This window comes from Aedes albopictus, chromosome 2 (assembly GCF_035046485.1).
Source record: "Aedes albopictus strain Foshan chromosome 2, AalbF5, whole genome shotgun sequence".
In the NCBI taxonomy this organism is placed as follows: domain Eukaryota; kingdom Metazoa; phylum Arthropoda; class Insecta; order Diptera; family Culicidae; genus Aedes; species Aedes albopictus.
The window spans coordinates 308,599,583-308,650,473 of record NC_085137.1 but is presented as its reverse complement, the minus strand read 5'-3'; the positions used below and the strand labels follow the sequence as shown (position 1 = coordinate 308,650,473).

Genomic DNA, 50,891 nt, shown 5'->3' with positions numbered 1-50,891 from the left:
AAAGTTTAGTTTAAAACTATCCTCAAGGGTAATTTATGAAATTGCAAAAAACGTTGTACGCAACTCGGTACAGAATTCGATTTTTCCAGCACTCGTCGTAATTATCAAACTCGGCAAGCCTCGTTGGATAAATGTACGTCTCGTGCTGTAAAAATCGTCATTCTGCACCTTGTTGCGTAAACTACTATTACCAACATTATTGAGCTTCTCGAGAATTTTTAGCATTTCGACAAGTTTCTCTTCGACCTCTAGGTTGCGCGCCAGGGTATAATGTGTGTTGGGCACTTTGCGACGATTAACTCAAATCCGCACACCAGCGCACAATTTGCGCGCCGATTGCCTATGCGCCAAGTTTTTCACTAGCCAAATCACTATTAATCAGTGGTTTAATGAAGAAAAAGCGTTGTTACCGTCAATAATATCTTTGTTGTACATTATTTCCAGACATAAAGACGTTCAATGTTTTAGACAAAAAAATGGAACCGAACCCTAAGAGAGATAGAGCCCTTGGCGCGAACCATTTTGACACTTGTTTATTTACATTTTGTATGGCGCACAGCCCGGCGCATGGGCTGTCGGCGCACCAGTTGTAGACCGGTATGCGGATTTCAGAAAAGATTCGCAATACTATCTCAAATCAATTCTGCAGCAATGTGTATGTCGATTTCGTGCATGCTTCTGAAAGCTCCCTTTCTTGGTTGTGCCCCTCTTGCACGATAACGAAAAAAATGAGTCATCGCCGTCACTATCACAGGCTCTAAGCCTCTAAGCAATCTATTTTATATTTATTTTTTCTTTAAATTTGTCAAACCACCTTATTTAACAAATTTAAAGGGTTTGCAATCGCACAAAAAATAAGGATTTTGTTATGATCTTTGAATTTTCAAGCAATTTCGCTTTAAAAAGGCATTTTAAAAATCGATTCTTTTTATTCTTTAAAACATGATACTGAAAGTTTTTTTTTTTTTTGGGATTGTATTGTTCATGCAGTTGAAAATCGGAATTTTTGACACGCGAAAATCGATTTATCTCCTAAACTGTGTGTCGGACGTACGTCGGGCACAGTGCGCTGGATAGAGGGCCAGGTCCGCTGTCCAGCGCACTACGTCCGACGTAAGGTTTTACGTATGGATTTTGAGAATTCGATTGTCGGGTGTGGGGAAACTTCGGGTTTCAACCGCGACGACAGTATTTGAAATTTTTTACTGAAAGTGGTAAATTAGAGTGGGCAAGGCGAATTTTTGAAAGGCAGAAATAAGTAAAGAGATTGTACAGCTTTAAGGACAGACTTCTTAGAATCCAAAGATGGCCGCAACAATGGCCCACTTTGGCACCTACTCATGATTTCGAGGGCACAAATCTCTTCGTCAACAAAACCAGCGCATTTGATCTTCTTATATTGAGCTTATTACAAGTGAGCAAGAAAAGAATAATAAAATGCACTGTTGTTTGAAGCTTGCTTCTTGAGATTTGTGCGTTTTAAGTTCTTATGCACTCTTGAAGCGGGATTTTAAGACGTTTGGCCTTAAACTTTTCGGCGTTCGTTTGATGCTGATGTTTTATTGAAGAAGACTACAGTATTTGAAAAAATAACAGATTTTTTTACCCTTCTTACACCCATAAGAAGGGTATAAATACCGCTCGAAAAACCGACTGCCGATCCGCGGCCCGCAGGGCCGAGTCTCATATACCAATCAACTCAGCTCGACCAACTGAGCAAATGTCTGTGCGTGTGTGTGTGTGTGTATGTGTGTGTATGTGTGTGTATGTGTGTGTATGTGTGCGTGTGCATGTGTGTGTTTGCGTATGTTACAAAAAAAGTCACGCACGTTTCTCAGCCGTCTGATATCCGATTTGAATTCTCTTAGTTGCAAATGAAAGCAACAACATCCTAGTAGAATCCTATTGAATTTCATTACGATCAGACATTTGGTTACCGAGATATCTTTCGAAGAGTACTTTGAAGTAATATAGGTTAGCTTTTGAGAGATTTTTGACATATAGCATATTGATAAATATCTCAGCCGTCTGTCAACCGATTTTGGTTCTCTTAGCACCAAATGAAAGCTACAACATCCTAGTAGAATGCTCTGAAATTTTATTTCGATTGAACATTTGGTTATTGAGATATCTTTCGAAGAGTACTTAGGAGTTTACAACTAAACTTTTTGAGATTTTTAACAGAATGTATCATCACCGACGAACCGACGTGACAGCTAGAACAAATAAATTCAAATTTGTTGCCCGCGACGCCATGATGAAAAATAGCCGAACACTATCGCCACCTCCATAACGGCTCGCGATGATTTGATAGCTCGACACCGAACCCCCGTGTGTTCATATAGGAAACGGTTCGTGTCTGCGCTGATTTGACAGAAGCGATCGCTCGCTTCAGTGGTCGACCGTTAAATTTGGGGGGGACACTTTTGAATCGCCACTGTCACGTCGGTTCGTCGGTGGTATCATATTAACCCTCGAACGATCGCGCTGTTGTATTTTGTAAATACAACACCACAGACAAACAGACGTCTCACTCTACTCATTTCCCATCGTTTCACTTTTTAACGGATTATTCAAATATTCCGTAGTTCGCAAATCGCTCGCTCATGGCGCTCGCATCGTTTTTGCTCCTGTTTGACGTTTGCTCACTACCGCCATCTACTCAGTGGATTTGCGTACCACAGCATAATTAGCATTGGGCGATTATGTATGCGTGACGATGATTTTTATCGCATTGTGTTCCAAGTGACACGTCTGTTTGTCTGTGACAACACGTTGAAAAATTTTCGCCTTTTGTGCTCAGCATTAGCGTGGTGCTGACGCAGGTAGTCAACCGCGCGAGTTACGGAAGGTTAAATATCTCAGCCGTCTGTTATCCGATTTGGGTTCTCTTGGAACCAAATGAAAGCTACAACATCCAAGTAAATCGCCCAGAATTTCGATTGGACATTTTATTGTCGCGCTTATCTTTTCTTAGAGTCCTGCGGCGGTCGTAAATTAGTCTATGGTCGTACGCTCGCAAGGCACACCGCCGCATGACAGTCGCAAGGCAAAACAAAAAAAAAGTGATCTCGCCAAAAACAAAAGCACGTGGGTTTCGCGGAGTGACAGAAGTTTTTGAATGTATTTGTGACGAACGGTAGCTCGGTGGAATGAGTGTTCTTGCTGTCAAACCCCATATAGTGGAATTATATACTTTTCAATCTGGTGACGCTGTTATGATTAGTGACTGTCGCGCTAATATCAGAAGCTAGAGGCAGATAATCGCCATATTCTGATTTTTCTTGAGAGGCATAATATTACAGAGATATCTTTCAAAGAGTACTTAGGATTTATACAACTAAACTTTTTGAGATTTTTGACCAAGTGCATCATAATAAATATCTCAGCCGTCTGTCAACCTATTTGGGTTCTCTTAGCATCAAATTGAAGCTACAATATCCTTGTAAAAGGCCCTGAAATTTTATTTCGATTGGACATTTGGTTACTGAGATACCTTTCGAAGAGTATTTCAATAATGTTGCGATGCGATAGCGCTTGGACACCCCTGGTGAAAAGCATAACTGCAACATGACACGTCGTACGCAGATCGGCTGTGGGAAGTAAAAGCAAAACAACAACAAATGAGAAGTGCAGTGGTAGAAACAGATTTGTGAAGAATTTATCACCTTCAGAAAATACCTTTAATTGTGCAAAGTAGGAAGGCAATATCTAATGCATCTTGTAGTGCATACTGTGATATTTATCCCCGCGGTGAATCGGATCTCAAAACGAGTGAAATGCCCATCGGCTTAATGCTTGATAGTAAGTAGGAAACCTGTGAGAAAATATTTAATTTGATTGTATGATACGCGTACTCATAAACAGCACTTGTAGACTTTCCTTGAATAGGGCAGAGGTTCCCAAACACGTCACACAAGGAACATTTGTGAAAGCCGCAGAAGTAAATTGTGGGAAGGAAACCACTTTCTTGTAAGTTACTAATATTAAGAATATGATGGAATTTGTTATTGTGATTTTACTTCGAAAATGAATTCCAAGGGAATTTGCTTGAGCTGGTTGGGAATCGCCGTTTAATTTCAAGGGGCGTTTCAATGCGTTCTTGTAAAATTATAGACTTTTATGTTAATGCTCTTATTACGTTAAACGACCTCTAGACTGATTCTCTGTAAAATAATATATGTAACTCGCATTGAAAAGTTTAATGCTGAACTTTTAAACTAGAATTTTCCATATTTTTTATAACGAAAACTTTTTATCTCGACGAATTCTTCCGAAAACGCATTGGAGCACCCCTCCGACTATGCTCCTCCATCCTTGCCACCATCAGCTGGCAGCATCGGCAGCATGAGCAGCATAAAAGAAATGTCAGATTGAATCAAAACAAACCACTCCAACCAAGAGAGAGAATCTCAGGCACGTGTTGCTCCTACGTTAAATATGTCAAAGCGATGTGTCAGTTTGGTTGCTGTCTCGCTCTGCAATCGAACGACGATTCCAACGGCGATTCGAACGGCGATTCCAAAAACGACGGTTCTGAATCGTCGTGTTCAGTTAGCAAATCCACGTACAATATTGTACGTGGATTTGCTAACTGAACACGACGAATCAGAACCGTCGTTTTTGGCAGGCCTCTGACACGGCCTATATCAATGCATTGGAATCATGGTAGACAGCTGAGAGAGAGAGGAGACAGCTGGCTTCGATTGCGTGCTACTTAATGTCAATGAGGACCGGTCACAAACTGTCACCGCGAACCGAGCTGAAAATCGCACATTGATGGTGTGGAGTGGTCAAATATCCAAAAGATCTTATCAACATTTTGCTCCGTTTCTTTTTTTTTTTTTTTTTTTTTTTTTTTTTTTTTTTTTTTTTTTTTTTTTTTTTTTTTTTTTTTTTTTTGGTATTCAAATGCATGTAACTTAAGATAATCATCTTTTCTAATGTTACAATGTGGTTCTTCATCTGGAGTTCACGTAATTTCTTAAACTATAATTTGTTCTCTTTTGCTAATCATACCCAATCACCGCAGATTCTGCAGAATATCCTTCTTGAATTGTGATGTAGAATTAAGATCTTTCAAATAAGTTGGCAAACTGTTCCAGCTAACAACACCCCTAACAAAAAACGATTGGCTATAATAACAAGAACTATGCTGCGGAACTCTGAAGCTTTTCGTCCGTGTTCCTTGTAGTGGCACGAGCTTTTCAAAGAGATAAGCGGGCGAAGAAGTTTTGATTATTCTAAACAAAGACACGCACGATCTGTATTTGTAAAAATTTACGAAGGAACAACCTATTAAGTTTTTTTGTAAGTGAGAAACGTGAGCATAGCGCGAAAGATTATACACATAACGTACACAAGCATTTAAAGCAACCCTGAGCTTATCGACTGATCCGGCCGTTGCATTAGAGTAGACAAAATCACCATATATAAAGTGAGGTAAAATCAAAGATTTAAAAAGTTTTAACTTAGTTCCAGAGTCATAATGCTTAGTTATCAAACTCAATCTTTTCAAAGACCCATAAACTTTGGAGCATTGGTTATTTATATGGGCATCCCATTCTAAATTATTTTTGAAAAGAAGTCCTAAATTTTTAGCATTATCAACAAATTCAACTACTTCACCATCAATTAAAATTAGAGGTGGTTGAGGAGGAACTTTACGCTTCGAAATAATCATCGCCTTTGTTTTTTCTGAATTAATGGGAAGTAAGTTTTCTTTAGACCATTTTATGACATTGCGAAGATCATGGTTTATTAAATTACCAATGGTAAACAAGTCGCTGCTACCATCAGTACAAATATAAATTTGGACATCATCAGCAAAAAGATGTACCGAACAAAATTCTAGAACACTTGGTAAATCGTTTATAAAAAGGGAAAAAAGTACTGGTCCCAGGACGGATCCCTGTGGAACTCCAGAAATGGTTGATGTGAAATCAGACAGCTCATCGTTACAGGACACAGCTTGAGTACGATTTTCTAAATAATTTCTTATCAATTTTGCAGCAGGATTTGAAAAATTGTACAGAGAAATCAATTTGTTTATCAATTTACTGTGTACTACACGGTCGAAAGCTTTAGCGAAGTCTATTAATAATAGAATTGTTACGCCATTTTTGTCAACTGACTGTGCGATGTCATCATGTACTTTCAACAAAGCAGTTTCGGTACTATGTTGACTTCTGAAGCCTGATTGGAAAGGATGGATAAAATTCATTCTATTAACATATTGCAGGATTTGGCCTTTAAGCAGCTTCTCAAACACTTTAGAAACCGTAGACAGTAAACTTATTGGCCGCAAATTCGAAATAGATTTTACATTGGGTTTTTTGTAGATTGGAATGACTTTGCTACGTTTCCAATTGGTAGGAAATTTACTAGCAGATATTATTGAGTTAAAAAGGTGTTCAAAAACAGGTAAGGCATAGGAAATAATAATTCTTAGAAAACTTATGGGTATTCCATCGAAGCCAGTCGCATTAGATTTGATATTAAATATTGCATTTATTATCTCATAGTCAAACACCGGTCTAAAGCGAAATCCATTATCATTTGAAGAAAACTGGATTCTTTCATTACCTAGAGCCGAAAAGTTTGATGAAAAGTAATCATTGATTGAATTCACGGAATGCTCACAAACAACAGATGAATTTTTCGGTGAAATTCCAAGATTCTTTACATTTTTCCATAGCTGCTTACTAGGAAGATTCAGATTTAACCTCTGGCGATCGTAGGCTGCCTTAGCATTGAAAATCATTGAATTCACAGTGTTTCGCAATCTTTATTTGTTGTATTTAAAAAAGATAAAATAATAATGATCAGTTTCCCACGACCAGCGCAACGAATCCATTTATTTTCCATGCTCTGTCGCAACGAACTCAATATGCAATTCATTTTTGACCAATAATATTTTTTCAAACCATTGTGCGGCGCTAAAAGTTGTAAAAAGAAGTAAGAAGAAGACATGTAAACATCGTGGCTGTCAGTGAGCTGTCTCCTCTCTCTCAGGTAGACAGGATGTCCTGGGCGCTAATAAATAGCGCCCACTGTCAAATGCGAAAACATCAACAATTCTTTGTTTAACGTTTATTTTGGTTTGTTGATCAGTTTTTGGAATCATTTTTTTCCACCGCTTATGATCACATAACACCTCAAACTCGCTTTAACATCAATGTACGGTAAGAGGAGCATGCGATTAGTTGAATAAAGCAACCCAACAAACACGCATTGTGAATGTGATTTCGTGTGTGGCTCACAACATCAAACAAAAACTGCGTTTGTTGATTACACGCTCGTTACAATTTGCACGAATATGAGTATAAGGCAGTTAGATGTTGGCTACGATAAATTTCATTGATGCCAGCCCGCATAACAAAATACTGTTTGTGTTAATCTCCACACAGTATGTCTCCTTTACCACTTACTGTAACTGTATCACGAACAGGTGTTTCTCTGTTGAAAATATGAAACTCAAAGCATCCGACCATAAAGAACGGTCTATGAAGACCATACCAAGTTGTAACAATTTGTCATATTGTGCAGAAATTATCGAACAATATAGTACCGAAAACTCAAGAGGCATGGTGGCAATGCAGTGTAACCTTTTCTCAAACGGTTTGCGATTTCATTTGCGCAACACACTTACACATGTGCATTTCACTGTCTGCCACTTGAATTTAACAGTTTGTCAAATAGTCGCTTTTATTAGTATCTGTACCGATCGAACTTTGCAGTTTGCATTTAGAAGAAAAAAAAAACAAAATCTTTCGCCCGCAAGTTGAGTGAACAGCAAACTAAAAACTTGCCTCGGAAAGCGCTTGGAGCGGTCTGGATGGAACAAGGGTAAGTTTTGCACGACTTATAAATTTAGTTTTTGTGTTATATCTCATCGGATACTAATTGATTTGCAGGATGCCGAAACTTCAATTCAATTCCAGGAACCTGATCCGGCCAAATTGTACGAGGAGTCCCGCAAAAAAAGCAACGAAAGATTCGCCCTGCTGGGGGCGAAAATATAATGCTCCTTGCAATTAAAAATGCACTCTCACCACAGTAATCTCCAGTTGTTCGATTAATAGCCGTAGGTATTAACGAGCCCAGCATAAGGGCGTTGAATTTGTTTAATAAAGAAAATATCAAATGAACGCACAAAATCTTTTATTTTTCAACAGTTCAAAAGTAGCCGAACCATATATTATAAGCTTGAAATACAATGGAAGACCATAAATCAATAGTAACCCATACAGTATTTGTTTTTCTTCTAGATTTATTGTTAAACTGTTCTATAACCATTTGTTATGCAGTGAATTGTCTGAAAAACTGGATAATATATTGACCATATCCTATACTGTATTACGAAAAATTTGTTCGAGAAAACGAGCGATTTTTTATGGTAACCTATCTTAACCGCCTATTCCATATACTGTTATTTGGCGGATTACCGTTTGTCAAACAGGCAAATCTGTACATGGAATGGTTAGCTTACTGTTATCTCCGATAGTCTGAGAAATGGTTAAATGATAATTGCTAATGGTCATATACAGTATGAGAAACGTTGCATTTACAGTTTGCGATTATGCGGGAGGGGCCTGGTTTTTGGAATCGCCGTTCGAATCGCCGTTGGAATCATCGGTCGATTGCAGAGCGAGACAGCAACCAAACTGACACATCGCTTTGACATATTTAACGTAGGAGCAACACGTGCCTGAGATTCTCTCTCTCGGTTGGTGTGGTTTGTTTTGATTAGAAATCCTCTGCATAGAGATGAGCGGAAGTTACATACATCGATTCGGCAACGCTGTTTGTTTTGTTTACAACAGCTGCCAACACTTGCTACAAAGCTAGATGTTCAAACTTTGTGCGTGACTTCGTTGTGGTTCAAGTTGTTTTGTTTACATTTTCTAATTATGGTAGAATTTTTTTTTCAATTTTTTTTTGAAGTAGCGGAGCAATCGAAGAAATCTGAAATTTATTGCAAAAGTGTTACGCTAATCATATCGGCAGAAGTGAAGCAAGAAGCAGCAATGAAAGTTTTTTCGACAAGTGCAGCAAGAAAAGTGTCGTCATAAGCATGAGCTTTTTAAGGCAGAAATAATAATTTTTTATCTTTTTACTAAACATACATACAAATCTGGAGCTCGATTTGAATAGGTCGTATGTACATTTGTCGATATAAAATTCGATCAGTTTATTTTAGTTATTGTAGCAATATGGAAGATATTTTGGAGACTTTTAATGATGGAACGGAAAGCCTGTTTTGTGATGAATCTGCTGTATGTATCAACTTTGTTCAATGTCAACGGTTTTTGCTATAATAAGCGAATCCAACTGATCGAATTTTTAATCGACAAAAGCACATACGACCTTTTCAAATCGAGCTCCAGAAATATACTATATTAACAATATAGGTCACTCCTACGATTTTTTGGCGACTCCTTTTTAGTGAATGTGTCGCCACCAAGCGGCAGAAGAGGTACTACTACACACTAAATGCATGCGCCATCCAATGACGTTTATTCTGTCAAGCTGTCATTGCATGGTGGGGATGCCCATTTATGCTTAAACAATCGATAAAATAAAAATCGATTTTTTTTGCAACTGCTCAAATTAGAAAAAAATATTAGCTCTTATTTAACATTTTCTGGCGTGCTAAACCAACTTTATCAGAATCTGAATCTCCTCTTATTATTTTGTTTGCATTTCCGCAGGTATTTTTAGAGCTCTCTTAACCGAATTTATAATAAACTAGGTGTTCCCGGCAAATTTTGTCTTGCATACTGTGTTTCTTATCCTGAATTTGCGAAGAAATCAGGATCAGTATCAAATTGAAAATAGGCGGAAACCAGGGGAAGCGATACTAGTTTTGCCAAGCCAAAAAACCTCAAAAAAAGCTGAAAAAGCTCAAAAAAATCGCTACCGGTTTTTTTTTACTTCTTTCGGTTTTTTCTTTGGGGTTTTTCGGCTTGGCAAACAAGTGTAGCTCCCCCCGGAAACGACAATTCTCGTCATTTTCTACCAATTACAAGCTAATTTGATGAGAAAATTCAAGAATTTACGCTTGTTGAACATGTAGATTTGAGGTTGGGGAATCGCCATTGAATAAACGTAATAAATGGGTGCTGCCTTTATAGCTTAAAGTGACAAACATAGGAGCCCCTACCTAATTGGTTTCACACCTCAACTTTAAATTACCAAAGCCAAATACTTGAAGTACGATTTGACATGAACCGAAGCACATTGTAAAATTGAAAGACAACGCGAATGAATTAATCACTGATTCACTTTCTTGACTTTTGTCGTGTTATAATCGTGTATAAAATCTTATAAAATCTAGCTAAACCTCAACATAGAATTTCTGTGTTCGATCTGACGAAAAGTTTTGATAATAAAACCCAAAATCCTTCAAGGCCATGAAGTCTACAAGTAACTTCCAAATTATATACGTTTCTTTACAAAGATACGTCCAAAAACGACGAGAAAACGCTTTATCAACGAAAACATGTTCATCTTTTTAACTCCAACCTAAAATTGATTATTGAATTAAAGTAGTTGTCCTGGCCAACATTGTACCCACGTTTTTCTATGCAGTTCTATGAAAAAAAAAACTGAAAAAGAAGTTCAAAGTTGTCAGCACTTTTTCGTATACTTCTCTGGCCGATTTTTTATTCTTATTTTTATCAAACCTAAACATTTTGAGTGCAGGCATCGTCGAGAAAGGTATGTAAACCATTTAACACGTTATCGAGCTCTACAAGTCTGAAAGCCACTTATCCGATTGCGACATGCAAATACCATTTCTCACGTTTAGTACCTTCCAAATCCCATAAAGTCTAGCTGCAACGATCGATTTTCTGAACTTTCAAGAAATATGATCAATGGTCGAATGATCCCTCGGTAAAGTCCTGGTGTAGTATGACTAGGAAAAATACAGCATTTTGAACAACAATAGGGTATTTGAATCCTGACAAAAATACGACTCCATCAAGACGCAGCAAAGTTAACATTTTTCACTTTTTAACGAGTTTTGCTCCATAGAAATACAGGGGATACTCAAAATAACTGGGACAGGTAAAATTTTCACTTTTCAAAACAATGTTCAACTAGCTGTAACTTTTCGAAAAGGGCATCAAACATTCTCAAATTTTTACTGTAAGTTCATCAACTAGTTGTGTATCAGTGGTCCAATTTTGAAAAAGATCGGACTATTCTACACGAAGTTAGAAAGATTATAGAAAAAGGTAAAATTATCCGATAGCCAACTTTGAGCTGTTTTATCTCCGAACTCAATGAACCGAATGCAATGAAATTTTGATCATTCATGACAAATATAATGAACTATTAAAAACTTTTGACTGAACCTAAAAATCTTCACACGAAATAAAATAATAACGATAAGATTATTTTTCTAATAAAACACCAATTTACCCAAAACTTCACCATCGTTCCAAAATTTGAGATAATAATTATAGTTCATTTAAATTCCCTCTCATTGACTTGAATATATTTATGTTCCGTAGGAAAGCAACCAAATGGCCGGCATTAAATTGAAAAAGTAATGGGATGCATATGAAAAAGAGATAAATTTACTAAAAAAACATATAATTAATTAAATCGATATAACATTTTTTCTTTATAATAATTTCGAATTAAGTCAAATGTTTTTCAAAGTTCATTATATAAGTCTTACATGAGCAAAATTTTATTGCATTTGGTTAATTGAATCCGGAGATATCTCGGGAGATATAACAGCTCAAATTTGACTATCGGATAATTTTACCTTTTTCTAGGATCTTTCTAACTTCGTGTAGAATAGCCCGATCTTTTCCAAATTTGGACCACTGATACACAACTAGTTGATGAACTTACAGTAAAAAATTGAGAATATTTGATGCCCTTTTCGAAAAGTTACAGCCAGTTGAACATTTTTCGAAAAATGTAAATTTTACCTGCCCCAGTTATTTTGAGTATCCCCTGTACAAACTAGCCATTTCTGTACAGGAAAGTAAATTTTCTTCCAGATGCGTCTAGAACAAATTATACGATTAAATTGAGGAACTTTAATCCGATGAATGTCAGCATGGGCATCAAGAATGTTGATATTAAAAGCCATTGTCAAAGAAAAATAGCAACCACCAGGGCAAAATATAACTTAATTTTTAGGATGGAAAATTACAATTCTGATGTTAAACGATTTCGGTGTCTTTACAATGAGGGAGCATTCGAATTCTTCTATAGATGTCATCTAATGAAATATTATTTTGTTTGCGTATATTCTAAATCGATAATTTATTAATCGATTATTTGGGAAAAAAAACTTCGACACCCCTAACGTTTTTTTTTTCGAGAAATGTCGCATTGCACGGTAAACTAAAATTGATCAAAATACAATTATTGACTTTTTCTGACAACAGGTGGTGCTGAAATCATTCGCTAAGGGTGTCTCCATGTCGTTGTATGTAAAAACGTGAAGTGACCTATATTGTTAATATAGTATATTTGATACATATGCCGCCAATATCTCGATATTAAAAATAAATAATTTTAATTTATTAAGTTCCGATTGCAATACCGTTCAAATGACGCCTTCCTACGAACGATAAGCATGTTCATTTGGCTCACACTTTGACAGTTCTCTCTGCACGATTGGCTCACAATGGCCGCCTCCGCAGATCTCTATAATGTAGGATTACTAGTTTTGATTCAATCTGACATTTCTTTTATGCTGCTCATGCTGCCGATGCTGCCCAAAGTATCTTAATACCAAGGTAAGAGATTCCCGCTAATATTCACGGATTAGTGAGAAAAGGAAAAAAGCAAAAAAATAGTTATGAAGTTTGCGCTGATTTGTATGGGCACATCACTATTTAGCAAACTTTCTTAAGAAATTAAGCACTCCCATCTTAGAAGCTATTATTTAATTGCATCTGACTGGATTAAATGTGACCTCCATGTAATAAAACAGAAAATATCGCCATTTGAAAATCGGTAACAATTTTTTTTTTAATTGGTTCTAAACATATTTTTCAGCATTTAGAAACATCCAAACTAACAACACTTTACAAACTTTACTGAAATAATGACATTTTAGTGTAAAAACACCAACTTTTCATAACTAACGCAGATGTGTTGGTGAGTCTCATTTTTGACATTTGCGGGAATCTCTTACCTTGGTACATATTTATATACTTTGGATGCTGCCAGCTGATGGTGGCAAGGATGGAGGAGCATAGTCGGAGGGGTGCTCCAATGCGTTTTCGGAAGAATTCGTCGAGATAAAAGGTTTCTCGATGAAAACAAATCCTATCCCGCCTGCAAGCTTGAAAGAGAGATGCGAATAAACGGCGCAGTATCATAACGTCCGAGGCCATAAAGTCCCAGGACTTTATGGCGCATTTTTTCGGGGCATAACGTCCGAACTTGCAGATACGCCACGAAGTCCAAGGAAAGAAGGCACATAGGATGTTATGACGCATCCAAACTTTTGGACGCTATTTCGCAAAAAAACGCGACTTAATGTCCGGGACTGTATGGCCTCGGACGTTGTGATCCGGTCCCCGAATAAACGTCAGCAAGCTCTATAATCAGCCCGCGACCCACCGGTGGGTCGCGACCCATAGTTTGAGAAACGCTGTCATAAAGTGTTCGTAAGTACCTACCGGATCTAAGCGCATCTGAAAGAGAATTAAATTTTCTTTCCAAAAAGTGCTCGTTTGTTTCTCTACGATGCGGAATTCGATATGAAAAAGTGAAAAAAGTGCACTTTGCCTTTGCTGTGCCATGGAAAATTTTGGTGGAGCCACGTTTTTCATAGGGTTCTCATTCCTGCCACCAGATGCGGAAGGATCGTTAGCTTCCGTTAACTTCCGTGTGACAAAAAAAAATCTACAGAGGGTCGAATACGGTGCAAAAAAAAAGCAATACATAAAAATCGAATGTAAATGTGTAGTAGCTACAATGTGCAAAGCTTTTAGCGAACCATTTCATAACAATACACTTTATTGTAGAAGGTACAGTGTATGGTGCAGGAAATGGTTTTCACCAAACACCCTATGGTTAGTTTTTATCCGGATAGGCTTGCATGGGAACGTTCAAAAATTACGTCCAACATATTGGGGGGAGGGGGGTATAAGAAAGTGTGACAGTACGTGAGGGGGGTCTAGAAACACCGACGAACCGACGTGACAGTGGCGATTCAAAAGTGTCCCCCCCAAATTTAACGGTCGATTACTGAAGCGAGCGATCGCTTCTGTCAAATCAGCGCAGACGCGAACCGTTTCCTATATGAACACACGGGGGTTCGGTGTCGAGCTATCAAATCATCGCGAGCCGTTATAGAGGTGGCGATAGTGTTCGGCTATTTTTCATCATGGCGTCGCGGGCAACAAATTTGAATTTATTTGTTCTAGCTGTCACGTCGGTTCGTCGGTGCTAGAAATCCCGAAAAACGATGGACGTAATAAATGAATCTTCCCCATATATGGGGAATTATAAGGTTTCGTGAGATAAAATTTGGAGAACTCAATATGAGCGAAGACGGCTAATAACAAGACAGACAGCTCCCACACGCTAACCCTCAGTTACCCAGATTGATGTCAAAGCGACCCAGATTGAGCAAAACTGCAGTTACTCTAATCGGAGTAAAGGCACTTTTACTCAAATCTGGGTTACCGATGTTGGTGACAAAATCTGGGTAACCGGTACCCAGCTCCTCCTGGACCTTGATTTTGTTAATTTATTTCCAATTTAGACTTTTGATAAAAAGCTCCCAACTCCCATGTGCTCTTCACTTACCTGATGCAGGAAAACAGTTCCCTGGAAGAATTTCACTGTTTTCCCGTCATTTATCCTCATATTTTTTCGTGGAAACATTCATAATTGCCAGCGTTTGCCTGACCGCTGCCATATTCTCAAGCCGAAAAGTGACAAAATGCCGATTACCCAGATCTTTACCCAGATTAAACCAATCTGGGTTTTCGGGTTACCCGGATTTTGACAACTGCTAACAACATGAGAATCCGGGTAGAATCGACCCAGGCGATGGGTAGTTTCAGGTTAGCGTGCACCCTATCGCAGGCGACAAGGTTGAAACGCCCTCAACGATTCACAGGAACATTAAACATGATTGTGTGCGTGTACATGCAAATACGTACACGGAAGCTGTAGCATCTCACACACACTTATTAATAATGTTGTCCCCGGGAGTCGTTCGCGGCGCTAGTGTGCTAGACGTTCTCAGAGTATATGGAGCAAGAGGGTAGATGTCTGTCTTGTTATTAGCCGTCTTCGATATGAGGCAAACATCATTAAAATTTATTTCATGGCGGGGATTTTCATTCAGTGTATACAGGGAGGGTGCAGGCACGTCAAACTCGAACAAACTACGCCTACCTAACATGCATCGAGCGGGCCTTCCCAAACAACACAATGCGATTTCGCGGGCCATCCCCATCGACAAAACAAACCGAATTCCAAGCAGGATTCGACCAGGCTTCTGGTCGCGTTGCCAGTCACACTAACACACTCGCAAAAGATGAGCAGTAGGCCTACCTTGCCGCATGCGGGTCCCCTGAGTGTATACACGGTCAGAAAATTCACTCATTTTGGAGCTAAAGTGGGACAACTCAAAAATGAGTAATTTTTTTTTCCAGCGATAGCGTTGGCCCAAGTGCGAAAATCTCATCAGTTTAAGTCGTATAATATTCTTGCTGATGTGAAGAATATTATACGGCCTAAATTGGTTGGGTTTTTACACTTGGGCCTGCGCTATCGATGGAAATTCAATTTACTCATTTTTTGAGCTGTTCCAGTTTAGCTCAGTTTTGTGTGAATCTTACTCATTTTAGAGTAACATTTTCTTAGCGTGTAGGCAAAAGAATGTGTGCGCGCGGAAGTTAAAGGTTCTTGCATCGACTAAACACCGAGCGAGCATCGCCACATGGGAAATTAATGTCATTTTCTTCATCGCCGGACGCACTGGTCACACTGCATGCGTACGAAAGTCGAAATCAAAACAAACCAAACTAACACATTATTTTTACATAATTTTCCGGAGTTTGAAAAAATCCGATATTTTCCATAAAAACTTGTGACTTACCGCTGGAAAAATGTCCACTATCAAGTACATCGGCCGCACCACCGATTTCAAAGGTAAAACGCTGTGGGAAATCGTAGGAAACCTGAAAAACTTTGGCGTTGGACGCGTTGTGGTGCGGAGCATGTTCGAGCGCTATCCGGAGCCGAGTTACATGAAAATCGTCAAAGTCGAAACCCTGCCCAATGAGGTGAGGATCTACACCTAAACATAAATGTTTGTTGGAATTTGAAACTACAATTTTAATCGTTATTTACAGGAAACTCGCAAAGTGAAGGTTACCGTCGAAAAGACCTTCCGCGGTCGCACCTATCCCAAGCTGGTGGAGATTAACAGCGTGTCCTACAAGGCGGATTACCGATTGCTGCACAAACACGAAGAGGAATCCTACTGCAAGGCGGTGCCTCGGGAGGAAAAGGTCATTCCACGGGAAATCGATTTGCCGCCCCTGTTGAGAGAGTTCGTTCAAAAGGAGACGGGTAAAGATGCCCCGAAGATTGCCATCAAGTTGAAGCCCGGGCACAACAACATCTACCGGCTAGCCAACGAAGGGGAGAAGCCTACTGTCGATGTTTCGATGGGTATCGGAAATCCTGCTAGTCCCAGATTGTACGCAAATTGTGAATTATAATTGCATTTTTTTTTAATACAGTTAGGTTGATTATTGAAATTTCTAGTTTTTCCAATGATTGAAGTTAATCACTTGCTTCGTGCGATACACGGTGCAAGTTTAAACGGCTGAGCAAAAGATGACCCAAAATCTGTTAGAGACACATAAGCTTGCTTTTGAGACAGATCAAAGTTCATTTTTGTTTCACTGTGCTTTTATCAATAAACTTTCTTTCCATTAACAACGCTTTTTATACTTTTGGTAAACAATTTTAAAGTAAATATCAGAATACTTACCGCGCTCATCAGTCATCTCTCCAGGTGACTAGCACTTCATCGGTTCTGTAACGTTGCGTAACGGTCGCTTCCTTCCAAGCCATTCTAGTCCCACTACGGAACATCTCCCATCCGGCATGGGCAATCATTACCCCGTTGTCGATGCAGAACCTCTCGTCCGTGGCAAACAGCTTGGCTCCCCGTTCTTGGCACATGATGCCCATCATCTCCTGAAGCCGTTCGTTACAGCCCACTCCTCCCACAATCAGGACCTCACTGGACCCGCAATGCGCCATGGCACGCTCCGTCGTTTCCACCAGCATGGCAAACAGCGTTTCCTGTAGGGAGAAGCACAAATCCTCGTCGGACCACTTCTCGTCCTCCTGACGTCGTTTTTGCTGTTTCCCCTTTGGCCGAGCCTTCTGTTCGATAAAGGACAATATTCCGGAAAAGCTAACGTCCATGCCCTTTACCGAATAGGGAAGCGCCAGGTACTTGGTACCCTTCTTGGCCATCTGCTCAATGTTGTAACCGGGACTGGGGTCGTTGGACAGCTTGATGATCCGAGCAAAACGATCCAAACAGTTCCCGATGGCGATATCGATCGTTTCCCCGAAAATCCGGTACCGCTTACAGGCGTAGGAAATGATCTGGGTGTTCCCGCCACTCACGTACAGAACCGTTGGATTTTGAGCTTTGGTAATTAACCGACCCATCTCGATGTGACCGATGCAGTGGTTTACCCCCAGGATCGGTTTGTTCCAAATCTGGGCAATGGTACGGGCGACGATGGCTACCGCCAGCAGGGGTGGGGCCATACCCGGTCCTTTGGTGTAGCAGACCACATCGATCTCCTGAGGCGTTATACCGGAAACGGCTAGCGCCCGCTTCAAAATGTCGTGAATTTTCGACCGGTGATGTTGCGCTGTCTCCTTGGGAAGGAAACCTTTGAAAAGAATCGAGAATATCAGACCGTGGAGTAATGAGAGCTGAGATTCACAAAACTTACCTTCCCCGGGTGGGGTGATATATGTTTCACGTTCATTGGCAAGCACTTCACCGTCCCGAACGATTCCAACTCCTATTTTGTTTGCGCTTCCTTCAAAGCCGATTGCAATGACCATTTTTTGATTAAATCAAATTAAAAAGAGTGACAAACTCTTGTTTCCAAAAAAATCCCGTGTTTTTTATGTTTTTGTGTGGTCGCCCAGCACGGAGGAAGTTAGGCGTTCGACAATGTTAGGCATTTGTTAGTTATGTTGCTCATCGAAAAATTTTCGAGAGCATAAATCATAACCCCGAATTTATGCTGAATGTTCGATTTTTTTCGCGCGTCATTGACAGTTGAGCAAATGGCAGTGGAAAAAAACTTTGTTAGTTGCGGCAGTTTAAAAATCGCGTTCGTCGGTCGAGAAAATGAGAAAAATTTGCGGTCTCAATTAGTTTAAACTCGTAGGAACCATTTCAGTCGTTCCGTCGTCCAACCAGTCAGTTCCTCGTCGCTGCTGCTGGCCAATAAGTTCGGTTCGTTCTCTTCGCACTGTCGCCGGAACCAGTCATCACCAAAACAGTGTCCGATTCCGTTAAGTTTGTCCTCATCGTGTCGGTGAGTCACTTATATTTTAATTTCATTTATTTCTAATTCAAATTTAATTTAATGTAAATTTAATTTTAATAAAATTTTATTAAAATTTCGATGAAATTTTAATAAAATTTTGATTTAATTTCAATAAAATTTTAATAATATTCTAATTCAATTTAATCATAAATTGATTATAATTTAATATTAATTAAATTTTAATTATATTTTAATTTAATTTTAATTTAATTTTAATTTAATTTTAATTTAATTTTAATTTAATTTTAATTTAATTTTAATTTAATTTTAATTTAATTTTAATTTAATTTTAATTTAATTTTAATTTAATTTTAATTTAATTTTAATTTAATTTTAATTTAATTTTAATTTAATTTTAATTTAATTTTAATTTAATTTTAATTTAATTTTAATTTAATTTTAATTTAATTTTAATTTAATTTTAATTTAATTTTAATTTAATTTTAATTTAATTTTAATTTAATTTTAATTTAATTTTAATTTAATTTTAATTTAATTTTAATTTAATTTTAATTTAATTTTAATTTAATTTTAATTTAATTTTAATTTAATTTTAATTTAATTTTAATTTAATTTTAATTTAATTTTAATTTAATTTTAATTTAATTTTAATTTAATTTTAATTTAATTTTAATTTAATTTTAATTTAATTTTAATTTAATTTTAATTTAATTTTAATTTAATTTTAATTTAATTTTAATTTAATTTTAATTTAATTTTAATTTAATTTTAATTTAATTTTAATTTAATTTTAATTTAATTTTAATTTAATTTTAATTTAATTTTAATTTAATTTTAATTTAATTTTAATTTAATTTTAATTTAATTTTAATTTAATTTTAATTTAATTTTAATTTAATTTTAATTTAATTTTAATTTAATTTTAATTTAATTTTAATTTAATTTTAATTTAATTTTAATTTAATTTTAATTTAATTTAAAATTAAAATTAAAATTAAAATTAAAATTAAAATTAAAATTAAAATTAAAATTAAAATTAAAATTAAAATTAAAATTAAAATTAAAATTAAAATTAAAATTAAAATTAAAATTAAAATTAAAATTAAAATTAAAATTAAAATTAAAATTAAAATTAAAATTAAAATTAAAATTAAAATTAAAATTAAAATTAAAATTAAAATTAAAATTAAAATTAAAATTGAAATTAAAATTAAAATTAAAATTAAAATTAAAATTGAAATTAAAATTAAAATTAAAATTAAAATTAAAATTAAAATTAAAATTAAAATTAAAATTAAAATAAATTTAAATTTAAATTAAATTTTAAAAAATTAAAACAGGCTCCGATTTTTTTTATTGAATATGTTTCGTCCAGCTTTCATTCGAGGCAGAAGTGCGGTTGTAGTAGTGAACGCCGATAAAAGTTCACTACTACAATCACACTTCTTGCTCGGATGACAGCTGGAATGAAAACAAGCAGCATAAAATCTATGCCTAACATTCGCCTAACAGCCCATACTAAAACATGTCTAACGTTAGTCTAATGTTAGACTAACAAACATGTTTCGAATTTGCAACATGTCTAACAAAAGTGTGTCATATCTGTCTAATTTTAGACTAACATTAGGCAAAAGTTAGACAAAAAGTTAGCCTAACATGCTGGCCAGTTAGTCTAACATTAGGCTAATGTTAGGCTAACCCTCCGTACTGGGCGTGCCGGAAAAAGTGCATTTTTGACATGTTGCGAGTTGCATTCTTGTCTTTGTGGCATATTTCATTATGGCATGCTTATTGAGTTGTCCAAAAATTGTCTCACGAAACCTAATGCAAGCCTATCCATATACGTGAGAACAAAAGATGTTTACAAAGTTCTTACAGATAGATTAACACGGGAATTCTGAACACAAACCACTACCACACAGGAATTTGGATTGGTCAATGTTCTGACAGTTGAGAGAAAGTTTAAGCACAGAAAACCAGGGGACTGTTATGGTCTTCTTCACTGGGAAAAAAATCTTCATTCCTTCTACACGGTCAGAAAATTCACTCATTTTGGAGCTAAAGTGGGACAACTCAAAATTGAGTAAATTTTATTGCCAGCGATAGCGCTGGCCCAAGTGCGAAAATCTCATCAGTTTAAGTTGTATAATATTCTTGCTGATGTGAAGAATATTATACGGCCTAAATTGGTTGGATTTTAACACTTGGGCCAGCGCTATCGCTGGAAATGCAATTTACTCATTTTTTGAGCTGTTCCAGTTTAGCTCAGTTTTGTGTGAATCTTACTCATTTTAGAGTAACATTTTCTTAGCGTGTGTGTCCGGGACATGGATTTTTGCAATAGGGCACTGCATTGTTTTGATTATGTATGGGATTTTGACGTTTCTTGGCCTTGTTGTTTACAAAATTTCAGTGAGATTGAAAGAGAAGGTGAGAATTTCATGCAGTGCCCTATGGGAGTAAACAAATCAGGCCAAACATTTCAATGGTCCACTGCACGAATATATTCTGGCCTGCTTACTCTCACACGAAATTTGACGTTTGAGCGGTGTCGGCACCGCTCAAACGTCAAATATCCCTTGAGAGTAAGCAGGCCAGCATAAATTCGTGCAGTGGACCATAGGTCCTATTTGCATTTGAGAGGCTCTCTTTGTTCACTTTCTCTTTCAATTATTGCAATGTAAAGGTACACGCTAAGAAAATGTTACTCTAAAATGAGTAAGATTCACACAAAACTGAGCTAAACTGGAACAGCTCAAAAAATGAGTAAATTGCATTTCCAGCGATAGCGCTGGCTCAAGTGTTAAAATCCAACCAATTTAGGCCGTATAATATTCTTCACATCAGCAAGAATATTATACAACTTAAACTGATGAGATTTTCGCACTTGGGCCAGCGCTATCGCTGGCAATAAAATTTACTCAATTTTGAGTTGTCCCACTTTAGCTCCAAAATGAGTGAATTTTCTGACCGTGTATACTTTGGATGTGGTTTGGCACATGGATATTTGCCATTAAGTATGAGGCAATTTTCCTGAGTGTTGTTTTCTTACCCAGCATTAAAATTATGCTGTTGTGTTGAAAGATACACGGGGAAACGAAATAACTCAAAATTAAAGTGCCCCACACAATGCATACGTTTGCGTGTGCGTGACAGTAGTTTGACACATTTCCCATGGGAAAACTGTCAAAAAAACGCAAACCTCGACGGAACGGACGCTATGTGCTCCAGGCTTAAGTCTTTTTCACTCAGCTTGACAGCTAAGTAAAACCAGTCAAATTTGAGTTTTTTTGGAAGAGCTCAAATTTGAGTTGTTTCACAAAGACTCCGTTTTGAGTAAAAAGTATGTGTTATGAAAATAGAGGATTTTGGATTAAAAGTATTCAAAAATAGGTTTTCACGAATAGAATTTTTTACGAAAATTTGATTATTTCTTGTAATTTACAAATATACGTATGGTTTTCAAACGAGGTTCCTAGTTCATTTTTATTCACACATTTTGAAATTAACATTACACCTTATTTATAAACTTTATCGCCTGATGCAAACGCCATCCGGATCCGGGTTACGGCAGCGTTCACGTTTGGTGATGATCTTTCATCGTCGAAAAACGCGCCGGAAGCGAACGGGGAATCAAACGAATGTTCTGTTGGTGATGATAATGATGAGAAACATCAGTATTGCGTTGAATATATTAATGCAATATGCAACTTACCTGTGATTAACAAGTGAAAGAATTAGGTGACCATTTCATTTTTTTTTTGAAGATGTTCGAAGTCCAGAAATGTACCAGGAAATCCAGGAAATGGAGCGTACTTTTCGTTTGGCTCATTTTTGGTCTCGTTTTTGGTAACGAACGCTTTCTGAAAATGATAAAAAAGATTGACAATACATAAAAACATAATAATTATGAAGGAACTTACCGAAATTTGCAGAAAGAACGACCACCGAATATCCAACCTGAAATCAACATGGCGCAGAATAAAATTTTCATCCAAAATCGTGTTCTTCAACAACACCGTATTTTGGATACTTTCGAAGAGAAAAACAAAACAAAATCATCACATGTCTGATTTTACCCAAAGCCAAGTACAGTGACGATTCGTTCGTTGAGAGCTCGTTAGATGGGCTGTCTCGATGGTTGAATGTTCACTGGTTGGGGCAAAACCCAACTAAAAAGCACTGTCAATGTCAAAATAGATGTCAAAACGAGTTTGACGTCTGACCGCCGTCGCATCACAGCTCATGTATACAGAACGATTACGCAAGTATGTGAGTGTTCCGTGACGTATTTCTCGTCACTTGCGTGTGTCTAGAGCATTTTGATCACTTGTCAGTTGCCCCAACGAACGAACACGATTCGCTAATCGGGCCGCAGTCGTGACCCAACCAGCGAATCCGGACTGTATTTGCGCCATACTTCATAATAAGTTAAAAGTATCCAACAACCACAACAAAATTGTACCCAATTCAATAGTATTGGTGGAGTACTTAATTTTAAGTTATTTTTATCTCAGTTTTGAGTTATTTCATTTCCCCGTGTAGGTTGTCAGCTTGAGCCCTACGCTTGAGCCGCTGTTATGCTGGCTACGAAAACATTGCATTGGTGGGATAGGGATGCCAATTCCTTGCAGAAAACAGACATCGACGTTTGAACTATTCCGTTTGATCCCTGCAGAAAATTGCACCCATCGCAAAGTTCTTTCCACCCAGCGTTGACTTTCAAACTCGCTTTCAAAGTATACTACACGCTAACCCCCAGCTACCCAGATTGATGTCAAAGCGACCCAAATCGAGCAAAACTGCAGTTACTCTAAAAGTGGGTAAAGGTACCTTTACTCAAATCTGGGTTACCGGTATTGGCTGCAAAATCTGGGTAAAGGCTACCCTGATTTAGACGTTTCTCATCAGGGTATTTTCTACCCATTTTTACACAAATGAGTAAGCATGCACAATGCAAATCCCCCTTATTATTGTTCCGCCGGAAAAGAAAAACTTAATTCAGTAAAACACATGAGCGATTTATTAGTGTCTCCAGTTTTCTAGCACAAATATATTTAAAAGAATTTATCGCAAAACAGCTTCTTCTACGATGGAGATGATCCGTATTTGATTATGGTAGACTCTCGGGTAGACTCAATGCAATAATCTTTGGGCACTCAATGTAATAATCTTTCACACCAAGCTGGGCCAGATCCTAAATGAATGAGAAAATGTAATTAGCGAATAAATCAAAAGATTAGCTGGTGAAAAACATACTTGTTACTATTGCAGAAGTTGGGTATTCGTTCAGCCAGCACCAGGGTACTACTCCCGCAACTACTCCTAACCTTGTCAATTTGGTTCCAGGCAGTTAAGCAGCGCAGAATGCCTGAAAAAGTTTAGGATAATTAGAGCATGATTTCACGGACAACGTGAATTACTTACCCATCAGCAGTTTGCTGATGGTTTTGCCATCCAAAATTCCTTCCGGGTCAATTATTTTTCGGATTAGAAGCCGCGATGCCGCCGCGGGCAATGCGAAAAATTTGTCCAAGTCCTATTACCCAGATTTTGGCGTCTACTCACAACAAGACAAAAATGGGTATCGAGATTTACGCGAAGACTCGTTTACCCACAATCAGGGTAAACCTTACTCTTCCGGTGTGAGGTCGATTACCCGGATTTTGACAGCTGCTAATACCGTCTACCCCCGTTGGTTTGACCTCATCTAATCTGAACACTTTTTAATTTGACCCCCTCTAATCTGCACATCGTTCAAACTAAAAATGGTTCAAATGTCATTCTGCTCATGGAACGGGGTGAAACGGAACGCAGAATCAAAACAAAACAGCAAAAACGGTTACCACCAGTGTTTTTCAATGCCCACAGGGTTACTAGAAGTTCAAATTAAAAAATGAGCCCCGTTGGTTTGCATGAGGTGTCGTTCAAACCAACGGGGGTAGACGGTAACATAAAAATCCGAGTAGAATCGACCCAATCGATGGGTAGTTTCAGGTTAGCGTGTAGTGGGTTGAAATAAACCCATTTCTGGGTAAACGGCAAAAAAACACAAATTTGGCTTCTCGCACGGACATTTTCAGCTAGGTAGCTGCTTCTCACTTTGTTTTTGACAACACACGCTAAGAAAAAGTTACTCTAAAATGAGTAAGATTCACACAAAACTGAGCTAAACTGGGACAGCTCAAAAAATGAGTAAATTGCATTTTCAGCGATAGCGCTGGCCCGAGTGTAAAAATCCAACCAATTTAGGCCGTATAATATTCTTCACATCAGCAAGAATATTATACGACTTAAACTGAAGAGATTTTCGCACTTGGGCCAGCGCTATCGCTGGAAAAAAAATTTACTCATTTTTGAGTTGTCCCACTTTAGCTCCAAAATGAGTGAATTTTCTGACCGTGCATTGCGAGCGGGAGAGCGAGGAAACAACCCACTAGTGGTTTCTGCTTTTAGTGGTGTTGCGTGTACGTACACGTTGCATTACACGAACACTACCTGAGTTACTGGTTGAAAATAGTAAACAAAAATCAGCTGTTCCCGGCAAAATCAAATGGGCATATTTTCAACCAGTAGATTTGCATTAGTGTTCGTGACGCCGCGCTGCGAAACCACTCTGATGGGTAAAAAGTTCAAGCGGTTTACTTATTTTTGCGTTCTTTTAACGTATTTTTTAGGTAATCTGTTTTTCCGTGTAAACTTTGCTATAAATTATTGCATCCAGTTTTGGTCGACTTCTGCCGATTGGCATACCCATGGTTTTTTTGCTTTTTATTTTGATTGTCTTTCGCTGCGATTTCGAACGCTTCGTCCGCCCGCCGCCATCGTCTTCCGCTGCGAGAGCCAGAGCGAAAAAGCCGTTGCATTTTTCAATTCATCCTACTGGCGGAAAGGTCGCTTTTAATATCGTAAAAAATCAAGTATTTCTGAAGAAATTGAATAGTTGGTGGTGGTGGTGGAGTACATAGTGATTTGGAAATCGAGGTTTACATTTTTCGAACCCTTTCAAGCTCGAAAGCATGGGAATATTCCACAGCAAGATTGCCCCAATCGACAAGGCAAGCGAACAGCCGAACAACTTTGACGATCCGCGTTCGCCAACCGTCAACATCAATCGAAGTCCCATCGGAGCTGAGGTAAGGGCAACTTGTCATTGTATTTGAATGAGGCCTGATTAATTTTGAGTATTTCAGCCCATTCCGGATAAGCCTGTTGCTGTGATCACCAAAGTTCGAGATCTAACGGCGGACCTGACGGAGACACTGGATCATGCACAAACGCCCGATCGAGTTGTGGCGGAAAAGCTGCAATCTGCCCTGGACCCCCGCTCTCCTGGCATGTTCCTGCGGACACCTTTGGTGCTGTTGGACGATTCGGATGCTTCCAATGTTAGTTTGAGAGGCAGTTCCATCGAGTACGAAGAGATCGACTGCGATGGCGAACTGTCGTTTAAGGATTGCACCGCTACGGACATTTCGGAAGTGCTCAGCGTCGGACCTGAGCGTGGAACTGATGTAAGTGGCAGCATTTTCAGCAACACCAGTTTGAACACGGAACTGAAGGCGGACATTGACAGTATAATTCAGAAGTTGTATGACGCCGGCAGCATTAAGGACCCTCGGTCGCCATCGGTTGACATTCAGAGGACCCCCATCGTTTTCCAAGAAGAGCAAATCGTCACCGTGGAAGAAGGCCAGGGCGAAAGTGAAATGAAAGAAGAAACTGCTATCGAGCAGCCAATTGTCGAACAACAGGACGACGCCATTAAAGCAAAGGAGGAAAAAACTACAACTACCAAGATATCAACGATCGTCCATCAGGACGATGAGATTAGTTCTACCACTACAACGCCGGTGATGATCATCACTCCCAAGCGTAACAAATCCGAACTGAGTGCACGCAAGGGTGTCACTGGGGCAGCTGGTCCTCGTACGCCTCTAGGTTGCGTTACGAATGTGCAGCAGGGTGGTGGCACCGGGAACGACGTGCTTCGCAAGACGGCACTGATTGGCCAGCTGAAACAGAGTGTTGCGGCCGGAATGGTCGCCAACAGTGCCGAGATGGTTCCGGCGACCAAGAAGTTACAAACGCGGTCTAAGATTCCTACCTTTAGGATGAAGTGATACAAATTGGGTTCTGTGCAGGGATTATGCATAATCATTGATTTTTCGGTGAAATTGTTCAAATTGGCCGATTTTTTTATATTTCAACTGTCGCAGAAAGTTTGATAACTGACTTTTTATTTTATTAGTGTATAGAATAATTCGGATAAAATAAAGCTGTACGTATACTTTGGACGTAACCGTGATTTTTTTAACATCAATGGCATTTTCATTTGAGATATTCGATCAAATTCGACCAAAACCTTTACTCCAGTGTTTCTCAAGCTTTTTTTTTTGGTATTGCCGACTTGGACGTTGTAACATCACGCTACTAATTTCCATTTTGAGCAAGCTTTTCCAATGAAAACTAAGTGTTCAGCAGCTTTACAAATTTTACAAGGAATCCTAATGTGAAAATAGTAGTTTACGCAACAAGGTGCAGAATAAAGATTTTTACAGCACGAGTTGTACATTTATCCAACGAGGCTTGCCGAGTTGGATAATAACGACGAGTGCTGGAAAAATCGAGTTCTGCACCGAGTTGCGTACAACGTTTTTTGCAATTTCATAAATTACCCTTGAGAATAGTTTTTAACAAAACTTTTTCATCAAACTGCACACTGATGTTCATAGCCATGTTTAAGAAAATCTGAACATAACAGGTTATACTGTGCAGTTGTCACAATTTTTCAAAACTGCGTCCAGAAAGCATCAAGAAGTTGACCAAAACTGAAAACAGTGCTGTAATGGTTCATTACGCAACGCAAATCAGTGCTGTAATGAACCATTACAGCACTGTTGATTTGGTGTGGGAAAGTAGGCCTTTTCCTGTCAGATTTGCGTGAGGTAAAACAGCCTATTACGATGAGAAATTGCAAAAAATACTTTAGGGTTACGGTTGTGTTTATATTTATAGTGGAAAATCTGCCATCAAGCCGTCAAAACGTTGTAACAACACGGTAGAATGTAAATTGAATAAAATTAACTGTTTAGCTTTAGCAATTATCGCGTTTTATTAATTCTATTCCATCCAACGAGTTCGATGTCCACATCATTCCATGCCATGTTAAAGATAATTTCCATTAAATGATGTGGAAGTGCTCATAGATCACTTTGCCGTGCTTCATCTGAGAATGAATATAATGGAAGTTTGTCATACTTAACTTGACAACACTGAATCTTGTTTGAGTGACATTTTCTGAATTCCAATCACTGTTCTTCGGTTCTTGATTCCGTTCACACCGTGCAAAACAAATGGGGTGAACGGAATTTGGAATCGAAAATAAGTGATCGGAATTAGGTGATGTCACGGTACTCTATATTTCTCATATTAGTAACATACATCAAAAGAAAAGAAATCCAACATCCGAAAGGTCATCAGTCGCTATCTTCCGCTTGGACCTTGCTCTTTCCCTTTTTCTTGGCCTTGAGCGCCGTGTTCTGTTTTTTCTTTCCCTTGGCCAGAGCTTTGCCAGATTTTTTCGCCTGCGCTAGTTGCTTTAGTTTCTTAATTTCGTCCTTCTTCTTCATCCTCTTGTGCTGTTCCTCGATCGCCTTCCGCTCTTCATCCTCCGCTGCTTCCTGTTCTTCCTTCTCCAGCAGTTCCTTGGCTTGTTCCTCTTCGTCATCGCCCTGGAAAACGTCGGCGAATTTGTCGAAATCGTGCGTCACTTTCGGGGCGTTGACTTCCTGGTCGACCTTCTGCTTCTGCTTGTTCAGATACTTATCCTTGGCGGCCTTTCGCAGCAGCTGACGGTGTTTGGCCGGACTCTGATAGTCAGCGTTTTCCCATATCGCGTCACCCTCGAAAGAACCCTCGAAAATTTTGATCGGATTCATGACAAATCGAGGTCCCACCTCCGCCAGGCCACCGTCTTCCGACAAAATCTGGAAGTGCCGGTACCAAATGCGATTATCCAAATGGGTGAAGCTGATTACGCGATCGACGAAGGGCTGGCTCTTCGGGTGGTGGTTAGGGACACCGAAGACCTGTGTCAGCAGTTCCTTGATTACGGCTAGATGCGGTTGCTTGGAAAACTCCTGATCGAATGACAAAATTGGGCGCGATCCGCGCAGGCAGTTACCGGTCAGTTTCATCTCACCCATTGTGTTGATGTTCTCGATCAGGAACTTCACCGATGGGCCCTTCTCGACGTTAGCCAACCACATGTACAGATCCCGTTTGCGACGGCCCTCGAACAGCACCACCTTGTTGCAGTGCTTCATTTCACTCATCTCGTTGACCACCGACAGTGTCTTCCAGCGTTCCATCTTCGGTTCGGAACGGTGGTGCGGCATAAGTGTTTTCAAATCCTTCATCAGGTGCCGATCCCGATGATTGATTCCTCTGGCACATAGGACAAGCACACGCTGCTTGTTTACCCATTTTGTCTGGAATAAAAAGTTTTCAATCTCAATCATGCCCTCTCAACTTAACTCTGTTGGGAAACAAACCTTTTTGGGTACCGGTTCGTCCGACTGCCTGGTATCTTTTAGTTGGATTCCTTCGTCGTCCGACGAAGCATCCAAATCCTCCAATTTGCGCTTCTTTGTTGCCTTGTTTTTCAGCTTGGCGGTCTTGCTTTTAAGCTTTTTACTGTCCATTTTAGGCTTCATTGTTGGAGTGAATAAATTAAACCGGAAAATGCTGAATAAACAGCAGAATTGTTAGGAAATTCACAAAAAAAATCAGCGCACGAGTTTCACAGCCGAACGACAACACGCGGTTTGGATTTTCGATCAAGTTCTGTCGGTCTCTTCTCTCCGATTTGACGTTGACATCCTTATTCGTAACAGTCGACTCACATCCCTTAGCAAGCATTATCAAAGAAGCGATTCGATTGTTAGGCCCTTTGTAAAAGTATGCAACTTATGGTCCACTGCACGAATTTGTTCTGGCCTGCTTACTCTCACACGAAATTTGACGTTTGAGAGGTGCCGACACCGCTCAAACGTCAAATTTCGTGTGAGAGTAAGCAGGCCAGAACAAATTCGTGCAGTGGACCATGCTTCAAAAATACTAGACAAAATTCTGGTAGGGTCGTATCTAGATCACAAAATTATATTGTTTTATAACACAACATCTTATAAATAACTCTTAAAATTACAATAAAGTGAAAAGTCAGACTTGCCCAGCATTAAGAATACATAAAACCGTTTTAAATTCTAATAACCTTATGCTTAAACCAAAAAACACGTCACTATGAAAGAGCACGCCAGTAATAAACCGACGCGGACGCCATCAAAACAATCAACATCAGCCAAACCGCTAAAAGCAGAACGAAGGAAGCATCAAAGCAAATTACACAAAATACAAAGCGCAAAGCCATCATCAATCACCCACCTTCATCGTCGTCGTAGTGCAGTTGTGTAGTGTAGTGACTAGTGAGTGAGTCTCTCCGCAAACGCATAGCAAAGCACTGTTGGCGGAAGCGCGATCGCGTCATCTCGATGGAATTTATATGAAAAATTCCTAAATTTTTAGTGCTAGTGAAGTGTAATTACCCCAGTAAAAGTGAAATAGTGGTTCCAAAAGTGCCGCAAAATGGGATGTTTCGAGAGTAAACCCTCCGAACAGCACCAGCCGACGGCCGTCCGCGGATGTACGGATATTTTCTGGCTTGTTGTCTACGTTCTGTTTTGGATAGCTTTGGTAAGTGTGGTCCGCCGAAACGGGCATTTAGCGCACAATACACACATTCACACCCGTTGTATAATCCGTTCTCTTCCGCAAAAGGAATCGTAAAAGAAGTACGGAATTAAATTAGCACTCTTGTAGACACGATTGTTTTGCTTGTTTTTCGCGAACCACGCCCGGGCAAAATCTCGCTTGGATGATGGAGTCGATTTGCCGCCCGGGAACAATCTGGGTCGTGTCGGCGACCCAGCAAGGGCACAGAATGTCCCCAGTTGCGCAGGAGTTTGACGATTTGTGAGACTTGCCCATTGCCGAATCCTAAGAAAGAAAAATGAAAGGAAATTCAGCGGAAAAATCAAGCTTCAGATTGCACAAGCTTATGGGTTTTATGATTGGGCTTAGAATTGCCTTCTTCAGTGCGACAATACAAAATTGTTTTTATAATTGTATTTATTGATCGAACGTAAATGCAAGACCCGCTGCTGATGCCTGATGGAATTGTAATGTTTCGTCGTTTTAAAGCTCAAACTTAATTACTATTTTGATTGACCACAAAAAGAAAATTTTTATGTAGTCTACATGCTATTTAAATGTAGACTCAGTTTAAAATTTGAAAAAATGTTTAATTCTTTGATTTTATACGAAAAAGCACCTTTTTCTAAACCACTATGATTTTTTCGAGATTTTTAGAACTTTATTGTTGTAGGGTCTGGGACCATTTGGGCAGGAGCACCTATTTTGGGCACATGCTGCTGTAACTCAGCCAATTTCGAACTGAATGACTTGAATTTTTGAACATGGCTAGATCGAAATCATCTTTCGACAGCTTCACATTTCACAACTGACTTCAAGCAGTCCGTCCAGTACAAATTGATTTTTTAAACAGGTTCCCGGGCACCAAAATTCATGAAAATTTGGATTTTGGCTCAATTTGGCATGCAGATTTAGAATATGGAATTATCTCAACGCCGCTAAAGAAGCCAATTGTGGACTAGAATCTTCATGCAAATGCAAAAATAATACAAATTGTTATAAACATATCAAAAACTCTCGATTACTCGAGGACATGAAAAAAAATCTTGGTGGTCATTAAATGTTCAAATTTTGTCTTTTCGTTTCCTTTTAACTTTGCTGGCGTTCTATATCAGGTCCGAATATTTATCATATTAGATCAAACAAAATAAACTGATAGCGTTCGCACCGGTTGTTGTAAATGAGTTTAGTCCATTTGCAAACAAAATGAACGGACCAATACATATGTAAACAGGGTGTCTACTACCTGGAAAACCGAGAATCCTCAGGGAATATTATTTAACAGGGAAAAACCTGAAATAATAGGGGTATATCGTGAATACTCAGAGAAATTTTGCACTGATGTAGGGATCATGAGGGATGATAAATATAACATTTGATGAATATGTTTATGAATCGTATGAATAACAAGTAGCGAATATTGCTACTACAGTAGAGCTACTCAGAAATAAAGTCCACATAGTTTACTACATGGGAGCAGACCTGGGGTGATGGTTAGAACACTTGACTATCACGAAGAGGACCTGGGATCGAATCCCACTCCCGACAAACTCGCGAAATGTGAGTTCTTCCTTCGGAAGGGAATTAAAGCGTGGGTCCCGAGATGAACTAGTCCTAGGGCTAAAAATCTCGTTAATACAGATATAAAAAAAAAAGTTTACTAATGGGTCTGTATAAAAAAAGTGTCGATTATGTAGTGCTAGAAAACCACCTACAACGGTTTTCCAGAAATTATGTCAGGGTTTCTTACTGAAATTTATTTGGAAGGAAACACCTCTCGAAATTCCTCAAAGGGTTTTTTTTACAAGATTCCTTCCGTATTTTTTCACGTCATTAGTTTTGGTATTCGTTTTTGAATTGCTTCCGGATTCCTACCAGCATTTATCCAAGATTCGAACATTTCTTTTCGGGAATCCTCCTTGAGTATCTTCTAGGATTCTGTTTTTTTGTGTATTTTTTACGGGAATCATACAGAATTTCTATACAGGTTTTCCCAATATTGTTCCCAGAGTACCCGTGGGTTGCTACCAGAAATTATTCCGAGATCTCCATAACAGTTTCTCTCAGGATATACCGCAGATGTTTCCGTGAAATTTCGGTTTGAGTTTCTCCCGTGATTCCTCTTGAAGGAGTTATTACTGGGATTTATACTAAAACTCCTCCAACGGTTTCAAGGAGTTTTTCCTTTATTTTCTGCGGACACTCCTTCCGGGATTTCTTCTGAATTCTCTCCTGTGATTTCTTCCAAAAATTTCCGATAGCCTTCTTCTAGAGTTTCTCCTTTGAATTCTGCAGATGTTTCAGCTAGTATATTTCCCAAAGGTTCTCGCGGGATTACTTTTGAGATTCTCTCGGAGCTTCCTTCCAGTGTTAATCCTGGGATGTCTCTCAGAGTTTTTTTTAGAATTTATGCTGGTCTTTCTCCTAAGATGTTTAAGAGAGTTTATTTCTCATGGAGCTCGTCCCTTGATTTTGTTTTTCGAACAAGGTTTTTCCTTGTAGTTGATTATTTAATTTCTTGCAGTGATCCACCAGGGATTATTTTCTAATAGATTTTCTCGGATGTTTTTAGAGCTCTTCCCGGAATCTCTACCAATAATTATCCCGAGATTCTGGATGCTCCTTTTTCGGGATTTCTTTAAAATTTTCTCCCGGAGTTCTTGCAGGATTTTTTCAAAGAATTTGTCTCGGAATATTTCCTGGAATAAATTATCGTTATCATAATTATTGTAAGAAATTGCCGGAGAAATATCGGAAGAAATTCCGGACAAGTTTTGCGATAATCTCCGTAGAGACTTATTGGAGAAATCTCGAGTGGAACTAAGAAAGAAATCCTGAGAAAAACTGAGACATCTCGGGAAAAGTTCTGGGACTAATGACTAATCCCAGGAGGAAATATTAAGGAGATCTAAGAATGAACTCTGAAAACCTCTAAAAGTAATCCCGGGAGAAACTACTTGCAAATTCCCGCAAGGAAATCCACGAGAAATATTTGAAAACTACCTCTTGAAGAAATCTCTGGAAGAACTGCTGCAAAAATCCATAGAGAAACTATTCAAAAACTATCCCAAAACCACTACGAGAAATTCCTGCAAGAACTTTGGAAAGATCTCTGGGACGAATCCTGCGAGAAACTCAGGAAGAAAGTTCGGGGGGTTGTACATACTCAGCAGAGACCCCGTGAAAAACCTCTAAAACCTGAAATCGTGAAAAATCTCAGAAAGAGCTGTTTATGGAAGCAAATACGTGAAAACCTATGGATGTACTTGGGAGAACTGGAGAAAGCCAGAAAAGAAAAATCCTTGATAATTTTAAGAAAAAACTACGAGAAACTGGAAATGAATTTAAAAGAAAGATATAACCACAGAGCAACAGACGTAACACTTAGAACAATTTTCTTTAAAAAACATCGTCACGAAAACTTAATCGCCCAATGCTAAATGTACTGTGTTTGGCCGGGCCGCCACTAGATGGCGGTAGGGAGCAAACGTCAAACAAGAGCGAAAACGATACCAGCGCAGCGAGTGCTCAATCGACCTACTACTGAATATTTGAATCAACCGTTAAAAAGGTGATCGGTGGGAAGCGATGAAGAGTGTGACGTCTGTTTCTCTGTGATATAACCCTCCTTTGGCATTAGGGTCATGTTTGACCCAAACCGTACACTACGTCAGCGTGCTGCTGCCAACGTGATGCAAACAGAGAGTAAAGAAAGAATAATGGGTAGAATTTCGAAATCTAAACATTAATACACCAGCACTAAGTACAAATATTCAAGTTCAAATTTAAAATTGTTTATGAAATTTTACGGTCATACAGTCTGTGGAATTACTGATCGAACTCTTGAATATTTTTCCTTATTTTTCAGAATATTTAGATGTCATTGTAAATGGAAATGTCGAAGCAATTTCTTGCAATTAACCCAAAAGAACTATTGGAAAAGTTTAGAAATAATCCTCAACCGATTTTGCATTATTTTCGTAAGATTTTTGATAACCAATTCTTGAAAGAATCCAGCGATTTAATGGAATATCTTGCGAATATCTTGCGAATATCTTTAATAAATCTTGCGCATTATTCCTTAAAATTTTTAACTTGAGTTGTAACCGTTCGCCGAATTTGCTCAAGAGGACCTTAAAACCTCATGGCTTTTGCGCCACTTTCGCGTACGAGAGATCACCGGTTCACTTTTGATTTGCCCGACTAATTAGACGACTCTACTCTCAAGGGCTTTCTCGAACGGCCGTGGCTCGACTGATCTCCAAACGTACTAGAACTGAATGACAGTTCAACGGGAGAGTTCTTCTATTTATTAACTAATCTAGCATTAAACCTAACATAGTTTAAGCAATATACTAAACTAGTTACGTAAGTCTTTTCGCTTACTCAAATATTAGGCGATGAATATTTGGTTGGCTTGCTCAACGCAGTCTTCCAAACACGTCTAAACAACACAACAAAAATGTATATACAAAATTTCTTTGATTGAATTCAATGGTAATTTTGCTTAAAAAGAGAAAAACGTCAAAAGCTACAAATTAAACTAAATTAATCATTAAAACTAATAATGAATTATTTAAAAAAACAAATTCTAAAATCAAAGTCAAAATATTCAAAAAATATAACAATTTAATCTAATTGAATTCAAACTTTATTTTACTTAAATAGAATAAAAACGTCAAAACGTTACAAAGGTTTTTAGGAAAATTTTTGCATGGTTTTTGAGAAGAATAGTAATTTTATGAAATTTGGGCTAATTTTTAATTTATTGCCATTTAGAATTTTCCCCTGGAAAAACCTAGAAAACTCAGGAAATTTTATTTTGTTTTATGAGTAGAAACCCTGTTGGTGTAAAGGAATTTTTTAATGAAACTAGTTTGAACTAGACCTATATAAATTTCTTAAAGAAATTCGGGTGAAGTATATATAACCATTTCTTGCATTTCTTCAATAGTATTCTTCGGAACTCAGAAAGTTGATTTTGATATATTTTCGAAGGGACATGGCGACCGAAGCTGGGAAGAAATTTCTAACAGTCCCTTAATGGCTTTGAAATAAAGCTGAAATGCTTCAAGATTTTGTTTATTACTACTGGATCTTCGAAAATTTCTAGAAGGAATTTCCAGATTAAAGAAAAAATAACATGAGACGTCTTTAAAATGACTAGAAAAATTATCTGTATACCTAATAATTAAAATCAGTAGCTAATAAAAATTAAATCTCACAGAAATTATAGACAGTACTCCAACATTTCTAAATGATCAATGGAAATCCAGAAGTCCCGGAAAAATTTCTGATGGAATTTTTAACATATCTCTACCAGAATATGTAAATAAACTTTCAACAAACTCTCAAGAAAAACATGTAAAGAGTGAGGATTTTGAGTGAATTAGGTCTAGTTTCTGGTGACGTTCTTTAAACCTCCTTTGGCATTAGGGTCATTTTGGACCCAAATCGTACACTGCGTCAGCAATTTAGTTTAGATGTTTTCATATTTAAAAAAATATATGAATATATGGAATTTAAAACAATAAGCGAATTCTTGAAAGACATTTCTGTACTGACTTTTCGAATAATTTTTGGAATCAGACTTGCTTTTTTTCAAAAATGTCGACAGTAAAAAATTCCATGCAGTTTCTAATGACATGTAAAAATTTCATTACATTTTATGTTATATGTTAAAAATGATTACATAATAGGGGTACTCACTTAACAGATTAAATTGCTGCCAATTTTCTGCTTGTTTGAAATATTAAATGATTTTGCGAATGAAATAATCAAAGATTGCCTTGGTGATCGCGACGTTTAACCAGTTTAATCGGTTTACGCTGTTTAGTGAATCCTCCTAATATGTTTTTTCAACACATTATCATCTTATGCCATCATGAATTTATAGCTTGATTTATACAAAACTAGCTGTACCCGGCAAACTTTGTCTTGCCTACTGCGTTTTTTGACATTTCAAGACCAAGTCTCCGTACGCGGATTGATGGAAAACCAATTTTTAAAAAATCTCAGTTTCTTCATGTTTTTGCCTCATAAACCTTTTTTGGGTGAAAACTAACAGAACAAAACTCAGACGACCCAAACCGGACCATCCATTCGCAAGTTATGCGCGGTCCCACGTATGCCACTGCATTTTTATATAGATATTGTTCGTGCAGTTGAAAATCGGAATTTTTGACACGCGAAAATCTGTTGTAGTGTAGTTCACCACTGAACTGCGCACTGAGTCTTCATAAGTGCGAAAACGTAAATAAAACTGCGCGATTGCATCAAATCAAATTGATGTCTTCGGCGCACTAATTTTTCGATGTATGCTGAATAAGTGCTCTGAAGACACCGAGTCGATTGGATGCAATCGCGCACTTTTATTTGCGTCTTCGCACTCTTGAAAACTACTGCGATAGTCCAGTAGTGAACTAAATGCGCTATATTTGTCCAAATTTCTTGAAGACTCCCATCTACATCTACATAAAAAAACTATTAATTGACAAATAATCTAGTAACCGCCGCAAAGTTTGAGATGCTCCATTTCTGCCAGAAGTTCAACCATAAATAAATCTACTAATGCCGCCACTCTTTTCTGCCGAATGTATGGCTCCCATTTTTATCTTACGAAAAACATAGGATTGAAGCGCTCTTTGTTTCTTTTTTTGTATTTTTTGTTAGAAGTCGAAGTGAGCACCCACGAAAATAAAAAGAACGGAAACAATCGGTGTCGTAATCGCTTGTTTTCTAATAGGATGAATATGAGAGCGTGAGATTACTGATGGAACACATACAACACTATATTTGTTGTTCTGAATCCGGAATAATTTTCTCAGACCTGAAAAAAACCTGAAAAATCATGGAAATTTATTTTTGTAAACGAGTAGAAGTAGACACCCTGGTAAACTACGTGGACTCTTAGATGGGTGGGGTGCGGGGTTTCTGACTAAATTCTATGTTCCATACAAATTTTGTATGGACAAAAGGGGGCGGGGCGGTTTGGGTTAGCCAGGATTTCATTACCCCGAAAACCAATATCCCAAATTCCAATACCCCGAATAGCCCATTTTCCGCGAATGCCGGCTTTATACAGGAAATTGTGTATTTTCGGCAGTTTTGTTTTCTTCGTTGTTGGGATTTTTTAAAAGCTTTCGAATTCAGAGTTGGCCTCAAATCCTTCCCAACCAAGCTGAATTATACGACCAAGTTTCAGAAAATTTGGCCGACAAAACCCCCTCCTCCCATTACGAAGAAAACAAACCTGCCGATAATACTCATCGTCACCCTACACGGTCAGAAAATTCACACAAAACTGAGCTAAAGTGGGACAACTCAAAATTGAGTAAATTTTTTTTCCAGCGCTAGCGCTGGCCCAAGTGCGAAAATCTTATCAGTTTAAGCTGTATAATATTCTTGCTGATGTGAAGAATATTATACGGCTTAAACCAGTTGGATTTTTGCATCTGGGCCAGCGCTATCGCTGGAAATGCAATTTACTCATTTTTTGAGCTGTTCCAGTTTAGCTCAGTTTTGTGTGAATCTTACTCATTTTAGAGTAACATTTTCTTAGCGTGTATACTTTGTAATCAAAATCATTCAACCAACTCGTTTTGAAAATATACATTAGAAAAAAAGAATGCAAACTAGAAGCTTCTCATACACTCAGCCAAATAACCTTGAGATTTCCATAAGGCTCAACTTATGAAACGGCCTTTAAATAATTCATAATGATTCGGATGAATTTCATAAGGTCACTCTATGACGTAAAATCGTCTCAGAGCTTGGCTTTTATTCATGTTTAGCAACATAGTATATTCAAGCGTCGGTTGCCGCGTGGATAAAACACGGGCTCGGTGATCCCGACGTTCATGGTTCGAATCCAGTCTGCATCATTTTCAGATTTTTTTTGTTCTTTTCATAAGTCTATCTTATGAAATTTGTCATAGCAAGCACGATCAATTTTCATAAGATATTCTTACGGCATTCATAAGAATTAGTTATAGCAAATTTTCATAAGGTATTTCGATGAATTTCGCTAGTTTTTTTCGCTGAGTGTAGCTTATCTGCTCTAACTTTTTAAAGAAATAATCGTGCAGATCTGCATTTATAATAGCCTGCTGTAATATGTGACTCACGAGTGACGCACACTCCCGTACCTCCCGGCATAGCCTTAGCATATAAATGAACTAATGCGAATAACTAACAAGTCGCATTTTTCTGCTTCCTCCCCGCCGCTCACCAGTAGGTATATTAATTAACGCTTGTCTGTTTCTTCTATCTCTATATCTTGCAGCTTGTCATCGCAGTATTTTCGTTCGTGTACGGCAACCCGTTACGCGTCATCAATGGGTACGATTCGTTCGGTAACACATGTGGCGTGTCGAGCAACGAAAAATTCTCGCACTTCCCGCTGTCCGGAATGAACACCATGGATAAGCCGTATGTGTTCTTCTTGGACATCAAAGAGCTGCGGCAGACTTTGAAGATATGTGTCAAGGAATGCCCCAAGAAGGAGATCGGCAATGCCATGGAATTGTATCGCTACTACGAGGAGCGGGACACAAAGTATTGCCGGTATGATTTTAACATGAGCCTGCTGACGGCCCCGGATGCGAGTGGACCGAAATATTTTGCGTTTGCTGGACCGTGTCCAAAGTTTCCCGTTTACGAGTCTAGCTCGGTGCTGCACCGATGCATCCCATCGGGAAAGAACGCCCCGACCAAGGTGGTCAAGGACATGTATGCATTGGTGAACTCCTTTGGAGCAGCTCAGCAAGTTTTTAGCGACATCTACAAAACATGGCCAACCGTGTTGCTGCTTGTAGGGTTGAGTTTGATTTTCTCAATCGTACTCATTATGATGCTTCACTGGCTTACTGCGATCATTTCGTGGTTGATTTGTATTTTCGTCGCTGTTGCCAGCATTGGAATCACCGCAGTTTTATGGTGGTCTTACTACAAGCAAAAGCACTCGATTGACACCGACACGAAGCTGTCTTATCTGGAAGAGCTGGTACGTAATGAAACAACGATCTACGTATTGGCCATTTTGGCTACTTGCATCATGATCATTCTGCTGGTGGTGATCTACTATCTACGCGAAAAGCTGAGTGGATTGGCGGCCCTATTCGAGGAGGCTGGTAAATGTATGCTGCAAATTCCCGGATTGGCTGGACCCCCAGTACTGGCGTTCATTGCATTGGCCGTATTCTTGTCGTTCTGGATGGTGGTTATCGTGTGTTTAGCCACTGCTAATTATCCGAATGTGAAACCATTGTTACCGTTCACACAACTTAAGGAAAATCCCAACAAGTCCGAAGCCGCCATCAAACCCGACATGTCCGTCAACAACAACACCTATAAATGTAAGTTGTTTGCAATGAAATAACGTAATTGCCTGTTTAATAATAGTACATAGTAACTGAAATTTACTCTGATCGTAAAAACATTTTATGCAATTCAATATCAAAATTTCAACTTTATGCTACTCATTTCAGTATCATAATGACCTACTTTTCCGTACTGGTTCATTATGCAATTCTCTCTCTCTCTCTTCTTGGCGTAACGTCCTCATTGGGACAAAGCCTGCTTCTCAGCTTAGTGTTCTATGAGCACTTCCACAGTTATTAACTGAGAGCTTCCTCTGCCAATGACCATTTTGCATGCGTATATCGTGTGGCAGGCACGAAGATACTCTATGCCCAAGGAAGTCAAGGAAATTTCCTTTACGAAAAGATCCTGGACCGACCGGGAATCGAACCCGTCACCCTTAGCATGGTCATGCTGAATACCCGTGCGTTTACCGCCTCGGCTATATGGGCCCTTCATTATGCAACTGAAATGATTTGCATAATGAAAAATAACTGTATAAGGTTCATAATTCAACTCATTTGAGTTGAACAATATGGAACTCAAATAGGTTGCATTATAAAAAAAATCATTGCATAAAATTTTGTATGAAACTCGTTGCAAAACTCGATTTTTTTTCAAAAATCAACTTTTTAAAACTCGTTACATACACTCCCGTTCAAAAGTTTGGGGTCACCCTCTCAAAAACATGTCATTTTTTTAGGCCCATATCTCCGCCAATTTGCGTCCGATTTCAAAACCCTAGGTTTCATTCAAAAGATAATAAGTCAAAGAAACTTTGAACATGATTTAAAAGAAACTTTTTCAAAAAATTTTGTATGTAAACTTAACCCAAAGATGCCAAATTTTCTAAAAAATGAATATAAACTTACGGCAGTGTCGCTGGAAGTTGGGTCCACCAAATTTTAAGATGAGAGCGGTAATATGACCCATTTTCTAGTAGATTTCAACTGCTTTTTACAGAACTTAGCTAAAAAATCTAGAAAAAAATTTATTAAGTAAATTAATTCTTGATGTCATCGATCAAAAGTTTGGGGTCACCCCTCAATATGATGTATCGGCCAAAAGCTTGGGGTCACTTTCGTAAAACATGGAAAAGTGATTTGGTGATATCTTCGTCATCTATAGTTCAATTTTAATTACTTTTGGCTCATTTCAAAGATAATTAACTAAATTTACGTTTGATGTCTTCAACTTAACGTAGTTAACGATTTTTGTATACAAAAATGTTATGTAAAGTTAGCACATTTTACCACGCTTCAAAATATGAGGCAACTTTACGTTAATGTTTAGTATGTAAATTTCAACAAATATGTGTGGTTCAATGTCTATGCAGTAAGTATCATTCATTTTGTTTCAAATAAGCCAAGAAGAATTAAAATTGAATGAAAGGTGACAAAGATATCAACAAATCACTTTTCCATGTTTTACGATAGTGACCCCAAACTTTTGGCCGATACAGCATTTTGAGGGGTGACCCCAAACTTTTGGTCGATGACATCAAGGATTACTTTACTTAATAACTTTTTTTCTAGATTTTTTAGCTAAGTTCTGTAAAAAGCAGTTGAAAGCTAATAGAAAATGGGTCATATTACCGCTCTCATCTTAAAATTTGGTCGACCCAACTTCCAGCGACACTGCCGTAAGTTTATATTCATTTTTTAGAAAATTTGGCAACTTTAGGTTAAGTTTACATACAAAATTTTTTGAAAAAGTTTTTTTTAAATCATGTTCAAAGTTTCTTTGACTTATTATCTTTTGAATGAAACCTAGGGTTTTGAAATCGGACGCAAATTGGCGGAGATATGGGCCTAAAAAAATGACATGTTTTTGAGGGGGTGACCCCAAACTTTTGAACGGGAGTGTAAATAACTATATGATATCCTAATTGAATTGTCGTTTTGGTCGTTTGGTCGTTTCATGTTGTTTTCAGTTCTAGAACCATGCAAAATAGTATGGGAAACATGTACAAAGTCCAAAAATAAATTACAAAAAAAAAACAAGTTGATTGCTAGGGTATGTGTGCCATCAGTAATCTCACGCTCCCATATTCATCATATTCGAAAACAAGCGATTACGGCACCGATTGATTCCGTTCTTTTTGTTTTCATTGGTGCTCACTTCTAACAAAAAATACAAAAGTAAGAAATAAGACAAACAGCGCTTCAATCCTTTGTTTTTCGTAGGATGAAAAAGGGAGCCACATGCTTAATAAGGGAACCGATACCCTATATGAAGTTTTTAAGTAAGGTAGAGAGCTAAGTAGTGCGATATAATGTCTTTGCTTTTGTTTTGTAGCCTTTGATTTGGTCGAATATCCCGAGGCTGACTTCCTGCGCCACATGCTATGGATTTATATTATCGGGCTGGTGTGGACGACCGAGTTCATCTTTGCCTGCCAACAGTTGGTCATCTCCGGTGCCGTTGCCTATTGGTACTTCCGCAAACCCACCGACACGCCGGTGCTCAACGCCATCGCCAAACTCGTCAAGTACCATCTCGGCTCGGTAGCGAAGGGTTCGTTCATCATCACGCTGTTCAAGATACCTCGACTGATCCTCACCTATTTGTATGCCAAGTAAGTATGAAGCGGGGCAGTTTTGAAAGGATTTCTATAATCGTTGCATTTTTCTTTCCTTATTTTAGATTGAAACGACACCAGCAGGAAGGTTCCGAGTGTGCCAGCTGTTGTTTGAAGTGCTGCATTTGCAGTTTTTGGCTGTTGGAGAAATTCATTCGCTATTTGAATCACAACGCTTACACGGTCATTGCGATTGAGAGTGTCAACTTTTGCCCAGCAGCGAAAATTGTAAGTGGGTTTACTACTAATTAATTTATACCTTCGCTGTATATTTATTTCAATACAATATACAATTGGTATTCTTCTACTTCTAGGCTTGGAATGCACTGGTAACTAATGCTCTACAAGTGGCAACCATAAACGGTATTGGCGATTTGGTACTATTCTTAGGAAAACTAGCCGTGGCTGCTCTATGTGGTTTGATCAGCATTTTGATGCTTCGAGACAATCCGGATGTTCACTTTTACATGGCACCGGTAATCATAATAACACTATTCTCGTTCTTCGTCGCCCACATCGTGCTCTCGCTGTATGAAATGGTAGTGGATACATTGTTCCTGTGTGTATGTGAAGATCGCACCATCAACGGAAACTCCGGCCGCTGGAAGCAAAGCAACCTGGCCCACCTGCTGGGTGAGAGCCCAGAACCAGATGCCGTAGAGGCTCCGATGCAGGTAGTCGAATTGGCCCCCATAACAAAACAGCCGTTCTCCGTACAAAGTTTGCAAATGACTGAAATTGACGATAAGGCTACAGTATAAAATGACCAATGCATTACCTCACTAAGGAACTTGAAACGTAACAGTCTAATATTAAGCCTAACAGTTAATGTCTCCTCTGGCAAAGACAACAGTTTGACTAATTGTGCTTTACAACAACAATCTCATCGCTTCACACAAACAAAACTAGCTGCTGAAGCAACTTAATCTAAAGTTAAAAATGAGGAAAATGTAGGTCTTTTGACGTTGTACAACTCTCGCAAGAAACGAAAATGTATTGTTCTCTGTTAGAACACGATCCATCCAAAATATATTGTTTAATTAATGTTGGCACATTATAAATTACATCACTTGTTCAAAAAATAGGCTCAAACATATTTTTGCAGCGATAAACACGCATATTCATATTTATATAATATTTATTATATACACTTGGCAAACGATATTTCATGTAAAAAACTGTCCTGTTTTTGGATAAGTCAATCATTCAACTATATACCTAATTAAAGTTTTTCATTTTATAGTCCTTCATTAAACTATCAGGATGTCATTGAACCTTCCATCTTATTTACATAGTTGGTCCAGTTTTGATACTACATTGTTAGAAGAGTTTATTTTTACAGATTTTATTACACCATATTGAATGTTCAAATGTGCTCGGTTCAGATTATGATAGAAGTAACAGTTTATAAGATGAATTGCTAAATTTTAAAACATATTTACTTATTGTACTTGTATTGAATGTAAGAATTGAAAATCGAATAAAATTGTAACGCTCTACATTTTTCGTTCTTTGTTTTCCATGTTCACAGGGCCGGATTTAAGGGGGGCAGGGGGGCATGGTCCCGGGCCCCCACATTTCCGGGGCCCCCACAAAATGTTACTTCAAATGGGAATCGAAAAAAAGTAGTGCTAGAAACATCTTGATTTATTTTTTATCACAAGTACCGTGAGGTCGCCATTCACCGCTCATTTAACGGCATTTTCGTAAAGTATATGACATTAAAAATCGATGTTTGTGAATGTTGCATTTTAATTTACGTTAACAACTCAACTATTATGTTGTTATTATAGAAAAAATATAAAACGATTGTAAAATATGTTTACAACCGAAAACATAAAAATTCAAATGTGTTATCTCTTGGCTCCTATTACCGCTCATGCATCCATTCACCGCTCATAATGGATCCATTCACCGCTCACTCGATTATTTTTTCATGGTATCACAGAAACTATGCATTTATAAAAACAAAATAACTTTTATTTACCAAAGTATTGATGATTAATGACGTTCAGTTCATCCTGTTTTGTCAAAATGGAATCTTTAACGGGTTTTACCTGTTGGATGTTTTTTCCACTGTTTGCACTGAGCAGTTCCCATGTTGTCCTGCAGCGCAGTATGAGAAATATGTTTTGAGAACGTGATTTCAGATACACCCATATAAAAACTTGGTGAAACGAAAGTTTTTTGATGTGGCAGCATGTTACATTCACTTTTGTTACGATACTTTACTAACATTTGATCATTTTTGTATGATTGACCCAAAATGAGCGGTGAATGGGGCATGAGCGGTGAATGGCGACCTCACGGTACTTCTACTCTCAAAATGTGTGTGAAATATTGTGCTTAAAATTAGAAAGAAGCAGATATCTGCCTTCTAATAAAATTTCAAACTTTTCCAGAAAGTTGTTAAGATTTTTAAGGTTTGAATTGATCACTCTTGTGAATTGCACAAGTTATTTTACCGAAAATATATGAGAAAATCTTCACCAGAATTCTGGATGTAATCTAACACGCTATGGAATAGAGAGTCGAAAAGTTTCTGCTGAAAATTCGTGTTTGTTTATTTTAAAATGTCTTACATAGTTCTTTGCAAGTGTTTCTATCAGAATAAAGAAAAGTTTTTGGAATTGTAGATTTTGATTTTGCTTACCAAACTTATTAACTATTCAAATCGAATCCCAGATTTGTTGAAATATTTCTTTGGAGGAACTAGCAAGAATTTTAGATCGGATTTAGGCGAAGACCTGATCCGATTTTCTTCAATATGATTAAATCCATCACGAATTTTTCTTCCTGGCTTGAATGTGTAATTTAAGGCGAACTCTTAACAAATCCATAGGTTCCTTATGAAAATTGCCGTAGATATCATAGCGCAACATTTTTTTGTCTCAAGAGCAAACTTAAGTGTCTCCGAAGTATTTTGGGCCGCTGAATCCGAATCCGGGCTCAGATTTGCTCTAACACGTCAGAATTTTGAGCTATACCTCAATTTATAGGGCAGAATATGTGATTTTGGGCTTTTTTTACTGCAAGCCATTAAGCAAGGCAATATTTTTTTTAAGTAATCAAAAGGTTAATTGGTCAATTAACATCTAAATTAACGACTCATGCAAAATATTTCGTTTTACCTAATCAAATTTGATAGATTTAAGCATTTAATGTTAGTATGAAAACTTGCATGCAGCTTTTGGAGGGTGACTTGTATGGGAAATATCGTACCTAACATAAATCGCTTAAAACTATCATATTCGATTTGGTAAAACGAAATATTTTGCATGAGTCGTTAATTTAGATGTTAATTGACCAATTAACCTTTTGATTGCTTGAAAAAAATATTTTCTTGCTTGATGACTTGCAGTTCAAAAAGCTCAAAATCGCATATTTTGCTCTATAAAGTGAGGTATAGCTTAAATTTGTGACGTGTTAGAGCAAATCTGAGCCCGGATTCGGATTCAGCGGCCCAAAATCCTTCGGAGACACATAAGTTTGCTCTTGAGACAGACAAAAAGTTAATTTTTGTTACACTGTGTATTTGTGGAGAAATTCTTGAAAGATCCTGAAATATTAAAACTTTTCCAAACAATTTTTGTTTAAATTGGCTAAAAATTCGTCCGTCAAAGATTATTATGAAATATTACTTATGATTCTATTTAAAGTGATGCAGCAATTCCATCAGGAACTCATTATGGATTTCCAATGAAATTTTTTCAGCAGTTTTTAGAAGAATTTCCGCTAAAAATACCACTATTAATTTTTTGCCTCTTGAAGTTCCTCAAGGAGTTCTTAACAATTATTCTGTGCATTCACCAGAAACTCCTCTCGAACTCGCGTAAGGAATGTTTATGCTTAAGTTCCACAAAAAAGGAATCCTGGTAATCGGTCAGCAACTCTATAGATTTTTTTAATGATTCCGAAAGAAATTCTATCTGGAGGAGTTGTTCAGTCTCTTGACCAACTTTAATCGAAATAGTTGTTTCCCCCTCAATGCTTAGTTTCGCGCCATTAACCACTACCAATTGTTTGTCACATGTCCTTCAAAAGTTTTGCAAAAAAATAGAATGTTATAAGTAATAAGTTCGTTAGTGGAAAATGATCGTTTCAGCTAAGAAATGATCGTGTCAAAATTTGAAGTCCGTATCTCAAGGCTAAGTGGTCTCTCAAGGGGCCTAAATTTGTCAAAAATGGTATGGGACCAAAAAAACATGAAATTTTTTCGACAAATAAATACCCTATTCTGCTAGAACCGGTGATGTGCTTAGATTTGCGATATCTCTACTCGTTTCCGAGTTATTGACAAAAAACAATCGAAAAATCAACATGTTTGACCATTTTTCTTTAGATTCCGAAGAAAACCTACCCTATTTTGTTCAATATCGCAATTCTAAGTACATGTTTGGCCTTTTAGGGTTCTAAAATCACCGGTTTTAGTAGAATATTTGTCGAAAAAAAAATAATTTTTGAAAAATAAGGGATGGCCTATTAAACATGGATCCATGGATCGCTTATCTTGTTAATGGAACCTACATGCATACACTGTAAATAGTTTTGATCGTCACCTGAATTGTATCCATCACTTTCGTCGTCCGAGTCGTGAGTTGGCATTCTTCCCATCAGCTCATTCAGGTTTTCGTCGACACTGGGTCTTGTACTAGGTCCTTCTTTAGGGTCATCCTCATCAATAGAATTAACACGGTGATTTAGCAACTTTTTCAACGCAAAACATTTGCGCTTGATGTGACCTCTCATATTACAAAAAGCGCAAATCATATTAGCGTACTTGGATTTATTATTCCGCGGCGTCCTCATTAGTCCTCCTCACGCAGAAAAATATCGTTGGGTAGAACCTAAAATCTCTTTGCTTAGAATCTACAATTTTTGTGCGAATCAAATCAACTCATTTAATTATTTGTTTCTACTTTGGTAAATTTTTGAAACAACAAATTTTCTAATTGAACATGACAGCAGTTGTTGATTTTCATAACAAATTGCTCTTATTGATTCTATTACATGATTTTGTAGAATCAACAATATTCATGTATTGAGGTCGCCACTTTAATATCTAAGATAAACAGTAAACATTTTATGTTTTCTTTTAAGCGTAAAAAAGGACTTGTCGAAAAATTAGAGATAAAGCAAGGTGAAATAATCCAGTTTATTACGAAGCTGTTGCTTTGTTTTCTTTTTGCTAGGTAAGTTTATAATTTCTGTATCTCATTGTGCATTGTAGTTTTAGTTAGATGTATTCCTTCATTTTATCTAATTGATATTGAAGAAGTGGAAAAGTATTCTTATCGACGAAAAGAAATAAACTGGTTAAGAAAAAAAAGGTAACTATTAGCATGATTGATTAAAGTGTTTGATTAACTGATTTGATTATTTATCGCAGAATCTAGCAGATTTTGTTCGGATTGAACGTTAACCACGATGATGGCACCAGCTGCAGAGATTCGTTTTAGAATACCGCACCACAAACCACAGACCGGAACCAAATATCATATAGTGATATACATTTTCACTTGGACTCAACTTAGGTGTAATTTGATGTACATAATGAATAAATTTGTTTAGAAAGTTATTTTTGGGTTCTACTCATATGTATGCAAAGAAAACAATTCATAAAACCGCTTTTTACATCAATGGACTAGCATTGTTGAAACAACAAATAACATTTTTAATTTTAATATGACTCCTTTTATTATTTCAATACACTGTATTTGTAGCTTCCAAAAATCTTATTTTATTTCTAAAAAATCTGCTTTGTTTTTGACAGGCCCATGTTTTTGGCATTTTTAGAAACAACAATTTCCATTGTTGGAATCAAATTTGTAAATTTATTGAATCAACAAAAATTACTGGTAAGCGCTGAGTCTACAAAAATATTTGTTGAATCTATGCAGAATTCTTTTGGCTTTACAATATATTTTTCTGCGTGCTCTGCTGGATGAATCGATCCTTCCGTTTCCGCGCGAAGTAGATCTGAACCCTAACCTATCCTTAACCGAGCCTCTGTTCAAATTTCTTGCAGTTTGATAAGTCGATGCTAATTTATCGTAACTCGTTCTACGGCCCTGATAACCTGGAGTATGAAGAGCTCCCACTTGGCTTATCTCGGTATCGGTATTCAAGGACACGGCATTACTGGTTGCTATCTCCCATGTTGCAACTGCTTTCTCAACTGTTTCCAAAGTGGGGTTATGTATCTTCATTTAAAAGCCGTTGTTGCAAACTTTTGTCCCGTACCCCTGCTACAATGCGATCTCTAATGGCGGAGTTTTTAAAATTCTCGAAACCGCAAAACTCCGCAAGTAGCTTGACCGCAAGGATGAAGTCCTCTACTGACTCGTTGGGTAATTAAACTCTATTGTTGAATTCAACACGCTGAATGAAATCGGTCTCGGTTTTGTCCAACCTAGATTTTAATTTCCTGATCATCTCATCATAAGATTATTATTATTTTTTCTTTATTGTCGAGATTTTCAGCCCTCGGCTGGTTCATCTCGTAATCTCATCATAAGAGACATGAGTAAGCTCGGTGTTTGGAAACAACAAATATGCTGGGTGGTTTGCGTAAGGTGACGTAAGGAGACTAAAGTAAAACAATCCCGTGGATAGTTGCATAATAAATTTAATATATTTACCTATAGCGCGCATTTGTCATCATAGGTTATAGGCATTCTAAAGATAAACTTAAGTGAAAACACTTAGAAATTCAGCTGTTTCAGTTTTAATTGTGTTGTTGCTCTACCTGTTAATAGGACCTTTCATACATCGTGTAGAGTTAAATCCTGTGGCCGGAACGAACATCCACAAAAAATCTTATACGGTTCAATGCATAATGTGTTTTTTGGTTGCGTTTTTATCTGGAATACGCAGTTTGGTGGCGCTGGAGATGATTGATCGAACAGATTTTTTTCAGAGTGATTGTTATCAGCTGCTTTCATCTTCTAACCTTGCGTGTTCAGTCGACTCGCCTCATTTCGATAAAGGGAGGAATCCATTAGAAAGTGATTGGCACCAAAAGTGAAGGTTTTAGACTAAAACTTTTAGTAGTACTTAGGCAGATTAAAATGTGTTAAAGAAAAGTTAATCTTATAGTGTCTACAGGTTACACTACTCGCCTAGGTTTGACTAAATGCGGAAATTGAGCACAACATTGAAAATAACGTGTGAAGAATTAGAGAATCGAAATGTGGACAGCGACCTGTAGTCAAATAATTCGAATACATAATACCATTTTCTCCGGCAAGCGTTGGATTAGTTTTTCTTTTTGGCGCCAAACCCAGCGAATCCCATAATAGCGGCCAATTCGGACGTTCCAGCTACACTCTCTTCCACTTCCTCGATTTTCCGTTTCCGTTCTTTCCTCTTTTCGCGCTTATATTCCCGGTAACGTTCCTCCTCTTCTTTGGCTTCCTTTACCCGGCTTTCCAGCTCGTAGTCTTTTTTCTTCTCTTCCGTTTTCTTCTTGTTGATCTTGAACCGTTCCTTGACCTGGTCCAGCGAACTGCGTTCCACCTTCATCGACATGCCGAGATTGCGCTGATGCTTCTTGCCGTTGATGTGATCAAGGAAGTTAATCGAATCTTTGACCACGCAATCGCACACATTGCAGTAATAGCCTCCGGATTGTGACGAAGGGGTACTCTTGTTGATGACCATGCTTTTGCCCAGCTTGGAGTCCAAGTCAACCTTGTACTCGCGCTGCTTGAGCAGTTCCTTGCTGACGGGTTCTGAAAGAAACGACGTCGTCCATCAATGTATTATTCTTTCATACCTCAACCTTGAAAGATACTCACCATCTTCGGTGGCGGTGGATGTTTTGGCAAGCAGCCGTTCCTGAGCAAGACGTTCGTACTCCTTGCGGTCCCACTTGCGTCGGTGATCATCCGGGCGCATCGACATCTTGGAATCGAAATCAATCAGCTATATGTAGTACAGTATAAGGATCTTGTAGCAGTGACTGTTTCAGTAGTAATTGGGTCCAAACGGTGGACAATACAGGTTAACTTTTTTTAAATTTGTATCTCTTTGACTTGTACGTATAGATCGGTGGTATAATACGAGTTTTTGGATTACGCAGCAAGAACTAAAATTGACGGAAACTCTAAGAAAAACTTTCCAAAATTTTTGTTTATAGCGTTCGTTTACCTTGCGCTGATGCGCTGATGTCCCTTTAATCTTTGCGGATTCTCTTTTGGCTTCGACATTCTTTCGAAAATGTCAGTCGTTGGAGAGATGTGACCCGTTTCAACACTGGAGGAAAGGAGATGAGAACCAACAGTGCCCACAGGGATGTGTAAAAATTGATCATCAAAAAAGGCCAAAAAATAAATCTGAAGCAACATTTTTTAAAAAGGGCCCAAGAGGTCTTGTGCCTTTTTTTTAAACGCTCCTTAGGGCTCCTTAGGGCACGTCCACGCAAGTGAACACCGTTATCCGAAAGATCGATGTTTGCTCTGTCTGATAACGGTCTTAGTTTGCGTGAATAAGTTGATGGGGCTCAGGAGCGACGTGTGAAGTAATTGTTTACCAATGTTTGTATGCCCTTTTTAAATGTTGCTCCAGAAATGTTGGCTTCTTCTTCTTCTTCTTCTTTATGGCTCTACGTCCCTACT

General features: G+C 38.0%; 6 protein-coding genes and 1 long non-coding RNA gene across 7 annotated transcripts; 3 read left to right on the top strand and 4 right to left on the bottom strand.

The window, feature by feature from the left end:
- The first annotated feature begins 15,990 nt into the window (after positions 1-15,990).
- Positions 15,991-16,766, top strand: LOC109428689 (uncharacterized). Its single transcript, XM_019704501.3, has 2 exons — positions 15,991-16,286; positions 16,356-16,766. Exons 1-2 carry the CDS (start codon positions 16,110-16,112, stop codon positions 16,725-16,727), a joined length of 549 nt encoding a protein of 182 aa, XP_019560046.2. The 5' UTR covers positions 15,991-16,109; the 3' UTR covers positions 16,728-16,766.
- Positions 16,767-16,894: 128 nt separating this feature from the next.
- LOC109422483 (probable tRNA N6-adenosine threonylcarbamoyltransferase) lies at positions 16,895-18,181 on the bottom strand. The gene is made up of 2 exons (XM_019697271.3): positions 17,991-18,181; positions 16,895-17,927 (listed from the first exon to the last, which is right to left on the bottom strand). The coding sequence occupies exons 1-2, from the start codon at positions 18,103-18,105 to the stop codon at positions 17,011-17,013; spliced, it is 1,032 nt and encodes a 343-aa protein (XP_019552816.3). The 5' UTR covers positions 18,106-18,181; the 3' UTR covers positions 16,895-17,010.
- Positions 18,182-22,074: 3,893 nt separating this feature from the next.
- On the bottom strand, positions 22,075-22,646 carry LOC109406836 (uncharacterized). The gene is made up of 3 exons (XR_002129431.3): positions 22,484-22,646; positions 22,276-22,423; positions 22,075-22,206 (listed from the first exon to the last, which is right to left on the bottom strand). It is a non-coding gene; the product is annotated as an uncharacterized LOC109406836 (long non-coding RNA).
- Positions 22,647-25,352: 2,706 nt separating this feature from the next.
- On the top strand, positions 25,353-26,877 carry LOC109428650 (uncharacterized). Its single transcript, XM_062848825.1, has 2 exons — positions 25,353-25,696; positions 25,754-26,877. Exons 1-2 carry the CDS (start codon positions 25,580-25,582, stop codon positions 26,681-26,683), a joined length of 1,047 nt encoding a protein of 348 aa, XP_062704809.1. The 5' UTR covers positions 25,353-25,579; the 3' UTR covers positions 26,684-26,877.
- Positions 26,878-27,954: 1,077 nt separating this feature from the next.
- Positions 27,955-29,417, bottom strand: LOC109422480 (ribosome biogenesis protein BRX1 homolog). The gene is made up of 2 exons (XM_019697269.3): positions 29,117-29,417; positions 27,955-29,053 (listed from the first exon to the last, which is right to left on the bottom strand). Exons 1-2 carry the CDS (start codon positions 29,276-29,278, stop codon positions 28,040-28,042), a joined length of 1,176 nt encoding a protein of 391 aa, XP_019552814.3. The 5' UTR covers positions 29,279-29,417; the 3' UTR covers positions 27,955-28,039.
- A 599-nt stretch (positions 29,418-30,016) lies between these two features.
- Positions 30,017-43,772, top strand: LOC109428652 (choline transporter-like 1). Its single transcript, XM_019704455.3, has 5 exons — positions 30,017-30,314; positions 38,617-39,688; positions 41,991-42,270; positions 42,339-42,501; positions 42,588-43,772. The coding sequence occupies exons 1-5, from the start codon at positions 30,207-30,209 to the stop codon at positions 43,032-43,034; spliced, it is 2,070 nt and encodes a 689-aa protein (XP_019560000.3). The 5' UTR covers positions 30,017-30,206; the 3' UTR covers positions 43,035-43,772.
- Positions 43,773-48,881: 5,109 nt separating this feature from the next.
- LOC109428653 (zinc finger matrin-type protein 2) lies at positions 48,882-50,533 on the bottom strand. Its single transcript, XM_019704456.3, has 3 exons — positions 50,425-50,533; positions 50,073-50,362; positions 48,882-50,006 (listed from the first exon to the last, which is right to left on the bottom strand). Exons 2-3 carry the CDS (start codon positions 50,176-50,178, stop codon positions 49,531-49,533), a joined length of 582 nt encoding a protein of 193 aa, XP_019560001.3. The 5' UTR covers positions 50,179-50,362; positions 50,425-50,533; the 3' UTR covers positions 48,882-49,530.
- Between the last annotated feature and the right edge of the window lie 358 nt (positions 50,534-50,891).

Bases quoted from the DNA above. Each gene is read 5' to 3' on its own strand.
- LOC109428652 (XM_019704455.3), top strand. From the start codon at position 30,207: ATGGGATGTTTCGAGAGTAAACCCTCCGAACAGCACCAGCCGACGGCC. The intron at 39,689-41,990 runs GTAAGTTGTTTG...TTTGTTTTGTAG, and splicing joins CAACAACAACACCTATAAAT to CCTTTGATTTGGTCGAATAT. The intron at 42,271-42,338 runs GTAAGTATGAAG...TCCTTATTTTAG, and splicing joins CTCACCTATTTGTATGCCAA to ATTGAAACGACACCAGCAGG.
- LOC109428653 (XM_019704456.3), bottom strand. From the start codon at position 50,178: ATGTCGATGCGCCCGGATGATCACCGACGCAAGTGGGACCGCAAGGAG. The intron at 50,007-50,072 runs GTGAGTATCTTT...CGTTTCTTTCAG, and splicing joins ATCCACCGCCACCGAAGATG to AACCCGTCAGCAAGGAACTG.
- LOC109428689 (XM_019704501.3), top strand. From the start codon at position 16,110: ATGTCCACTATCAAGTACATCGGCCGCACCACCGATTTCAAAGGTAAA. The intron at 16,287-16,355 runs GTGAGGATCTAC...CGTTATTTACAG, and splicing joins TCGAAACCCTGCCCAATGAG to GAAACTCGCAAAGTGAAGGT.
- LOC109422483 (XM_019697271.3), bottom strand. From the start codon at position 18,105: ATGGTCATTGCAATCGGCTTTGAAGGAAGCGCAAACAAAATAGGAGTT. The intron at 17,928-17,990 runs GTAAGTTTTGTG...TTCTTTTCAAAG, and splicing joins TATCACCCCACCCGGGGAAG to GTTTCCTTCCCAAGGAGACA.
- LOC109422480 (XM_019697269.3), bottom strand. From the start codon at position 29,278: ATGAAGCCTAAAATGGACAGTAAAAAGCTTAAAAGCAAGACCGCCAAG. The intron at 29,054-29,116 runs GTTTGTTTCCCA...TTTTTATTCCAG, and splicing joins ACGAACCGGTACCCAAAAAG to ACAAAATGGGTAAACAAGCA.
- LOC109428650 (XM_062848825.1), top strand. From the start codon at position 25,580: ATGGGAATATTCCACAGCAAGATTGCCCCAATCGACAAGGCAAGCGAA. The intron at 25,697-25,753 runs GTAAGGGCAACT...TGAGTATTTCAG, and splicing joins GAAGTCCCATCGGAGCTGAG to CCCATTCCGGATAAGCCTGT.